The sequence below is a fragment of the Onychostruthus taczanowskii genome, unplaced genomic scaffold, assembly GCF_017590055.1.
Source record: "Onychostruthus taczanowskii isolate IOZ18803 unplaced genomic scaffold, ASM1759005v1 scaffold73, whole genome shotgun sequence".
Classification (NCBI taxonomy): domain Eukaryota; kingdom Metazoa; phylum Chordata; class Aves; order Passeriformes; family Passeridae; genus Onychostruthus; species Onychostruthus taczanowskii.
In genome coordinates this window covers 3,626,550-3,698,112 of record NW_024505118.1, presented here as the reverse complement: position 1 = coordinate 3,698,112, position 71,563 = coordinate 3,626,550, and the positions used below count along the sequence as shown (strand labels likewise).

At 40.3% G+C, this 71,563-nt stretch overlaps 2 protein-coding genes across 18 annotated transcripts in view; one reads left to right on the top strand and one right to left on the bottom strand.

Annotated features, from left to right (window-relative positions):
- THAP12 (THAP domain containing 12) overlaps positions 1–12,038 on the bottom strand; it is an 18,069-nt gene extending 6,031 nt beyond the window's left edge. Inside the window, exon 1 of one of the 2 annotated variants that reach the window (XM_041422353.1) lies at positions 11,634–12,038. In XM_041422353.1, the coding sequence (XP_041278287.1) occupies positions 11,634–11,722 (89 nt within the window). In that variant the 5' untranslated portion in view covers positions 11,723–12,038. Of the gene's footprint in view, positions 1–10,422; positions 11,239–11,633 lie in introns of those variants that run through there. The other variant, XM_041422352.1, reaches the window with a different exon arrangement.
- Positions 12,039–21,898: 9,860 nt separating this feature from the next.
- On the top strand, positions 21,899–68,501 carry EMSY (EMSY transcriptional repressor, BRCA2 interacting). 16 transcript variants are annotated; one of them, XM_041422331.1, is made up of 22 exons: positions 21,899–23,232; positions 24,242–24,350; positions 27,734–27,833; positions 28,474–28,548; positions 30,734–30,909; positions 32,179–32,331; positions 36,513–36,772; positions 37,009–37,149; positions 41,209–41,473; positions 43,514–43,780; positions 45,881–46,030; positions 47,756–47,929; positions 50,306–50,442; positions 51,942–52,115; positions 53,020–53,218; positions 54,506–54,670; positions 54,928–55,086; positions 56,779–56,838; positions 57,912–58,063; positions 59,485–60,048; positions 61,024–61,392; positions 62,930–68,501. In XM_041422331.1, exons 2-22 carry the CDS (start codon positions 24,281–24,283, stop codon positions 63,122–63,124), a joined length of 4,005 nt encoding a protein of 1,334 aa, XP_041278265.1. In that variant the 5' UTR covers positions 21,899–23,232; positions 24,242–24,280; the 3' UTR covers positions 63,125–68,501. The 16 variants fall into 16 exon arrangements, with proteins under 16 accessions (XP_041278265.1, XP_041278264.1, XP_041278263.1 ...); XM_041422330.1 differs by having other exon boundaries at positions 47,756–47,956; positions 54,931–55,086; XM_041422329.1 differs by having other exon boundaries at positions 47,756–47,956.
- The last annotated feature ends 3,062 nt before the right edge of the window (positions 68,502–71,563 follow it).

The window sequence follows — 71,563 nt, the reverse complement described above, 5'->3', positions numbered from 1 at the left end:
GAGTGACCTTGATACAAGGCTCAGGAAAGTTCCTTACAAAACAAAATCCCTTACAATTTCAAACCATACTCAAAACTGGAGCCCGAGTGCGAGTGACCTTGATACATGGCTCGGGAAAGTTCCTTACACCTTCCTTTGGAACACCCCATCAAATTTTGGTAAAAACTACTTTTTCTGCTTTTGCTCACCACTCAACATCACCCCATCAAATTCAGGAGTCTTTTCCCTTAATGTATATATTCTTGCCTTTGTCACGCACACACAGAGAGCAGATTGTAGCGCAGTTGCTCGTGAAATGTTAACTACTTAATTCTAAAGAATTTGCTTTTAAAAAGAAAAATTAAAAACCAAAGAGATGTGCTTGTAGTCTAAAGTCGTAACGTTTTCTAGGCAGGTTTTAAGATAGCTGTCTTTTCCACCTCCCTTCAAAATATAGTATTCTTCTTATTTATTGTGGTCACTGGGGGAGTTTCGAGTAGATTTATGAAAGTGAAATAATAACAATAGAAAAGCAACCATTCCACAGACAGTGCTTTCACACTCAAAGAAAGTTCTCCTTGGATTTGTATTTTTACATGTATTTACTTTTGCTTTGGATTAGTTCTCCAAGACATACCACAAAGATAAAGAAGTATTTCCTTTACTGACAGGACTCCTAACCTTTAGGTATGCAAGACATTGTCTCTTCTGGTGAGTAAACCACTTGCAGTAATTGATGCAAATGCAGTAGTCAGCTTCAGCTTTCCCTAACTGGGTATACACCATCACTCTCTGAGCAACAAAGTTACTTGTTCTGTTGCTAGAAGTTAGAAGAAAGCAATTTCACTATCACTTTTGACTGCAAACATGAAATTATTGTTTCTAGCAGTAAGGAGGGAGAAAAACAACTCGTGATTACTGAACAATATAAGAACAAAGGCTGTCTTGTCAGATGTTTTGGTGGGCAGCCCAGATGAGGAAATCACAGGTCTGACTGGATTCACCTCTACTTTAGCTCAGTGAAGGGCAATTGTGCAAATGAAAGAGGGGAATCTTTGATTCCGATCTCTGCTGGCTGAACCATTTGCAAATCTCAATTTTTTGCTCATGCAAAATATTAAAGTAACAGTGACTGCAAATGCCATAAATCAAAACCATTTCTAATAGTGCTCTTGGAGATCCATACAGAGTATGCTTAGTAACAACTTAAAAAAGGAAAGAAAACAGTGTTTTAAAAAATCTGATTTTTTGGCACAACAGACTTTGCACTCTTGTCTTGGCAGTGCAATCACCCCAAAAAGAGAACAGGGCAGCTTTCTTCACTTAATCAAATGATATAAACACTCTTCTAAAGTGGGAGACCTGTAGTGTGTAAATTATATTGACTCTGGCTCTCAGACTTTCCCAGTAGGTGTCGACTATTAAACAACTCATTAAATGTGTTCACAGAGACTGATCAGCCTCCTCTACAGTTAGTGGGGAGGGTTTCAGTCCAGAGAAAGAGCGTGACCCCATGGTCTTACCTGCTTCTCTCAGTGCTTCAGGTAAGCTGACAAACATTGAGAGGGAGCAAAGCCAGAGCTCCTTACATTATGTTAACTCCCCTGAATCACCTCCTGGCAATCACAGGAGGCAGGAAATGTGATTTGAGGCAAACCGGTGGCAGGAATGATACATTCAGAACGGGCACACAGTTGGCAAGGGCAGGCAAACATCAGCCTGAATTCTTTGCCCTCCCATGTTAATGCCAACCAAAGAACCTAAGCAGGTACTTAGTAAGTACTAAGCAGTACTTAGTATTAGTCAAGGATCAGACCAATGAGTGACAGCAAGAGATACCACCAGCTCTTCAGAGGGGGCTTACTCAAAAATGAGTCTCACACAGATTTCATTAACCACCCAATACTCCTTTCCTGATGCCTTAAGTTTTAACTTTCATATTATCCAGATTCTGTACTGCATTAGTATGTAACTCTGAACTTCCTATGAAGCTCTCCTCACAGTTTAATTAGACACACAATCCTTTTCCAGCCCGAGAAGGACACTTTTGCAGCTTCAGGCCCAAAAAGTATAAACAACAGCAAACTGAGGAGAGCAATCTGGAGGATGGGACTTCATAACCTGAAGCTGTAATTGGATAATTAACCTAATATGCAAATGCGCCAAAACTTACAAAAGTGTGAAAACATGTGACCTGTTGTCCAACATGGGTGTAGTCTCGGCCAGGCTCTTGTACTGCCAAAGGTGTATTCTTTGAAGGCCTTTTTAATAAATACCTGCTTTATTCCTTTAACATTGTCTAGCCTCTGTTCTAGGTGGCCTCTCAAGGCATCATCCCCTTACAAAGTTCTTCAGCAGTTGCACAAAAACTGGCTGTGGCTGCTGCCTTTTGTGCTGAAGTAAACACTGCCTGTGATGCCCAATGATTTTTGCCTGTTTTCTTTTATACATTCCCTGTATTCTTACACATATATTTGTAACTTTGTAGCCTATTGTTCTATTTGTGGCTAGTTTTCCCAGTACTTTACCCTACCTTTTCCCTAGGCAGAAAAAAACTTGCCTGTTTTCTTTTATACATTCCCTGTATTCTTACACATATATTTGTAACTTTGTAGCCTATTGTTCTGTTTGTGGCTACTTTACCTTACCTTTTCCCTAGGCAGAAAAAAAAAACGACATTCCAAGGCCCTCTATCCTGTCTTGGCTCTGTCTGGGAACCAAGGCCAAAAAAACAGCTCTTCAAGACACATTTTCATAAACAACATTTAGTTCTCATCTAAGGAAGGTGGGGGGACGACATGGGCAGGATTCAGAGAAGATTGGACTAAGGAAAATGGCATCACCTCTTATGTTTCTAACTGGTGATTTTTTTCAGTTATGCTGATTTGCTAAACTTTTAAAACTGTATTCACCCAATGGGGGGTGGGCATTTCGTGGGTATTTTTCCACATCTGTCCCTGGAGGCCTCCAATGAAGACCAGCCTTTGTGTTGCCTCCTATACTAATACTATCTCTGGGGTATGTTGTTTTATTTCTAGGTTCTTTAAGGCGTCACCTGAGCACCTGATCCAAAAGAATCACCTGAACTACATAATCCTAGAGTGGTTTGGGTTAGAAAGGACCTTACAGCCCATCTTGTTCCACCTTCCATTAGACCTGGCTGCTCCAAGTCCCATCCAGCCTGGCCTTGAACACTCTCAGGGATGGAACAGCCACAGCTTGTCTGGGCAATTTGTGCCAGGGCCTCACCACCCTCACAGGGAGGAATTTCTTCCCAATACCTAATCTAAATTTCCCCCCTTTCATATTGTGGATCAGATATGGGCACCAAGCTTCTCAACCCACTGGAGCAGCATGTCAGCAACCAGAGTTCTAGAAATTTAGGAAGCTCTAATGGCAAAGGCTGAAATGTTGACATTCTCTCAGGTAGCTACAGGACTAAAAGGAGATGACAGGTTATATGACTGAACTCAAACCTGAAAACTCCATCTGAGTTTTTATTCAGCCCTTCAGTCTCACTGTGAGTTTGGTTCCAAATAGAACACTCTCTGAGGAATGGAATAACAAAGAAAAAGGAAGTCAGATGCCTGAGATCACCCACTATAGCTCTACAGTAATCAAAGCGACCCCCAAGCAGGGAGAAATTATGAGGAGGACTCCATTGATATCAGAAGGCTAATTAATTACTTTATTATACTATATTATTCTATACTGTATTATATTACATCTAAACTGAATCTGCCAAGCTCTCAACTGCACTCAACTCGTGACTGTCTGCCGACAGTCCCAACACACACACTCGGCCCTGATAAGCCAAGGAAACAAAACACCATCACTTTGGGTAAACAATCTCCATATTGCATTCTATTTTGGCACAACACAGGCACAGCAAATGAGATAAGAATTGTTTTTCCTTTCTCTGAGGTTTAGAGAATGTGAATCCCAGAATATCCTTGGGAATTTGTGCCTTGCTTTTCTCTGTGAAGAGAAATGTGGCTACGTTGCTCTGCATGGTATTATCCAAGAAGCAACTAGAAAGATCTTAGAATAAAATTTGTATTAACTTTTATCAAATCTTTCAGTATTCAACTAATGCATACCATATACTGTTACACAAGTCCTTCGTTGCAATATATTTGGCACAAATTAAAAGCCATCTCAATGCAATATATTACACCACTGCTGTTGAGGAGTACACCTAATGCAAGCAGCTTTAGTGTTTGCAGGCTATGAAGTGGTACTGACCTCGTGCCTAACAAAGTCCTGGAAGTCCTGTGCCACTGGCTGGCTAGGGGTCGCTGGTCCTGCCTTGGGTCACCACAACCCTCCCCAGAGGTACAGGCTTAGGGCAGAGCGGCTGGAAAGTTGCCTGTTAGAAAGGCCCTGGGGGTGCTGGTCCACAGTGGCTGAGTATGAGCCCAGATGTGCCCAGGGGAGCAAGAAGGCAAAGGGCATCTGGCCTGTACCAGCAATGGTGTGGCCACAGGCCCAGCACAGTAACTGCCTCTCTGTGCTGGGCACTAGTGAGGCACTTCCAATCCTGGGGTCAGTTTTGGGGTCCTTGCAATCTTGATGTAGGTGCTCGAGTGTGCCCAGAGAAGGGAATGGAGCTGGGGAAGGGTCTGGAGTACCAGGAGCAGCTAAGGGAGCTGCAGTGGCTCAGCCTGGAAAAAAGGAGGCTCATGAGGGACCTTTTCGCTCCCCACAACTCCCTAACAGGAGGGTGCAGCCAGGTGAGGGTCAGGCTCTGCTCCCAGAGAATAAGGGACAGGACAAAAGGAAACAGCCTCAAGTTGTGTCAGAGGAGGTTTAGGTTGGCTAAATTTCCTCAATGAAAGGTGGTGAGGTACTGGAACAGGCTGCTCACAGAAGTGGTGGAATCACCATACCTGGTAGTCATCAAAAGGCATATGGATGTGGCACTAGAGGATATGGTTCAGAGGTGAACATGGTGGTGCTGGCTTAATAGTAGGATTTGATGATCACAGAGGGTTTTTCTAACCCTGAAGACTCTGTGATTTTATTCTATGACTTTATTTTGTGAATATTAGGGGATAATTCAAAGGTTGAGCTAAACCTGGTTCAGAAAGCAAGACTGACTAATAGCAAAGTTGTTTCTATTAAAAAAAATCCCCAAAACCAAAATGCAACAACCTAAACTCTTACAATAATGATTCATGCCACTACCCGCACATTTTGAAGATTATGTAGGAAATTATTAAAAATTATTATCCACAGCATTTTAATATACAGTGATTCTTTCAAAAAATGTTAACCTAAGAATTCATTTACTATCTTTTTTTAGTTGTAAAAGTATTTTCTTCTCTTGCAAGTGAACAGGCAATTGGTTCACAGACAAAACATATTTCTGGAGAGCACATAAAACACCAGCTGAAGTAATTGCTCACTCTAATATGATTATGTGCATATAGATTCCCTTCAAAAAGGGGGAATTGGAAAGATCTGCTTGTAGAGGAATGCTCCTCTCCAAAATGTGTGCTATTTGTGTCCTGTTTTGCAGAAAAGTTATCCTTTTTGTGAATTCAGATTTAGTTGTAGCTATTTGGATGGATTGTCAGGGTGTCAAGTTGATGTACCCTGCCAAAAGCAGGTTCTCCAGCAAGTGCACATCAGGTGAAACACTGTTTTTTGTACAAATATGGTATTTTCTGTGGACTAGTACTTGCTTATAATGGTGGTAATTTTGTGTATGGTTTTTAAGTATATTTATTAAGGCATATTTTAGATATGTATGTTTATATAGGTAAGAAGATGGTAAATTACTTTCTCTAGAATAAAGAGAACTGCTGTTGTCTCAAGAAGATATGGTGTTATTCATAAATTGCAAGCATCACCTGTGACTCAGTTTAGCAGCTCAGTTATCTTTTTAATTTTTGAAACAACATTATTAATTTTGAGGACACAGTTTCATTTTTATCCAGGACAAAGATATGCAAAGCATCCTGTCTGAGCAGGAAACTGGGATTTTGTTGCCTAAGACTTTATACAGCCACTTCAGCAAAAAGAAGAGGAAAAAACTTCAGTTAATTAAAAAAAATTTTTAAAAAAAGTAGATAAAAGAAAATGCTTTAAAGTTTCGTTATGGTCTTCAGGAGGTAGAGAGTTAGGTCCATTAAATATGCAGAGAATGCTGACAACCTACTGCAATGGAATAGTAAGGTAAAAAACTACCATGTAAATTGATACTTGTAGAATATGTAGATGATTTGTTACTTCCCATCAAGGCTTATGAAGATTGAAAGACACTACTTGTATATGCACTGCTTCAGCAAGAAAAGGCCACTGCGCATCTTTTTTTAAGGTTCAGTTGTGTTGTCAGGAAGTAAAATATTTAGGATTTATATTAATAAAAGGACAAAGATTAGCAGACCCAGGAGAGGTCCAGGCTACGGTAACCAGGTTGTGGTGACTCAACCAGTAACAAATAAAAACCCAATTGCAAGGATTTCTTAAAGATAGAAAGATACAGCAGACTGGATATACCAGGGGTAAAGTAGTTCAGTGAATCACTGGCAGAGGGTACTGTTAAGGAAAATTCCCTGTTGGGCCACCCAGGAGCCACTCTGGCAGACACACTTGCACCACCTGAGCTGGGACTGAGGCCCCTTGGCAGCTCTGACAGTCAGAGCAGATTTCCTTAGTGGCTTGACTCCAGGTTTCCCATAGCACAATCTCAGTCATATGAATCTTTAAAATAATTGCAATCACAGCGCAGTTACAAAATCACAGCTCAAGATGGTGCATCCAAGGAGGGAACCCAAACAAGTCCAAGTCCTCTCACCAGTCTGAGTGTGGGAAAGTTGGGTGTTGTCGGCTCCTGCAGTGTCTTGGAGTGTCCATATGCCTGGCTGTGCCACAGGTCCCTGTGCCCTTCTGCTGTGCAAAGGGTCAGCAGTGCCTCTTGCTTCTGGCTCTTGCCGCCAGAGCTCCATCTGCAGCTGGCACTGCAGCTGCCCCTGAGCTGCCAGCACTGAATGGATTCCTTAACAGTACCAAGACAGAGGATGGGAAGCCTGTGCAATGGGGTTCAAAAACAGAAAAGGCTTTCCAACCTATAAAAGGAGCTTTAGCTTTGACTCTGGCATTGGGATTGCCAGATTACTCCAAGGCCTTTTGAACTATTTCTGCATGAGAAGACAGGCTTATGGAGCTTGTGAAGTCCTTATGCAAAACCTGCATCCACAAGACTGCCCTGAGTCTTATTACTCAACTCAACGGGATGCTGCAGCAGCAGGGAGTAATTCCTATGTTAAAAGCAATAGCAGCTATTGTGGTTTACCAGTATTACTGAACGGGACTGCCTCGGTCTGTCTGGTCCCAGCTGCTGACCAAATAGCCGCACCTGTGGAGTTTGCTCCCCAGAGACGCTATCCAGTACCTGTGCTTGCAGCTGGGCACGTGGGGACAAGTCCGGGCATGCCCCGAGCTCCAGTGCTTGCGGGCCGGAGCTTGTTGGTAGAAGAGGCCTCCCTGAGCTGGAGAAACCTTTAAGGCGATGGTGAAGGAAGGAGTGGGTCCTGATGGAGAGTTTTTAATCCGGAGTTTTTATTTCGGGCTGCATGGCCTCTGAATCCTGCAACAACTCCACAGAACTCCCACCTCGTGGTGTGCTTGTCCTTTTACCTGGGGAGAGGGGCAGGGGAGGGAACACAGGGAGCACCAACCAGGTATGGGGGGAGGGGGTCTCAGGTGAGAGGGACACCTGGGTGAGCCAATGGCCCCCCAGGGGGTGGAGAGCATCCTTTGAACCTGCCAATCACTCGATGCCCTCTGGAATTTCTGGGTTGATAGACAGTGTCCAACAGGGGTCAAGGGTGGGGAAAAGGAGAGGTGATTGACACACCACCTGGGGAAGGAAACTTCAGGGGACGGACTGGGAGACTGAGGCACACCGTGACAACACACTGCAACAAGCAGAAACAGCAATTACCTCGAAAAGGAGCAAACTTAGGTCCAAGTCACCCAACAACCATGTATACATGAAATCAACATGATTCTTAAACATGCTTCACAAGCATCATCCCCACAAAGAGCATACAGTTGCAAATAAATTATTTTAAATACCCATATTAGTTTGAGATTTTTTTTTTTAATCCACAACTTTATTTCCCATTCCCTTCAACAGTGAGCTGCATCATGATGTAGTGTTTCTGTACACTGTAGCTGCTCAGGTAGTGTTTCACTTCAGCCACCTACAGGGAGATCTGCACGATCAGTCTCTAGAGAACTTGGATCTAGTCCCATTCTCCAATGGATCCTCCTCCATGAATGGCAAATGACACACAGGCTACACAGGAATGAGAAACTTAGAGGTGCTTAAAGCAGAACCTCTACAACCCTTGGTGAATGCCGCTGAGGCTGAGCTGACTTGCATTAGGAAGAGCAGCCTGGTGGAGATGTAATTAACAAGTGACTGCACTAATTCTAAATAAGCTTTTGGAGGGCGTCATACATCTACGCTACTGAAGGAACCATGGTTCTTTTACTTCAGCAGAAAAGAATGTATTTAATGGAACTGAAATACAAGTGTTGCTGGAAGCCACCAAGCTTACAAGAGAAATCACTTTAGTACACTGTCCAGCTCCTACCAAAGGCTCCTGTGAAACAAAGAAATAATAAAACTGCTCAAACTTGTAGTCAGGTAGATTTAAAATGGCCTGGAGTTTAGGAGTAGTACTATGGGATGGCAAGATACTGGAAATAACTCTCACCAGCCTCTGGTGTGGTCATCAACAGGAACAGTGTTTGGCAGAGAATTATATCCAGGACCAGCCTCTTAGAAAATAAATGGGTGGAGACAACTTTACACAAAATAATAACTAAAACAAAATACAGCTACATGACATACAATCTGGAGATGAAGGATTGGCTAAGGTATTTTCAGTAAAATCCAAATTGGAAGTTAAATAGGAAGGACCATATACTGCCATATACTGTTTGCTGTAAGTTTTTAGGTAAGGAAACTGGATACACCATTCTCACATCAAATGAGTAGTGGATGATGTATTTTAACAACTTTATTTTCAGCTTTCCCACTGTAAGCTGTGAAGGGCAAATAACATTTTGGGACAATGCACTTTGCTCACCATCCCAGTCTGACCTACAAAAGTGAGAGCAAGCAGTACAAGGAACATATTTTCATTTCCATCCACAGACTACTGTAGACCAACCCACAGAATAAAGCACCCTCAAGTCTGTAAAACCAAAAGGATGCACGGATTTATCAGTCTCTAAATGCTCTTGGTAAAATAGAATATATGATCAACTTTGGACAGAAAGTTGTAAAATATTAAGGGGGGGAACTTCTAGAGAACTTAGAACATAGTCTTTGTCACTGACTGTTTTTAAGAGTACAAAGATGCTATAAACAGTTTATGTATAGTTTCTCCTTCCTCCTGCCCATCTTGTGAGACCCCATCTGAAATACTGTGTACAGTCTGCCCCAATATAAAGACAGACATGGAAATGTTGGATCACGTCCACAAAGCTGGCAAACTGGAGCATCTCCTATGTGGAGACAGAATGAGAAAGTCAGGGCTGTTCAGCCTGGAGAAGAGAAGGTTGTGCAGAGACCTCCCAGCACCTTGCAGTGTCTGAAGGGGCTACAGGGAAGTAGGAGAGGAACTCTGCATCAGGAACTGTAGTGACAGGACATGGAGAAATGGCTTCAAACTCAGTGTCTGAAGGGGCTACAGGGAAGTAGGAGAGGAACTCTGCATCAGGAACTGTAGTGACAGGACAGGGAGAAATGGCTTCAAACTGTAAGTGGGGAAATTTAGGTTAGATATATGAAGGAAATTTTTTACAGTGAGGGTTTGGAGGCCCTGCCATAGGTTGCCAAGAGAAGCTGAGGCTGCCCCATTCCTGGAAGTTCCAAGGGTTGGCTGGGAGAAAGGCAGTCTAATGGAAGGTGTACCTGCCCATGGCTTGGAATGAGATGAGCTTCAAGGTTCCTTCCAACACAAACCATCCTAGAGTTTATAAAATAGAGTTTTAAAAAATTTAATCTTTAAAATGAAAAGTCACACACCTTTAAGTACCTTTTTGCACTGCTACCATGGAAAACACTCATTCAAAATGTCCTTCCATAAAGAAATTATAAACTCAAGAGGGTATTTTCTTCATACAGTAAACTGCCATCTACTGACGAATTCTGTACAGCTTGATGTGACTCACATTTTACAGCATGGACCTCTTACAAATTAAGACTGAAGCTCAGACAGTGCCAATTTTCTTCAATTCCACACTAACTGCAGATATTCCTTTGTGTGAGATCTTAAGGGTCTCACAGGACAGATGGTAGAAAGAGACAACAGTAAGAGCAAATCATGAAAATGACAGAATAAGAGTAGGTAAACAAGCACTTCGATTTCAGTTCTTCTTAAAGCAAAAGCATATGGAATATGGATTGTATTACAGTACCTTGCATGTACTAGACATCAGGAGGTCTGGATAGCCTTTACAGCAAGGCCTTGCATTCATCCAGGAGAACTTCATAACATATACAAAAGTACAACTTTAGAGAGAGAGCAGCTACTACCTATATAAGCTTTTTGTATCTTCATTTGAAATTGCTTGGAGGGTCTGTTTCCTTAGAAAATACTACATATGCATAATTCCCATGGGGTTTTGATTTTTCCAAAAATCAGGTCAAGCAGCTTCAAGGAAGATAGTAAATATCATGTATAAATCATGAAAAACCCAGCCTTAACTACCAACTGTTAGAAAAGAGTAACTGGTATTGCTCTATGTCTGTGCCCCATTCAATGTTGTGAGCATCATGCTAAACCAAGTATTTTAAGAGTGTCATCTTGATTTAAGGGTGAACCTTCACATGGGGGTTTCTACGTCTAAGTGCGTGATTTATTTTTCACTGTGTCTCACTCACACACTTTTTGCTCTACCAGTACACCACCCCTGCTTTTCACCTATTGGGAATTTCTCCCATCACCTCTGCTGTTGGTCATGATGCTTTGCTACCATCCTAGCAATCCTGTGACAGTCCCTCCCCGCCGCAGGGGTGTCCCACTTGCCACGCACACGCCTCATCGTGCAGCACCGCATCTAATAAACAGAGCACCACTGATGGACCTTCACTGCCTGTACCAGTGCTGAGCCTGCGCGGGCCCCTCACAGTGCAGGGCTCCCCTCGCCGAGCCCTCCAGCTGCCCCCCATCTCTCACAGCCATACATCCCATTGCACCGCCTCACGCACAGCCGCACCCTGCCCACAGGCAGGCAGCGCCCACCCCGTCTCGGCCAGGTACCCTCTTCCCGCCGCATCCCGGAGCGGCGCCGCTCCCGTCCCCACCACTCCCCCGAGGGGCGGCAGCCGCCGCCGCCGCCGTCCCGGCGCAGGCGCACCCGCCGCCACAGCCCGGAGGGTCCCAGGGCCCCGCCCCGCCGCAGCGAGCGCGGCCTCCGCAGGCACCATCGGAGGTCCGGGCGGCCGCCGGCCCCGCGGGTAAGGAGGCGCGGCTGGGGAGGCGCGGGGGAAGCAGAGCGGGCAGGGGGAAGGGAGCCAGTTCTCCGGCACGATGTCTCCTCAGACAGGCAGCGCTGGGCGCCGGCGGGGCCTGAGGGGGAGAGCCGGGCGTCCCTCCCCCAGCCCGCCCCTCCCGAGGTGGTCTCACCTGGCCGGATCGCGGGGGAAGCGGAAGAAGGCCAGGTCGGACTGGGTGCTCTTGCGGGTGCAGTTGGGCGCCGCGCAGAAGTTCGGCATGGTTCCCCCGGCCGGCGCCGCTGCCCCTTTAAATCCGCGGGCCGGCGGGAGGGGGGCGGGGGGGAGGAGGAGGAGGAGGAGGTGGCGGCGGCCGGAGGGGAGGCAGGGCGGGAAGCGGCTCCACAGTGCTGTGAGCGGCCAGGAGGATTCAGCGCCGCGCTCCGCCGGGCCGGGGCCACCTCCTTCCCACACTGCACCGCGCGCGCCCGCGGCGGGCACGGCCTTGCGCGTGCGCACGAGGAGCGGGTACGGCGGGGACGCGCATGCGCGGGGTGTCGGAGGTCTGTGTGTGTTCCACCGTGCGTGTGCTATCCGTGTGTGTTAACCCTGTGTGTCCATCACACCGTGTGTGCTACCCCGTGTGTGTGTGTGCGCTACCCCGTGTGTGTGTGTGTGCGCTACCCCGTGTGTGTGTGCGCGCGCTACCCCGTGTGTGTGCGCGCTACCCCGTGTGTGTGTTAACCATGTGTGTCCATCACACCGTGTGTGCTACCCTGTGTGTGTGGCTGTGTTACGCTGTCCAGGCATTATGCCGTGTGCGTGTTTCACCGTGTGTGTTAACGCCGCGCACACGGGTTATGCCGTGCGCGTTACCCAGTGTGCGTGTGTGTTACGGCATGTGCATATTTGTTAACCACGTGTCTGTCACGCCATGTGACACAGCTACCCTGTGTGTGTGGCTGTGTTACACCCCGTGTGCATGTTTCACCATGTGTGTTGCATCGTGTGTTACGGCATGTGCATATGTGTTACACCGTGTGTGTAATGCCACGTCTGTGTTACAGCACGTGTGTGTGTTGTGCTGTACATGTGATGCCATGTGCTCGTGTGTGACACCAAGTGTCCGTGCACACGTTACAGCATGCGTGTGTTACACCGTGGCCACTCCAAAACCCAGTGTAGGCATGTGATGCCATGTGCTCGTGTGTGACACCAAGTGTCCGTGCACATGTCACAGCATGCGTGTGTTACTCCAAAACCCAGTGTAGAAGGGAGATCATAACATTTTTTGTACAGACAAGCACTTTTCTCTCCTCCACAGCTCTTTCTTCTTCAGTCCAACTTACTCATATCAGCCTGGTCTTCCTGCTCTCTCCTGCCACATTATCCCTTTTTCTTCATTCACGTCTTTGCAGCCATTCATAGTTTTCTCATCTGACCCCCACTCTCCAAGCACAGTACCTCCCATTCCCCCATTAACTCCACAACTGGTTTCCCCTCTCTCTTTGCTCACAGCTCCTGGTTACCAGCCACAGGTCTCCAGCCAGCCAACCTCATTGTTACAGTTCTGATCATTTGTGGCTAAGTTTCCCTTAGTTTCCCTCCCTGAAGAAACTCACAGAGGGGTGAATGGAGCAGGGCAGGGCTGGTGTGCCTTCACCTGGGGCTGCTTCCCGTCTGTATATATGCTACACTCTGCTTTAAAACCAGGCATAGGGTGGACATGGAGGTCATAGTGGTGTTCTGTTGTCTTATTTTCTTTTGTTTGTTACTCTGCAGCTTGATGGATGATCCCACACAGAATCACTGAATCAGTTATGTTGGAAAAGACTTCTACAATCATTGAGTCCAGCCTGTGACGGATCATAACCTTGTCAACTAGACCAGAGCCCATCCAGGCTTTCCTTAAACATCTCCAGGGATGGTGACTCTATCACCTCCCTTGGCAGACCCTTCCAATATTTAATCACCTTTTCTGTGAAAAAAATTCCTCTTAATGTACAGCCTGAACTTCCCTGGCACAGCTTAAGACCCTGTCTTCTCACCCTGTTGCTGGTTGTCTGGGAGAAGAGGCTAATCCCCACCTGGGTAAACCTCCTTTCAGGTAGTTAAAGAAGTAATGGTAAAAGCCACAAGCTTTTCAAGTAATGAAATAATTTGATGGAGGTTGTTCTGGTCAGAAGACATTATTAGGTAAAAATGAAATAAAGCTTAGAAAAAAAAACAGGATACAGAAAACTGGATGGTAGGAAGTGGGTAAGGGCTCCCTCTCCAAATATGTCCAAAAGTAGGTAGAGTACCTGTGAAATTACAAATGCTGATGGCAAGTGAGGATTGTTTCAGGTGTAATACTGCTGTAGTTTTAAGAATTCAGCTGTGATACATCCTTTATGTATCTTCACATAAAAAGTTCTATTGTCCTGGAGATATGCTGGGCTGTAGGAACAATAATCCAAAGAGACGAAATGGTCAAAAGTATAAGTTTTCAAAAGAGTGCATAAAGGCAAAACAAAAAAACCCATGCTTATTTGATTCCTTTTGAGCTTCAAATATTTTAAGCTTTCTTTGTTTACTATGAGCAGGATTAAAGCTGTCTTTTACATGAGGAAGTCTTGTCATCAAGTGCTTCTGACCAATCATAATAACAACTGTTTATTTGGCATTAATTGTTTGCCTGAATTCTACCTTGTGTATGTAGCTGAAGTAATTTTGAGTAGTCATTTAAGCTAATGCTAAAGCTAACTAGTGCACCCCATTGGTTTGACTTTACTTGGCAGTCACCAACATTCATGGACAGTGAAATGTATAAATTAGTTAATCAGATAAGTAATCTTTTTCAGGTAGTATAAGTGTTCATGCTGATACAAGGAAACACAAAAAAAAAGAGCAGGATCATTTTCAATTCTACTAGTAGTATAGGAGCACGATTGCATAATGTTAGAGTGAATTTTAAAACACTGAAAATCTGTTTCAGTAGGAAAAAATTACTTCTTCACACATTACTAATAAGAAAATTGTATGTTCTGCCCAATTATGAAAGACCTTTTCTCTTCCAAATTCCTTCACGAAACAGAACTACTGGCATGCTAAACTCCTTTTTGGGGCTCTGAGCAAGCCAGACCAGAATGGCAGTATTAAAATTAAATTAGCTATTGCACATATTTATGAGCTGCCACTTCTGACCAAAGTCTCTGTTGATATTGGTTGTATCATTTGAAGCACTATACAAGTATGTTATGGCTGTTACCTTCTAGATATGTGTATATTTGCATAGGAACTATCCAAATGAAATGAAATTAAAGCAAGGACTTGTTTATAAAGTGGACTTACTGAGGTCTGCTGGATGGTGGTTTTTATGTGGAGACTCATTCTTCAGTGCTTTATACGTAACGGAAAGAAAATAGACTTAATATTTTTCAAAACCCAGTAGTAATACTAGAAGCACTTTCTTTAAAAATAAAAATTAGTTTACATTACTACTTACTTGGAAATTTCAAAAATTATCTTATGTTGTAGAATGCAGAAATCCCTGAAACTGTTCTTCCTGCACAGTAGCCTTTGAAGTGTACATATATATTTTAAATAATCCTCTTGATTATTCAAGTCTTATTCACAGTATGTTTCCAAGTGTGTCTATAGAACATTTAACAGGGATTATATACTGTATTAGTGTTGAACATATAATCTGTATTCTGATAAATTATTCTTAAAGGAATTTTGTGTGTTAGTGTTGCTTTTCTCTGTGTCTTCAAAGTTGTATCTTAAATACAGGATTTTCTTTCACATAATAGTGGGTATAAAATAACTTTTTGTTTGCTTCTGGAAATGGACTGTATGTCTCATTCCCCAGGTGAAAGTTGATATGCTTTAATTTTCTGAGAGTACTGTTAGTGTGACAGTGTACTCCTGCAGGTTTCCTGCTATGAAAAATTTATTTGCAAGAGAATATCTAAAGTCTGAAAATGCTTCCATGATTCTTTTTACTACTACATTTGTCTTCCAAGCCTTACAGCCCTGTTGTTGGGCTAACCTGAGTGTGAGACCTAAATGGACATCAGGTTAATCCCACAGAGCTAGTTTTGTAGATTTGTATCCAGAAGTATCTATTCACAATAATTCTATGAACCCCAAGATACTTCTGTCCAGAAGGTTCACAGAATCACAGAACCACTAGGTTGGAAGAGACCTTCAAGATGGAGTCCAACCCAGCCCTAACACCTCAACTAAACCATGGCATCAAGTGCCACATCCAGTCTTTTTTAAACACATCCAGGGGTGGTAACCACCTCCCCGGGCAGACCATTCCAGTACTTTATCACTCTGTAAAAAACTTTTTCCTAACATCCTACCTATATTTCCCTTGGTGCAGCTAAAGACTGTGTCCTCTCGTTCTGTCAGTTGTTGCCTGAGACTGGCTTATAATTTCCAGGATCCTCCTTCCAGCTCTTCTGTGGATGGGTGTCACATTGGCCAGCTTCCAGTCATCTGGAACCTCACCAGTGAGCCAGGACTGTTGGTAAATGATGGAGAGCGGCTTTGCAGGCTCATCTGCCAGCTCCCTCATCACCCTGGGAGGGATCCCATCTGGGCCCATGGATTTATGAACATCCAAGTGGCTCAGCTGTCTGATTGCCTCCTTCTGGATAACAGGAGGACCATTCGGCTCCCTGACACCATCTGCCAGCCCAGGAGGACAGCTGTCCTGAGGACAAGCTGTCTTCCCACTAAAGACTGAGGTAAAGAAGATGTTAAGCACTCCTGCCTTCTCCTCATCTGCAGTTACCGAGTTTCCTCCTGCGTCCAGTAGAGAACAGAGGTTGGTCTTACCCTTTTGCCATTAATATATTTGTAAAAACATTTTTCATTATTCTTTACAAAAGTTGTCAAATTAAGTTCAAACTAAGCTTTGGCCTCCCTAATTTTTTTTCCTACATGCCGTAGCAACCCCCTTAAATACTTCCTGAGAGACCTGACCCTCCTTCCAAAGATGATACATCCTCTTTTTATTCCTGCTATTCTGAAGAACTGGGAGGCAAAGGTAGGGAATAAGCAAGTCTTGCAAGCAGTATGTGTCTGACCTCTAGGGACAGGTGAATCCAGGCTGAGTAAGTAATACTAGTTACAAACATGCAACTTAACTCCCATCCTCAGTTACAGTAATGCAGCATCCCAGCTCCTCCCTTGAGGTTAGCTTTTTGCAAATTAAAGTTAACAATCTCTGTGATGATATTAAAAGGTTGTCAGACCAAATTTCCATTGCATTTTTAGCTTTTTGCAAATTAAAGTTAACAATCTCTGTGATGATAACCAAATTTCCATTGCATTTTCCCTATTTCACTGGGATATTTTTTCTTTTTACGGTTCTGATTCAAAGAATGGTGATTTTCATAGGTGTTCTATCAGATCTTCAATATGAGGAAACCCAGACAGCCATTGTCTTTGCAGAACTGGACTTTGATGTGAAGATCTGCCCAAAAAACATGGTTTAGTGCACAGGCTGTCTGTATTCTTGCTTGTTCTACTTACTCTTTTTACTCAGCTGTGTATTCTGGCCTACAGCTACTTCCCTGCTGCAGAGGGAAGAGGCCATCTAAATTCCAAGCAGCTGCTCTTAATCGAGGCTTCCACCTGAGCTGCTGCAGCTTCTGAAGTTCCAGCCAGCGCAGGATCACAGATTCCCCACCCTGTGCTGTGCTGCAGGTATATGGTTACACCAAAATGAAGGAGCTAGGAGTGAGAGTCTGACTCCTCTTTTCCCTATTTGCTTGCCCCTGCGCAGGGTTGTCTTTATTTTTCTGTACAAGCCTTGCTAATCCCCAGTGCTCACATCAACCTCTTAAAGTGCATGGGCTTTGCCCAAAGTTTCACTGAAAACTGCACAGTGATAATAATGCTAGTTTCTGGTTTGTAAATGCAGCACCATCTTGCTTTTCTGTTGCTGTTGTCACCCTGCAACAATACTGTAAGTTTAAACTTTCATTTGCAAGGTGTTCCAGGATCAATATAATTTCTAATACTTATATTAGGATTATATAATCTTTAATATTCACTTCCTTCCTCAGTATTTATAGCATACTCAGCCTTGTAAAAATAATTGGTCAAAATCATGAGCAAGTAATTTGTTGGAGAGTTGATTTGAGCTTTAAAGCAATAGATGGTCTGTTGATGAGTTAAAAGGGCAACTTGAAAGAGAAAATGCAAGCTTCCCTAAAATACAGTGCAAATTGGCTCCCAGTGTGACTGAATTCTGCTAATTGGTGATCTGAGATATATGTTCTTGAATGGCAGAAGCTTGTTAGAGATACCCAGCATTTGTATAACACATATACAAACGTATATGGCCGTAGATAAGGACTCAAGTGGCTCAGTGGAGCAATAACTTCAATACTTTGCTTCATTCCTTAGCTTCCTGTTCTGAGCAAGCAAGTTTATATGTTCTTTGCCAATACAGCAAGCCACAAAGAGGACGGCAGTTTTCATCTGTATCCCAAGATTGCAAAGGGTACCAGGTTTAATTCCTTCTTTCATTTGTCGCAAAATATCACAAGTGATTTTCTTCGTTAGCTGAGGTTATGTTGTTGAGTTTTTGCCTCAGTGTAGCAAAGTGTTTAAATAGATGCTTAACTTGATACACAGTGGCATTTTGATGCATTTTTAATGCTTGCTGAATTAAGATACTTTCAGCTCAGAAGCTGTTAGGATTTGTAAAACAAAAGCATTTGATGAATAGAATATGTATTACTTACAATAGGGGGGGAAATATCTATTGATTGGCAACACAAAGCTATCTTTAGTAAAAGTAGCTGAAATATCTTTGTGAATTTACAAACAGTCCTACCTCACAATCTATCTGACGAGGCTGTGTATAAAAAGCTCCTCTGCAACCTGCCAGCACCTAGGCATTGTTGAGGCTTCTGCTTTTCTCTTAGCCAGGAGGAAAAATGTGATGGGAAAGTGTTTGAGGAGGAAGAGAGATTAGGAATGGTCTGAGAGAAGAAGAATGACATTAAAATAGAGATGCTCATGTCAGGAAAATTTATCGAGTCACTGAATAACCCATTAGAATAAGTGGAAACTCCATTGATTAAGCCACTGGGAAACAAAAAAAGGCCAAGAAATAATTTAACTTATATTAGAATCTTATGCAAGACATGGAAGATACTTTAAACTATCCTTAAATTCCCTAAAATTTGAAATTATCTACTACGTTCCATTCATCTTAGTATCAAAAGCATAGTGGATTTTTTCTACTTCTTTCTCAATTGCTGGCAGACTGAAACAAATACATTTTTTTCCCTTGATTTTCCAGTGATACATTTAAGATTACTAGTGTACGTCTCTTGAAAGCTGGAAATTCCCTGTTTACCTCATAAAAGCAGCAGCTTCAGTAGCTGTACCTGGTTCCTATATAGTATCAAGCTGAAGCACCTCTCTTCTACCCATGAAAAGCTGTTCTGAAGAAAATGGATTATTGCAGAGCCTGTATCAATCGGGTTGTAGTGATGCAAGGGGAGATGCAGTTAATAACCCAGTGAGAACTACAGCAAGGCTGCTCCACTCATTTCCTATGAGCTCCTAAAGAGCTGAGAAGCACAGCTTTGTCCTGGTGACCTGAGCTGCATACAAATCGCCTCTCTGGGAAAATCATAGCTCTTCCTTGGGCTATCTCACAGCTGAGGCTTCCAAGCTTACTTCCTTCTCTCTTCCATTTTCTTTGAGGACAAAAATAAGTGTGGTGAGGCAGAATATTCTGTTAGCACCCAAAACCAGAAAGTGTGATTAATTAGACCAGTGTCTGTTATGTATGAGATTCATATTACTTAAGCCAATGGGGAATCTGAAATTGTTGGGTTGTAGAAAACAACAAAAAGTAGTAGAGATTGATGGCATTTTTCTTTCCCTTTCTGAAAGGAGGAACAGATTTTGTTTAAATGTATACAATTGAGCAAATTCTTAAAAAGAATACTCAGCAGCATGCTTTTATAAAATTAATCATGAAATCCCGGAGTGGTTTTGGTTGGAAGGGACCTAAAAGATGTCCTGGGTACAGCTCCTTACCGTGGGCAGGGACACCTTCCACTAGACCAGGTTGCTGAAAGATCCATGCAGCCTGGCCTTGAACACTGCTAGGGATGGGGCAGCCACAGCTGCTGTGGGCAACCTGTGCCAGGGCCTCACAACCCTACACATAATGCCTAGCTGTTACATATCACTGTCTGTTGTTAGTTTTTAAAATGTATTATAAAAGTGGGAAATGAAGGCACAAGAGAGATCACAACAACTTGAAGAGTGTTGCTTATCACGTCACCATCGGATTTGATCATTTGAGTTCTTAGCTCCCTTTGACTGACAAATTAATTTCACGTTGTGGCTTTTTTACATTGTTGAGCTTTGCTTCCTTAGGAAAGATGACAAAATGCTGCTGACAACAATTCTGTATCTTGTTTTACTTTCTGGACACTCAGAAAGTGCTCTGTAATTTTGGGTCTCCTTAAATGATGACTCAGACAGCAAGGATGTAGGTAATGAGAAATTAAAAAATTATTAGTATCTGTGAGGCATCAAAGGCTAGAAAAAATGCTGGCATTTTCACACTGATTTTTTTTTCCTTTACCTACAATGACTTTATTTATTTTATATGAGTTTACTGACCAAATGTGGGACATTTAGCCATGTTTCTGGATTAATGAAGTAAGCCTAAACCACGTTGTCTTTTTTTCTTCTCATTTTTTTAGTCTACAACTGGAACACTTGGTATTTTGGTCATCAGACATAAGGAAATGCTGTCAAGTCTCAGTCTCTTGAATTAGGCTAGGAGATCTGAGCTGCCTGCGTGCAGTCATTCTGAACTCAGACAACCCTGGCACAGTTTTACAGAAAGATCTGTGATGTTCTCAGACTGGTTATGTGATGTGGGATTTGACTAGAGAAGGCCCTCCTGACCAGACCTTGCTGGGTTTGGGGGTAGTTCTGGTGCATCTGCTTGGACAATCTTGGTTATTGATCCAAGCTGATTAACAGCTGCAGAGCTCTGGCCTTTTTGTGCTTTTCAGGACTCATTATTTATGTGCTTTGGGCATTTTTTTACTTTGTCCATGCTATCTCAGTCCTCCCATTTTTCTGGGTAATGAAGAATTGATTGTAGGCTAGTCTGAAGTAAATGGTAACATCATGGCTTTAACTACAAGAAAAATTTGGCTTTTGGGCTTTCTGAACCGCTCATACATCTCCAAGTCTGCATCTTCATCCTCAATAAATATTCTTGAAAGTCATCTTAGGACATCTGTAGAAACGCAGCAACCACAGCTTCAGACATTTCATACATACATAACTGACTCATTTTTTATATTGCTTTTCTGCTCTGTGTACCAAAGGAAATGAAGCAAATCCCATTTTCTTGAATACATCCATACAAACATATGTGTCTGTCCACCTTACCCACAATAACTTTTGATTCTCTTGGCTACTTTCATCCATGTTGGAAAAAAAAATTAAAGATCGAAAACAAATACAAAATAAATCTAATTACATTTAAGCAAGTCTGAAGAAGGTATTTCTGATCCTTATGAGCTGCATGATTAGCAGCAATTCCACTCTGAGAACAAAGCACTTTCATAAGCACACAAACTGAAACATAACATCCAGCTAAAACCTAGATCTTAGTAGTTAAGTTTTCTTTAAGAAGGCAGGTTTGGACATTTCTGCTCATGGAATAATTTATTCTACAAGTATCAGGGCTGGCTGTTGAACATCTTGGGTGCAATAAAATTCATACCCTGCTAGAGCATCATAATTACAAATTCTGAATAAATCTCAAATAGTTTATAGTCTGGTAAGTGGTGAGGCTGTCCTTGCCTTTTCCTGTTGACCAGAGTAGTCTGACTAAAAGACACATCTTGAGCCACCTGGTCTAGTAGAAAGTGTTGCTGCTCATGGTAGGAGTTTGGAACTGGATGAGCTTTAAGGTCCTTTCCAGCCCAAACCATGCTAGGATTCTGTGATTTCCAGGTTTGGAATTTGTGATTTCCTTTCCAGTGGAGTCTCTGACATGGAAAGGAAAACTCCAACTTCTGGCACAAACCCGCATCTTCCCATTTGTACAAATCTTAGGACATTTATTAGGCAATATTATGCAATATGATGCTACTTGCCTTCAGCTCATTCTTGTTTAGGAAGGCATTAAAAGGAGAAAAAGACAATTTCTAGCTGTCTTGTACTGTTCAGCATAATTGTTTTCAAGTACTTGAGATTTATATTGCTGTGAAGAATAACAGGAAACAGCAAGTGTGAAAAAATGCCAATCACTTGTTTTTAAGATTTTAAAAGTTTAATAGTAATAAAATAGTTATAAAAATAGTAATATAATTAGAGTAATAAAAATTTGGACAATTTGTATTAGGACAATATGAGACAATAAGAACAAAGAGTTACGGATGGTCCGGGTACCTTTTTCTGGGTAAAATAAGCCGGCAAAAGGACACATGTTAACAGAGGATTTAACCCTTAAAAACGATAGCCTGTTATATATTCATACGTCGCATACATTATGCATAAATTCCATTTAAACACAGGATTCTGTCTGGTCAGTGTCAACTTCTTCCTCTGAATCCTAACGGTGCCTTCATGGCAGGAAGAAATTAGTTTCTCCTGATAAGTGAGCAATAAATTCTCTTTCTCTGAAAGATTTAGGCGTCTTGTGGTTGCTATCTCAGTGCGAGTCCTTTATTTTTTAAAAAAAGTATCTTACATAGCATAGTTTCTATTTTAACATTATGTAATAACCTAAAACTATATTTAACACACTACTTAAGAAAATTAATACAGCATAACTTTCTAACTTAACACATATAATATTCATTTTAATATTTGCAAAAAGCCAATAATAAAATATACATTTTCCACAGATTATTTTATACTTTCTCGCTGCAACGTGCAGCCACAACAGGACGCGTTACTTTTCAGCTGCACCCGAGACATTTTATTTTCTCTTTCTAATTTGATTCGAGGATTTTCAAACAGATAAAATTTACTGCTTTTCATGGAAATCTTCAGGAAAACAAATTATAATCGCTGTAAAGTCCGGAGGAGCGGCCAGGCCCGGGGCTGTGACAATGCCCTCGCGGTGTCGGGAGCAGACACGGCGGAGCGCTGTGAGGGAGGGGGCTCTAGGTGCGCGATTTGTTCCCTCATTGCTCCCCACAGGCGGCTCGCTGCACCCCGCGCGCCACCTGCGTCCGTTTTAAGGTAGAAAACTGCAGATAGCCAAATGGCGTGGGGGTGACGTTCTCCGCTGTCATGTTTCGTTCCAGGAGTGATGGCCAGCTGTTATTTCCTAGAGTTCTGGGCTAAGCGGTTGCGTTCCAACCGCGCTAGCGCGCCCCAGCCGGGGTAGAGAACGCGCAATGTATTTTGTCCCCTCCGGTTGCCCGTACCCGCCCGCCGAGCCACGGCGGGACGGCGGGCGCCGCTTCCCACGGGTCAAGAAACACCGAGAAGAACTATCGTTCCCAGCATGCTCCTTGCCAGCGCGCATGCGTAGTGCTCATTCGAGCGGCCATCTTGGCACGCGTTTCCTCCAGCTCCTTACGGCAGAGGGGCGGCAGAGACTACAATTCCTAGCGTACCTCGCTGCGTCCGCGCTTGCGCAGTGCCCTCGTCCGCCATCTTGGCCCGAGTAAACGCCGTCGCCGCCGCCGCCACTAAACAAACCCGAGCCCGGCACTGGCGAACGGTGGGGGGAGGGGTGCGGCTGCCGCGGAGCCTTCGATGTACTGGGCACGGCCGGGCAGGTGGGTCCTGCTCCCCGCCCTACCCGGGGCGGTCCGCCTCAGGGAGAGGGGCAGCTCCGTTTCCGGGACGGCGGAGACCCGCCGCCCCATAGGGGCCCGGGGCAGCGCCCCGGCCCCCGCCCGCCGGCGCTGCCGCTCCGGCCGATGCGGGGAAGCAGCGCCAGCCGCCGCCCGCTCCCTCTCTCTCTTTCCCCGAGCCCGGCGGGGACCCAGCGCCGCTGGCTCCGGACAGTGCCCCGCGCCCAGGGCCCGGGAAGGGCGGGCGGGGAGCGCCCGGGTGGCGGCTGCCTTCGGGCGTCCTTGTAGGAGACCCTTCCCCCTTCCAGCCCCACGCTGCAAGCTGCGACGGCGTCAGGGCTTTTGTTCCCGGTGCCCACCCCTCCCCACCCCCACTGTCGTGCCGTTCCTTGCCCGGCCCCAGTCCCGCTTGCCCAACTCGCCTCCGGCTGCTCTTTTTCCTTTATTATCCTCGTCGCGTCGGGGAGATGCGCCTTCTCTCCCCGCCACCCACGGAATCTCGCTGCGTCGGGATTGAGGTGTTCCCGTGTTTGGCTTTTTTCTTGGGGGAGGGGGCAGGTGTTGGTATGTGGAGAGCAAATTTTCACACACGATGTTTTTGCCATCCTGTCATGTAATATAATAGGCTGGCGCAAAACGCGTTCTCCGGGGGGAAGGGGAGCGCGCGGTTCGCTGGAAGAATTCTTTTAATAGGTACTCTGCATAAAGAGAGGGAGGAGACTCGAACATCATTTCGGAGAGCGTTTCAGCCTGAAAAAAAATGGGCTTCAGAAGGAGATAGGACGCTGTAAAAAGGCTTGGGTGATGCATTTGAGCTAGGGAGCATAGGAAGTCCATGCCCTTGTGAAACTGCCGAATTCCTTCATGCCACTACAGAGATTGGGGCGGGGATGAGAGCGAATGTGGAGTTGTGAGCAGACTGAGGAGTTTACATTAATCGGCTTGGGAAATCAATAAATTGTGGGCTTGAGCATTTATATTCCTTTTCCAGCGAGGCTGAGCTCTGTGGGAGCACAGACACAAGGGAAGGATGCCTGTGGTGTGGCCTACTCTTCTGGACCTCAGTAGGGATGAGTGCAAGAGGATCCTTCGCAAACTGGGTACAGTAAGATGATACAATTTGTGGGTCTGCATTTTGCCCTTTGAAGATTTGCCTTCGTGCTGCTTGCATGAAATATTTTAATATGTCTGCAGGCAACTTGCAAGTAATTTCCTGTGTTTTCCATGTGTCATTGGTTTGACAGCCCTGGCTTAAAGTTATGTTTGGCCGACACTCTCAGCCCTAGCAAAATGAGTAGAGAAGAATTGTTTTGATTTGGTCAAATCTCTCTAGTTGCTGTGTTGCAGAGCTGGGTTTTTCTGTCACTATTAACATGCAGCACACTTTTCTGTGAAACGAAAACCTTTGGGGTAGTTTGTTTTTTTTTTTTCTGTTTTGTTGTGGTTTTTGATTGTTTTTGTCCGCCCCAGTTCTGTATTAGACACCTTTTTGTACCCCCCAAAAAATAGTGGAATCCGGGTTAACTGTCACTGTAGGGATGATTCAAGTATTGAAGTTATTATTGTGAAGACATAAATCAGAATATAAAAAAATGCTGTTTGTGATTTGCAGTTACTCAGGTTGTCAGGGAAGTGGGAAAATTATGTCCTCACTCAACTGCCATAATCACAGAAGTCTTTTTCATTGTTTCAAATGTAGCTCAGTATTTGAGACCCCTGCCCAAGAGATAGACACTAGAAGATGTTTCTGTGCTCTGTCCTTGTAAATCTAAGTGTATGAGGAGAGATGCTTCTGTGTTTTGGAAAGTAATAAAAACGTTTGCTCTTTCCTCACTTACCTGCTTTTGGCTACTGCAGGGGAGAGAATCCTTTGTTGGACCTTTGATCTGATCTGGCATAGTTGGTTTTGAGTTCTTATGGCTGAATTTGTGTAATGAAGGGTTTGGGGGTTTGCCAGTTAAATGATACTAGATGGGAAAAGAAGAAAGCCTTATATTTTTCAGTTTCTTCTGAGGACCATAATCTGGGAGATGATGTCAAGAAGAAAGCTGGGGCTCCCTCTAACTTCCTGTGACTGTCAAGTGACAGCTTTTCTTGTTCTCATTTTGTTTGACTGCTGAGAGATGGTGTGCTGTATTTCTTAACTGTGCCAAGCTTCTCATACGTTGCAGAGCCATCCACTTTATTTTTTGAGAGTTGAGAATTTATTTTCCCTCCCTTTGCCCTTTTTATTTCATTTGTTGGGAATGTGGGATTTGTATGCTGTTGGAACAGTTATGCAGGTGTTGCACACAGTGTTGCAACAAGCCATACTGTCTGTTAAGGTGACAACCCTAAGCCTTAAGCAAGGCTCAAGAAGCACAGAAACTAGGAAAAAGTGCAGAGTGCCAAAAACTTTGGACTAGGTATGTGCTACTAAGTTTCATTAACATAGCTGTGCTGGCTGGAAGCCTGGAAAAACCCTTTCACCCGGGCTAACAGCAGTGTGCTGGCAGAACCTTGCTGGTGCAGCTGAGCCAAAGAGAAGTGCAGCTGCACCTCCTTCAATGACATAACCTATGCTGACAGGAAGGGAAAAAAATCAAAAATAATACTTTTTGCTTTGCTGGCATGAGCTGTGTCCCCACAAGGGGGCCCTGCCAGCAGGGTAAGGCTGAGGCACTGCCTCTGTGAGCTGAGAGGAAGCATACCACGGGACTAGGGGGTGAAGGAGCACAGGCAGTGGGAGCAGTGGCTCTGTGACAGTCACATGCAGCAATAGCCATCTACTTTAGAGGGTCCTGCTTTTCCAGCTCACAGACCAATATCTAATTTGGCTAATGGTACAGCAGTAGTGGGAGTACTCTGTAAGGAGTGAAGCAGGGATGTAGGTGAGGCTGAAATGCATCTTGAGGTGTGCAGGACCTGGTGTTGATTGTGGTTTATTACTGAACGAGGTGATGATCGTGGCACCTAAAACTAGCAATAATATTTACTTGCCAAACCCATTTTAGCTATTTCATGTGTTTTGTGTTGCTGCATAAACACAAAGGGGAGGAAGTTACAGCTGTTCTGTAATCCTTACTAGCTTCCAAAAGACCAGAATGTGCATTTTTACAGCTATAGTGTAGAGGCTCTTTATTTATAATGCAAAAGGAAAAAAAAGTGTGCCCTTGATAAATAATTATGGTTGCATCTGAGAATTACTTTAAGTTGTTAACAGAGGAAAATAGTACCATGAGTATTGTAACATGATTGTCTAAATAAATGTTAATATTAATAATTACCATTGCATTAATTAGTGAATGTTTTATAACTGAAGCTGTAAATGCTTCTGTAGGTCACTCAGCATCTCCCGTGCAGGCTGCATTGCTAGCCAAAATTACTCTGCTTTTTGTTTTATCTGCTTAATTGGGACAGGAGAGCAGAACTTCTTTTCAGAACAATTCCTTGATTTCATTTGTAAATTAGATCTTTGGAATCCTAAATGGAAAGCTTTTCAGAAAAGCATCATCAGTCTTTTCTTTTGCAGCAAACTTCAGCAATGTTCGGTTTTGGCCTGCACCTTTTATTCTTGGTTTTGGGTAACTTGGGGTTGTTTGGGTTGGCTGCTGAAATGGAAGTGTCAAATGAAAGGCACCTATGTAAGGATCAAGAGAATTTTTGTTTTGGGTTTCCCCAAGCAATGTGAAGCTGAGAATAGCAAGTCATTCTTTGCCAAATTAGCAGGCTTCATTATTTGCATTAGGTGTATCTTCATCCTGTCCAGTAGGACAACATTCAAAAATACCAGTAGCCTTTTATGTTTTGATTTTTTTAAAGTGCTGATGGCATGACAGCTCAGTCACCTGGAATTACACATTTCTGGTAAATCAGAGTTGTATTTTTGTGAGTTAGTCTTTGTGGTAGTTCTGTGTTTAAGAATAGCTGGATTGTTTATTTTGTGTTGAGCAGGTTAATTCATTGTGCTGCATTTCTTTCAGACTCAAGCAGTTGTACCATATCAAGTAAATAGGCATAAAAGATTATGATGATCATATTAAACAAACTAGAGCTGATGTTCTCCATGCTGATTAGGGAAAGGCATTCCAAGAAAAACAGTTGCTCTTTTGATAGTGTATTTCTTTACCAGGCCAAGCTTTTCCATAGAACTCATAATAATGATACGTGTGAGGGGAGTTCTGAACTACTCTCCAAACAGTTTCTTCAAGCTTTTTGCCTGAATTGTCAGGTCATGGAGAGCTTGACGCATTCATTTGGGTTTGTAAACTAGATAATCCTCTGTGCTGAGACAGTTGTTTCATAGAAATGTTTTATGCTGCAGAGTAATTGACTGAGAGAGTTCCAACTCATCAATCTCTTTTGAAATAGCTGTAAATAATTGAAAGACGTTACTTTTAATGATTTTGAAAATTATTAGAATGCCATCAGTAATATGGAAAACAACTTTTTTTCCTCTTTCTGTGAGCATTAAATAGAAATATTATTCACTCTAATTCTTCAGAACTGGAGGCCTATGCAGGTGTCATCAGTGCCTTACGTGCACAGGGAGACCTTACAAAAGAGAAGAAGGATCTTCTTGGAGAACTCTCTAAAGTGCTTAGGTAACCTTGATCTTTTCAAACTAAGAACTGACTTGTTTTCTTTTATGGTGTTACATGCTTTTTCTTTCACTGGGATCACAACATAAGTCTGAATTTGGAGAAGTAGTTCTCCATGTTGCCGAGGTTTCATTCCTGTTCTCCTTGGAGTTTTTAATGAGGAAAAAAACCATCCTTCAGTAGTAGAAGCCTTACGGGTTTTGTTGGTACTTTTTGGGATACTGAGTATTAAAAGGGTTACAGTGGGGTCATGAATGTACAGTGGCTTGGGGTTTTGTCAAGGTAGAACTCCAAGGTCATTGAACCCAAGGTACCTCAAGAAAGAATGCTGTGTGTCCTGTGTGAACTTTTCTGCCATATCCTTTAAATGTATTGATTTCTTTAGGAAGTTGGATTCTAGCTGTTTTTCAAGGCTACCTTGTGAACAGTAATGTTCTTTTTGTCCTTCAGTGATGTTTTTGAGCAGTGATATAATTTATTCTCTCTGTGACAGCAAGGGTTAAGTGACAATGTCTTAAAAGTAAAGTCCCGTTCCTTTTCTTCTCTGAGATAAATTATTCATAAGTTTAATTTTAGCCAGAATTTTCAGATGAATGTTCATGTCTTCCTCTGATTAAAATATTTTGCTTTGTTTTTTTAATAGTATTTCAACAGAGCGACATCGTGCTGAAGTTCGGAGAGCAGTAAATGATGAACGACTAACAACAATTGCACACAAGTAAGTTCCAAGTAATTTTGTCACTGATTTCCAAAAGTACCTTTTGGGAAATCCATTATGCCTTAACTGAATGGTAGAATTTTGAGGATTGATGGTGGTTTAAAGAACCAGTAATTAAAACATTGTATGGATGAAGGAATTACTGTATTAGATATACACAGACCTAGAAACAATTATTTATACCATTACATTTTAGATCCAAGGCTATCCTATTCACTGTACAGAAACAGTTTTTTGGCATGGAGACCATTCTGTAAGATAGACCAGAATAAACAGAGAATGGAGAAAATAGAGATGCTCCTAAGTTGGATGAAAATGTTTGTTTTTGTTTGTTTCTTTGTTTTGCCTTTAGTTTCATTTTAATCAGTTTGGAAAGGATGTATTAAGAGGAAAGAGAAAACTATGTAGGAAAGACAAAGAGAGGAAAAGAGGTGGCAGATTAGTGGAAAGGAGTGTATCAGCATAGAAGGGAAGAAATGGACAAAGCAGAAAAAGCTGCAGCAAGCTGATGACATCAGTGTCCACCACTCTCAGCAATGCAGCTGCTTTGTTGGCATCAGCTGGCTCCTCCTTGCATTTGCTTTCGCAAGCTCCACGTGATTTTGAGAAGTGGAGGAGTAGTAGACCAAGTGGTTATGTATTTTTGGTAATTACTTAATAGTCTTACTGTTAAGGACTGTCTTTAAACAGAGCTGCATTGTGTCTATATTTTTTTCTTATTCTGTGTTACAGCTGTTCACTTTTTTATGTTTGACTGTTGTAGTTTTGGTGTTGTGAAGAGGAAAGAAAGGAGATAATATGAATAGCAGGACACTTGGAGTTAGCAATTGTTTGATCCAAGTCTAGTCAAAATCAGCATACTGGTTTATTGCTGTAGAAAGACTTTAAGTTTTAATTTTCAAGTTTAAAGATTTAGAAGTATGCTGTTCACCAAACAAAACCCAGCAACGTCCTTGCACCCCTTTAAATAAATGGGAGGGATAATGAAAAGCATGTAATTGTCAAATCAGGATTATTTCCTTTTAAGTAGTACTTCTAGGCTTAGCATTTTGCAGAATACGAATAGTTTGTCCTGAGGTGTTGCACTTCAATGAAATATTGTAATCCAGACAAGGTGCAGTTTTGAAGTGCTGATTTTATTTATTTTTCCTATGATGATTCCTTATGAGTGATGGTTGGTAATACAGTATTTGACTTACGTAATTCTCTTAACTCATTAGGAAAGCCTACTTAGCTAGCTTTTGTACCCTTCATTTTTTGTTTTTAAAATGTATCTTTACCTTATGTAGCTCTCTTTATACAATATGCATAGGTATGAGGAATGCTGAAGCGTATAAAGATTTAATAACAGAGCAGATACTCTGCATTTTACAAACTACTTTGTAGTAGCTCTTGCTGCAACTTGTTTGAAATAGTTCATGTGAGAAGTTATTTTTTAGAATATATTAATGCATTAAAAGGGTTGATTTGCCTAAAAACATTACAGCACTGAAAAATAATTTGCCACTTTGGTTTTGCTGATTTGACAGATGACTCATGTAAAACAGTAAAAAATAATTCTGCATCCAGATAAGAATAGTGTTTTTATGAAACATTATAGTGTGGGTGTAAGTACTAAGGTTAAGAGCAAACCAGAGCAGAAGACAGCTTTCTGTTTAGAAAGATGCTTAGGGTGCATTTAAATAATCTCGTGTTCTGTCACCTTGGTTTGAGACTACTTTAATAAGCATCAGAAACTCTTCTGTTCAGGTAAAACAAAATTTACCTTAGAAGCTGAGAGTTTTTCTCTGTAACATAATCCATTTCAACAGTCTTTTATGATTTCTTTTTGGTTTCTTGGTATTTTTGTAATCTAGAAGTAGAGAGCACAGCAACTGTACCTGAATAGTAGCTAACCTAATGTGGGGGGTTTGAGTATGATTTCACACACCTCTGGACCTTGAACAGCTCTATAAAACAAAACAACAAAAGCAGAGTCAACTCTTCAATTTAAAATGGGAGGGTTTTTATATCAGGTGACAAAAAATACAAGGGCTTTCATGAAATAAAGAAAGTTGAGTATTAGTGCTCTAGTATGTCTTAAACTATCTTTTAGACTTGCATTATTAAAAAAAATGTACTCAAATAGGATACTGAGTATTTGGAAACTCCTAAAAATACTTACAGAACATGTATTTCTGTTTAGTATGTCTGGACCAAACAGCTCTTCTGAGTGGTCCATAGAAGGTCGTCGACTGGTGCCGCTGATGCCACGGCTGGTTCCACAAACAGCTTTTACTGTTACTGCCAACGCTGTTGCCAACGCAGCCATTCAGCACAATGCATCTCTTCCAGTTCCTGCAGAAACTGGAAACAAAGAAGGTGAGAGAAAGATGGAATTCTCCTGCAGTCTATGAGAATGTAAAAACAACATCACAATAGAAACTGGTGTCTTAGATTTTAAGTGTTAAATATTAAATATATATTTTTGAGGCCAGGCTGGATGGGACTTGGAGCAACTTGGTCTAGTGGAAGGTGTCCCTGCTGATGGCAGGGGGTTGGAACTAGGTGAGCTTTAAAGTTCCTTCCAACCCAAACCATTCTGTGAACCTATTAAAAAAATCTAGATCTTTCTTACCAAACATTATTCACAGAAATATAAAATACCCCTTTTTTTAAAGATACCTTTTAAAAAAGGGGTATTTTATATTTCTGATATCTGCAGCATTAATCTGACTGCCTTGTGTTCTTGACACTCTAGCAACTGAAATATAAAAAGAACCCAGTTTGTCAGGAAATGACATTGACTGATTAACTGCTTCAGCTCTGTAAACTTGAAAAACTTGGACTAATGGCTAGGTTTTGTAAAGTTCTCTAAGTGATGAAAGCTGTTTCAGAATGTTTTATTTTAAGAATGCAAGTAGGTTTTGGTGAAAATCAAGAAAATACCACTTTGGGGTTTTCCTTCAGATTAACTGTACTATGAAAACAAGTAAAAAGGTTGCTTTCTGCTTTCCCTATGCTTTTTAAATAATGGTAGTACACGTTCCAACTAGCCTGGCTCAGCAGGCTTGAATTAGGCTTCATACAACTGGAGAATGTGTAACACTTCTTGAAACAGGCTGTTTTATCCTGGTTTTGTGAGAAGTACTGTATCACTGTGTTATTACTTAAAAGCAGGGGTTTAAAAAGCTGATTAGCACAATCAGTTCTTCACTACTGAATGAATATTTTAGGTTTTTCAACTGATGTACTGTTGAGGCAGTAACACTTTTCTATCAGTTACAAGTCTGGATGTGATCACTTACAGAAAAGCAAAAAGATCAACATATTGAATTAATGCTAAAATTAAAAATAACAAATTATAAACTAAAACAAAGATCAATACAAAAAAAATTCACATTGGCAGCACAGATTTTTGGGGATGGGAGGACAGGAGTTTAGATTTTTGTGTTGTCTTTGAAGACCATTAATCTCATGGCCATGCTTAGCTCGAACTGGGGAGTATTCCACAGTAACAGGAATGCAGAGGCAAAACCACAGATAGTAAACCCAATAAGTCTTTGGCTTCCATTTCAGTTGTAAAAATAGTGATAGAATAATGGGATTCTGCACTTCAGTTATATGGAAGGTGTCTTTTCTCCTCTTCAGTGGTGGTTTGCTATTCCTACACAAGTACCACTTCAACCCCAACATCTACCCCTGTTCCAAGTGGCAGTGTAGCAACAGTGAAGTCCCCCAGACCTGCCAGTCCAGCCTCCAATGTAGTCGTCTTGCCAAGTGGAAGTACTGTTTACGTCAAAAGTAAGTGATACTAGCAATTGATTAACAAAAGGGAAAGAAAGGGAGAACATGGTTCTGAAGCACAGACCGAATTAAACACTCCAACATTGGGCAAGTCATTGAAGACCTTTGTGCCTTTGTTTAGTCTAGAGAATGAATTTATTCCTTCCCTTTTTCAGATAAATAGTGTTCAGGATAAATCCACTCACTGCAAAATGCTGCAAGGAGCACTAAAGCTACAAGGACAACAAGTGAAAAATATGTTGAAAATTAAATATGGACATTTCTGTACATCAGTGAATTTCTGATCCATCTTGTTGAGAATGCATAGTAGTCACTTAGTTGAATTAAAAAAGGTTCCTCTTTTCCACTTTAACAGGTGACACATAACTTCTTTGTTTTTGGATGCAGTTTGTCAGGGGTTTATGCTTACATACTATGTCTGGCCGTTTTGTGATTTACCTGGAAGTCAGTCTTAGTGAAGCTTGTGTTCCTCGGTAGCTGCAAAAACTTCATATGAATTCCTACCAGAGACCCATCTTCGTGTAATTAAATCTGGAAATCCAGGACATAGAATCTAGAAACAGTCTTTTTTCTTCAGAGGGTGTATGTGTCCCCATATTTGTTTGACTAGTAAGTCAGCTAGTTCTAAAAGCAGATTATGTTCTCATGTATATGCCCTCATCATGGGTAGTTCTATTTTACTATTAAAATGTTTCTTTCAGTTCTTATTTGATTCTATCAAAACAACAAGTAAATATTAATAGTAGATAAATGCTGTTTAGAAGTAGATAAATGCTGGTTTTATGCTTGCTCTGTATACCTTTAATATTTTAAAAATTACTTAATTATTTAATTATTAAAAATTATCTTCATGCTATATGTATACATCTGTGTAAGCTTCTAGCTAATCAGAAGTGCCACTTAGTACATAAATATAATGTTACTTGCAAAAAACCATTGTTAATGCCTGTCAACCCATGAAACCCATTACACTGAGGTTTTTCATTTTTCTAATCTGTGCACTAATCACTTGGGTTTAGTTTGAAGATTCAGGAGAAAACATTCTTAACATCTTAAACTTTTAATGTAGACTTTATTGAATTACTGCATGATAATGAGTATCAAATAAGTCTAGACATCTGATACAGGGATGATAATCTTCATTATCTATCCCTACATTTAATTTTTTTTCCCTACTTCCATGTGCTTAGTTTTGTTGTTATTGTTTTTATTAATTTTTTTTTTTAAGGAATTGTGTGTCTTTCAGAGTATGTTACATCAGTCACATTGATTTTAACAACTTGCTTAGGAGCAGATTTGGGAGATCTGAGTTACAGTCAGGACTTTGCCACTGGTCTGTGGTGTAACCTCTTCCAAGTCACAGTCTGATTGAGCCGTTAACCTTTCCATGACTCTGCTTCCTTACTTATCAAGTGTGAGTTACAGTCAAAGCTGTATTACCTTTTAAGTAAATGTCTGTGGAAAACTTTGTACAGCAATTTCTAACATGAAATGATAAGAATAAGGTTCTTGCAAAACCCCAGCAGTGAAAGCAGGAGGGGAAACGAGCTGTACTTAACATAAAATAATGTTCTGTTAGTTTAATGTTACTTTCTTATGTCTTGATGGATTGGTTGATGGGTTTTTTTGTGGATGAGGACCATAAATAAAGTTTCCTCTATTTCTTGGTGCCCCACCAAAATAACAGCTGTGTCCTAACATGCTAGCTGCATGTGGATTTTAGATTCAAATGGATTCTGAGGTTTTTAAATGACTGCACACATTCAATATGATTAGTGCACTCATAGTTACAAGTTTCTGTAGTGCACTCACAATAATACTTAGAAGCCTGTCCATAATAAACATTAAAGTTATGTAATCAAACCTCTGCTTTACAGAGGGATGTCACAACTAGGCTTATTCAGGGGCATAGAGTAAATTATTGATTAGAATATTTTGATTGATAGAGAATAGATAGAATATATAGATTTGAAATCTGGTTTTATAGATCCATGCTTCACTTGTACTGCTACAGCCAACTAAAGCTACATTTTTGAAGTTTGCTTCTTTTCCCTAGTTCGGTTTCCTATCTGTGTAGATACAGTTGTCAGCCTTTCCACGCATACCTGCAAATGAGCTGCTACTGCTGCTGAGAGAGAATTCCATTTTTCTGCAATTGCCTGTTGTGATGCTGGGCAGTTTCTTGTCCGTGTTAGTTCTTGCATCTTCACTTTTTGAATGCCAGAATATTAATTTTAATTAGACATTGGCAATAATTAGATCTTGGCCCTAATTAGAGATTGACTACCAACCGAGTTTGCTTTGATTACCAGCAAGACTGCTTTTTGCTGTGATGGTGTTCTTTGTCTTTAAGCTCCAGCCACACGGAACAAGATTTTCAATCATCTTTTGCATAGGCAGGATGGTGTCTGTTCAGCTTCTGTCTGATTGTTTTTCTTTTTAAACGGTTTGACACAGGTTAGCATGGTAACATAAATAACAGGATTGCAGATTTGTCAAGGTTGGAAGAGACCTTCAAGATCATCTAGTTCAACCATCAATCCAGCACCATCATGGTCACCTCTAAACTACATCCCCAAGTGTCTCATCCAGATTCCTCCTGAACACTTCCAGACTGTTGTCTCCTTAGGCAACTTATTCCAATGCCTGACTACTCTTCCAGTGAGGTTTTCTTTCCTAATGCCTAGTCTGAACCTCCCTGGCACAATTTGATGCTATTTCCTCTTGTCCTCTCACTTGTTACCTGGCAGAAGAGCCCAACCGCCATCTGCCTACACCCTCCTGTAAGGGAGTTGTTGAGAACAAGAATGTCCCCCCATAACCCTATTTTCTCCCAGCTTCCCCTCAGCTTCCTCAGTTGCTCCTGCTGCTCCAGACCCTTCCGCAGCTCTGTTCCCTTTTCTGAAAATGCTCCAGCACTTCAGTGTCTCTTGTCATGAGGTGCCCAGAAGTGACCTCAGGACTGGAGGTACTTCAGCAGTTCCCAGCACAGGGAATGGTCACTGCCCTGGTCCTGCTGCCACACCAGTGCTGATACAGGCCAGGCTGCTGTCCTTGCCCACCTTGGCACACCTGGCTCATATCCTGACAGCTATTGGCCAGCATCCCCACATCCCTTCCTGCCTGGCCACCCTTAAGGCACTCTGCCCCCAGCCTGTGGCTCTGCATGAGATGGTTGTGATCCAAGGGCAGGACCTGGCACTTGGCCTTGTTGAACCTCAGCCCATGGATCCAGCTTGTTCAGATCCTTCTGCAGAGCCTTCCTGCCTTCAATGCTGCCAAGTAGCTGTGAGAGGTTTGCAAAGTTATTAACCTGTGCCTTTCTGTAATTTATGAATCTGTTACCTGCTTTGGCAAGTTCCATTTGGATTTACAATCCATTAATCATGCTGTTGTCTTTTCCTGAGCTGAATATTGCAGCACTTTTTTTTTTTCCTATGTGTGCAATATATGATTGTGAGGAAGAAAGAACTCTTTTGAGCCTGGACTTCTTTTCTTTTTCATTATTGTGTGTTAGGTGCCATTTTATATCTGTTGCACTAAATGTGCCAAAGAAGGCAAAAGCTGATGAAGTGAGGATTGACCTTCACAGTTATAATTTTTTTTTTTTTATTATATATATTTTATCTCAAGATGCTGTATTAAGGTGAAAGGCAGAAGGGTACTGTAAGGGTAAACATGACATGAAAGTAGGTGAAAAGGCTAAGTCTAAGGAAACTATAGGGGAATAAACTTCGATAGTCCAATTGCTGTAAACAAAACCACCACCGAAAAAACCCCGAAGTAGTGTAAAAGTTTAAACTAAAATGTGTGTGGCATGATCCCAATCCCGTTGTGTGCTTCACTAGTCAAACTTCGGTAGACAGAATGAAAACCCTGTACTGGCTCTCAGGTTCTTTTAATCTCTCAAACTGAATGGAGTAACCCAGCAACTGAGTAGCTTGTGGTTTTGGGTGATTTGTCCCTGATTCATGGCACTGAGTGTGGCCCATATCAAGGACTAAGAGCATCTGAGGTGTGATACAGCTTGGTTGTGACTATAAGATGTAATTTGTCCTTTATTTCTTTTTATCTTACTTGAAAGAGGGTGTAAGACTCAAAGAGGATGTAGTGTTTCAGAAACCACTGAGATCTGCAGACAGGGGAAACATAATTTAGAGAAAGCATTTCTTTTCCAGGTGTCAGCTGCTCAGACGACGATGAAAAGCCCCGCAAAAGACGGCGAACAAATTCTTCTAGTTCTTCCCCTGTTCTCCTGAAAGAAGTCCCGAAGGCAGTGACCCCTGTCACTAAAACTATCACAGTGCCTGTAAGTGGGAGCCCCAAAATGAGTAATATAATGCAGAGCATTGCCAACTCCTTACCACCGCACATGTCGCCTGTGAAAATAACCTTCACTAAGCCCTCAACACAGACAACAAACACCACAACACAGAAGGTATGTGGGGGAAGCTGCCAAATGTTACTTTATTCTGGTTTTGTCAATGAATAAGACGTGATGTTTGACTCTTCCTTTCTGACTAGCTGTTTTTAAAGGATTGCGCTTGGGATAAGGTAATCCCTCTTTAAAACGAGCAAAGGGAAAACCGAACTCTTGTATGAATTTAGTTCACCTGTGTGTGAAAGGACCTGGATTGACAGCCGTGGAGACTGAAGCCCTCTTTTTATCCACAGAACAGGTACAGCACAGGCAGCGGGAGTGCAAGCTTCCCCCAGACTGCCCCACCAATGTGCCTCAACCCTGACCTGAAGGGACCACTTCTAGGGATGAGAGGGGATTCAGTCTCCATGCTCATTCAATTCTTGGCCTCTCTGGTGAGACTGCCAACAAAGTTACCAGTTAGTACCATTTGTGGTGTTGGGTTTTGTGATATGGACACTAGTCCACTGAGAACTGGATCACATAGGCCACTGAACAGCCTTCAGATGGTAACAACTGTTGGTCAAAGGTAATCTTTCTTATTTCTATTTTCCTTATTTATAATTTACTCTTTGCAGTAGTACAATTCCAGGAGAGGTGGCATGGGCTTTCCCTTGCCAAGCCTTTTATCTAGAGACTAGTTTTTTGGGATCTATAATGCTTATTCTTGGAGCTGGTCAAAGTCCAGGGGCTTTATTTTCATTTCAGTACAAGTGTGCCATTTTTTATTCTACATTAACAGTGTTACAGTGGTCAAAATCAGTTGCATTATTTCAGCTGAGTGTGCCTAGCTTTCACCACAATGCAAAGTGCAGAAAAGGTTTTCCTTGTTTAAATTTTGTACTGGACTTAGATTTTTAAGTGCCTAATCTATGGCGTGACTATATTACTATTCTTTAGGAGGCATTTCAGTTGTGTCTGTTGTTCTATTTTTAAGATTTAAAAAACGTGAATGGTTCAGACCAAGTTCATTCTTGGTACAGTTATTTAGTACAGCAGACTTCAGGGAGACATAGGGTGTCTGTGGGATTAATTTCGTCTTGATACCAACAGATTTATGCTAGGCTGGCCACTAACAAGCATTTTTTTCCAGCGGTGAGGGTTTGACTATTGAGCTCAAACCTTTGCATGGTATTTGTCCTATGAGTCTTCTTAATTGCTTTATGACTTTTCAGATCGGCAGAGTTCCCGCGTCTTGATTTCTGGAAATTTTAAAACCAACTAAATTAACTGAAGTCATGTTCATAAAGATACTGGCTTTCTGACGTCTTCCCACTCCAGGGAAGATGCTTTCATTTTGATTCACTGTTCTTTAACAGTGTCCTTAATCAAATTTCATCTCTGAATACATGAGTGTATTAGAGAAATCCATGTGTGAGCATAAACCATCAAATTAAATTCAGTGCAGCAAGTCCACAGCTACTACAGGGCTTAACCTATCCATCCTGTTGCACATTAGGGTTATAATTAGTGCAGGAATATTTTTTTTTGCCTTAAACATCTGTAGGGTTGTATTAAGTATGGGTATTGTATATCATGGAAGTTAAAGATGGAGTGTACCAAGTCTCCAGAAGAGTGGACTGTTGATAGGACCTTTCCTGCAGTTATGCCTCTCCACTTGTTCTGACATGGGAATTTTAGAGTTCACTTTGCATTCTATTATTTGACTGTCTTACTAATCTGCAGTGACAGGAAAATTGGTGCTTGTTTTGTTAGGCAGCCAGAGTAGCATTTGTATCTGAACTTGTCACAGTGTCCTCTTTTGTTGGATTTAGATATGCCAAAATATATAACTGGATGATTTTGGTGGGAGAAATCCGCTTTAGTAGTTTTAAATTAAAAGTCAGTCTTGTTCATTCATATCCAACAGGACATTTCCAATTTGAGTGTCAGTTGTTGGATATGAATGAAATTCTTTGTTTCTGCATGCCATCTCTTTGAATTGTTTTGACATTTTCGTAGATTGGAGGATGATCTGTCATAACAACTAATAATGTCACTGCTCCAGTTTCTGGATTCTCTTGTAATAAAGTCAGCTTTGTAGGACATGGAAGGAATCTAGCTAGTGAAGTTTCTGGCAGTTATAATAGCATTATTTTTTCAGAGACTAAGTTTTGACATCTCTCAAGATAGAGCTGACAGGACTAAATTCAGTACATGTTTGGAATTAGATTTTACTGTCATCAATAACAAAATTACCACCTTGATTTATGTGTGTGTATGTTTAAAGTCAGGCAGTTTCTCTGCTGTAAAACATGGGATGCAGTTTTGGTACTCATGATGAGATCATTTGGATCATTTCAACGTATATGACAGAATAGTATTTCAGAAATACAGTGGTTGTGATTTGAAATTTCATACTTAAATTTTTACCTGAATTTTATGTTTTCTTTATATACTTCATGCATGTGAAAATAACCTTCACTAAGCCCTCAAGACAGACAGCAAACACCACAACACAGAAGATACTGAAATTTGCTCTGGTCTGTTACTTTTGAAAGATGAGATAGAATGGACACAAACCTGCTTAGTCACAGTATAACAGTCACTGTTGAACTGTAGTGCTTTACACACTTTATTCCTTCCTTGATTAAATAAAGTATTTTTAAGTGATAATCATGGATTTAAGTAAGTGCAGTTGTCTGCAGGAGTTGTGGTTATGCCCAGTTTCATTCTGCATATTTGTATTAGTTTTGATGCTGAACTTGCCCTGCTGTAGTATAGTTTGTATTCACTCTAACCTATAATCTGCTTTTTTAAACTGCAAGTTGTCCTTTGACTGTGTTCCTAACTAGTTTCTCTGGGTGGAATGGAGCTGACCCTCAACTTCAGACAGTTGGAAGTATTCCTTGTGTAAACTGACAGTTTAAGAAACAGGATAAAACTCCAGAGGCATATCATAGAATACTTTCACTTCCAATTCTCACACTAGAACAAGCTGAGTCATGTTCAGCTCATCTGCATGTTTGTAGCCTAAGGACAATTTGAGAAAGGTGTTTTGATTAAATCAAAATTAGGCAGAATGCAAAAATAAGACTGATGCAGAGAAAATGTTTTCACTGGAGAATGCAAGCAAGTAGAAAAGCAGCAGAATGTGGAAACCTTGTCCTTCAGACATGGGTTAGTTGTGGTCATCCTGCTATAGCTTGTAGGCTAGGAAGGTTTTGATTTTCTTCAGATCAAGATATTAAAGATTTATCTGAGCAGCAGAGACCATCAAACTACGAGCTGGGACAAAAGGAGAGGCCGAACCAGCCATGTTGGTGAAATTTGCTGCTTTTATTCCATCCCTGTGGCTATTTCCCTTTTATTTATTTTTTCTTTTCATATTTTTCTTTAAGCAAATTATGAATTTCTGATCTCTTGATGCTTGATCTGTTGCTTAAGTCTATTTCTGGTGCCATTATCATATTATTTCTTTATCAGGCAAGGTTTCAGTCGTGCTTGGCTAGCAATGTAAGACTTTGTGTGAGCTGACACAGGTTTTCTTTGCTCCTTTTGTGTCTTTTTCTACTGGCTTTTGTTACATTGAATTATTATTAAGCTTAAATTTTCAGGGTTTTAATAAACAAAATTTTTATGGGAACAACAGCATTATTAATTTCTCAATATTCTTGCATGACAAATTGAAAATGTATTTTTGTGCTTCTTTTTTATTTTAATTATGCAAGTACAAGAAGGGACATAAAAGTTGAATAAAAGGAATTTTTTAATGTAAACAGTCCCGATATTCAATACTTAATAAGTGTTTAGTTTCCTAGGTGACTTGCACAAAGACAGACCTCTTCCAGTGCTGTCATGAATTCTGTGTTTTAATGTGTCAGATCAGATTCATGGAGTTGTAGTTGTAACTTGCACTGGGGAGGTGTTTATTCTCTTCAGACGAATCTGAAAGAATTTCTTGCTATTGAGAGCACTAAATAAAGCAGAAATTGCTTTAAACCTCCAGCATTTTTCTTTCACTGATGAAATATTATTTACAGCCTTGTAGATCAAAAGCATTTCCCATTACTGACTGAACAAGTGCTTGTTGATTGTTAAAGAAAAAAAAAATCTATTTTCTCTCATTGCTGTTTCTTGAAATTTTTGCAAGGTTTGGAAGAGTGACACTTAAAACTTGCTGGAAATGCATTCAGTTTCTCTTAAAATGGGTTTCAAGTTTCCTGCCCAGTTTAATGAATTCAAATTCATTCCTGTTTGCCTTCAGACATGAGATAATTTTACTTTATTCAATATTAATTGTTTTCCTTAAAAATCCTAATTTTAAGGAAATTTTTGTCACCATTTCTTCAAAGTAGTTGTAACTTTTTCTTGTGAGCAAACATGATTGACAGTCTTAAAAGCTCTTAATAAAGATGTGTCCCTAAAACTAAATAGACAGACATGTTACTGAAATATAGATGCAAGGAACAAATGAATTTCTTCTTGTTTTTTTTTTTTTTTTTTTTTTTTAGGTCATAATAGTAACCACCTCTCCAAGCTCCACTTTTGTACCCAACATCCTTTCCAAGTCCCACAACTATGCAGCAGTTACAAAACTTGTCCCAACATCAGTCATTGCCTCAACTACTCAAAAGCAGCCCGTGGTTATCACTGCTTCCCAGTCCTCTGTGGGCAGCAGCAGCAGCTGCTCCACTCCCTCCTGCACTGCAAATACTATTGCTGTGACTGCTGTAGTGTCATCCACACCGTCAGTGGTTATGTCAACAGTAGCACAAGGTATGGCAATTCTCTTCTAAAAGCTCTTTCATTGAGGAATTGTACTTTGCATTGAGAATAGCATTGGGGAGATGCACTTTTTTGTTTACATATGGGTAAAGCACAGGACATGTGAAAGAAACCTGATGATGAAACTAATCCAAGAGGCTCCACAAAAGTTCTTGTTGAACTGTTTTCCTCTGTTAATTAAGTTAATGTTCAGATCCACTTTGTAAAGAGGATGTGGTGCGGTGGTGTGACCTAGCTCTAAAACAATACAACCTCAAAATGTCTGGCTTCAAGAACTTTTGTGATGCATAGAAAAATGTATATTTCCAATATTTGGAGGTGATTGCATCTTTAAAAGCTCAATTTGCAAAACCATGCAAAGTTAACAAGTAACAAAAACTTACTAACATGCCCAGATGACAATTCTGAAAGGTAGAGAAGTGTTTACACCTTTTTATCAGTGTCTTTTACCAGCATGCCAGTTTTAAACTCCTTTATAATTAAGACCTGAGTGGGTCTGATTAAAATGCTTAGGTTTCTGATTTCAAATTCTAACTGTGTATGCTAGCTTGACTGTTTCAGCTTCACAGCCACCAGCTAGCATTTAAAAGGGAATCTGTGAATGAATGAATGAATGAATGGGCCTTAGTGAGCAGCACTTGAAAGAAAAACTGCCTGACAATTACAAGTGTCACATCACAATTTTTCCTGGTCTGTATTTTCCATTCTCGTTCCATTCCACAAAACATTGGGTTGCCATATCACGGCTGAGGAGGTATTTTCCTTCCTTATTGCTTGTATTAATATAATCAGATATTAATCTGTGGAGCAGAAGGGCTCACAGCTGGCTTTCACGTTGTTTGAATTGTTGATTCTTGGTTGAGTTTGATCATGGAGAGGCTTTAATTCTAAAGTACATTAGGTGGAGTATCTCTCCAACGGGTTTTTTTCCCAAGACTGTCAGTGGCATTGCAGAAGATGCTGGTGAAAAGTTTTGTGATGTGAGCTGGTAATATCTTCAAATGTAAAGTTAAATTCATTAATGAAAACAGCTGCCCAAGGAAGTGGTGTAGTCACCTTAAATGATGCAGTGAGAAAAGGGTTGCTTATTTAGATTGCCAGAATTGTACCTTTACTGTGATTTCTGTAATTATCACTTTCTATCTGGTTCTGTTTTCCACTGCAACTGGGATTTACTTAAAAAATTACTTCATAAGATATGGACTTTGTTTTGGTGTTTATGGATGTGTAGTTTAGAACTATATACAAAGTCAGATTTTACTGTAAATGTTGTGACAGCTATGTAGGGGAATGACAGAAATAAGTAATAAGATTTATTTGGGAACTTTGTCTTTCCATCTTACTGCAAACTTCTTTTAATCACTTTTGCTTATAAGATCACCTAACCTAACAGCATAAAACAAGTGGCCCACAGTTTTATAATTTACATACAATTACTTGATTTTTTTTAAATGCCAAACAAACCTTTTGCTAGCAGATACTCTCTTCCAATGTTGATGGGTTTGATATTTGACATCCTCCCAACGCCAGCTTCTTGCAATTGTGATTTTAGAATCATTGAACCACAGAATGTTTTGGGTTGAAAAGGACCTGACCTTAAAGATGTAGTTCCTGCCCCCCTGCCAGGGGTGAAAACACCTTCCACTAAACTAGGTTGTCATAAATATTTATAAATACAAATATATCTATATCTATATTTTAAATTGTTTCACTGTAGGTATTTTGCTGTCTTGAAGCTTAAAGATGAGACTTTGAAAATATTATTGAATTATTTATATTACAAAAGGTGCAGAAGTAGACTGGGTTTGTGGTCTTTCCATTAGCTGCTGTTCTGCTGCCACATTGAAAATCTGTATAGAGCTCCATTGCCTCCTAACAGAGCACTTCTGCTACATGGGAGCTTTATTTCCTCACATATATCAATGTATTTTTCAGTAGTAAAGATAATTGAAATGCAAGATTATTTTAGAAATTTTAATATTTTTCTTTCTCATTGCACTGGTGAATCTTAAACCCTTTACTCTTTCACAGGTGTATCTACATCAGCAGTTAAAGTTGCCTCTACCAGACTACCTTCCCCAAAAGGTTTGGTTGGGAATCCAACTCAGATCTTAGCACAGTTTCCCAAACAGCATCAGCAGTCTCCCAAACAGCAGCTGCACCAAGTCCAACAGGCCCAACAGCAGCAGCAACCGCAGCAGCAGCAGCTGGTGCCGTGTTCTGTAGCCCAGCAGCAGCCACAGCAATCTCAGCTGCCAGCTGGCATCAAGCCCACCATTCAGATCAAACAGGAATCAGGTAGTTGGAGTTGATCTTGGGTCACATTGATGAGGTCTTGCTGCAACTCAGGAAAGTAGGGCAGAATTCTGCCCCAAAACGTTTATGGGGGAGTGGTCATGAAGGCACGATTTCTTGAGTACAGGATTTGGCTTCAGACATGAATATAAGTAGGTAGTGAAGGATGTTTTAATGTTTTCAAGTAAGAGTAATTAAAGAATTTGGTTCTTTCACTCTTCTTGTTTGGTTCAGGTATTACAGACCATGCTTTAGGTATATGTGTTTTTATCTTAGAGGTTGAGAGGTATGTAAATAACTTCAAAAGTAATGTGATTGGCAACCTGAAACACACCAGTTTTCTGAAGATCCAAGAGTTCAACTATATCACCTGGAAAAAGAAGTTACTCCATGTTTTAATTATTTTCTTTGGTCCAGAAATCAAGACGTACTTTTGAGAGGTACTTGTCAAAACAAATACATTTAGATCTGGAAGTTAGACTGGATTATTTTTGTGATATTGATTCATTCAGCTGACTTTGGGCAAGTCATGTTATCTTTCTTTCTTGGTTTTTCTCTGCTGTAGCACATAGTTTTTTTCTCAGCAAGAAGTAGTAAGAAATAAAGTTTGCAAATTTAACCAGTTCTCAAATAAGTGCTATAAAAGTGCAAAGTATTTTTATGTATATTAATATAAAATCAGTATTTTATTTTAATCCTGTCAGTAAAATTCTTATTTTATATCATACTATTTAGATCAAAGAATTAAAATAGACCATGGAATGAAAAAAAACCCAGCCCTACTCCTGTCCTTTGATAAAATTGCCTACTCCTGTGCTTTGATAAAACTACCTTTTGGGTTATAGGACCGCTGCTTAAGAAAAAGAATAGCTACTAATTAAGACATAAAAAAGGCTTCCAGCCACTGAACAATGTCAATGTGAGCTTCATTTCCTCAACTTCTGCAACGAATGTGGGCTCATTGTGCTTCTTAGTTAAAAGTTTCTTTGGAAATACCATCTGATACCAATTCTTTCTGGAAGATGTGAACCAGTTTTCATGGAAACTTTATTCAGTTTTGTGTTTTGGTTTTGGATGATGCAGAGACTTCAATTTCTCTTTCAGTTTGGAGCTTACTTGCTCTGTACTGCTTTTACAGTCAGTGTAGAGAAAGAAGCCATCTCTGAAGGATGTTCCACATCTCAAGTGAACAAGACTTTTCACCTAGGAATACTTGTGTACAAACATAAGTGCTTCATCTAGATGAGATTCATTCAGGCTGTATGTTCCATGGCATTTGGCCACCACAATGCAATGCATTTACCTCATCATGGAACAGATCATAAGATGCACATCTCCTGGATGTACTTTTGAACAGATGTGAATGCACTGGTTTGCAACTGAGAAGTGAATCTCACAGAGGTACCATGCCCCAACATAAAATTAAGAGAGAGGGAGGAGAATCCTGGAGGTACTAAGGTGCCCTCATCGTTCATTCTTACTGATCTACTCGTAACTTAAGCCAAATTTCTTTGTGGCTTTAAGATAACCAGTAAATCAAGGGGAAAGAGAGCAGTTTACTTAAAGTAACCTTCCCTAGCCAGTGTCACAGTTGCTTCCTTGTAGTCACTAATGCTCCTTGTGCAGAAATGTTTTTTAATTCAGGATGGTAAAGTTTGTCTAGGCTTATGACACATTAGGATTTATAGACTGAATTGATGAAAAATTACTGCTTGTAGATGGTTCGTTGTATATGAACCTATTCAGTCTTGGTTTTAACCTGTTGGCTCCTGGGAAAGTTCTGGTTTTTTGTATCATAGACCAGGAAAAATAAAAAATAACGTCAACAAATCAGTGATGGAATGGACAGTGGAAGTAGGAACTGAAACAGGCACATGAAAGGCAAAGTACATGACTTCTTGGTATTGCAAAACAAACAAAACCCAACCAAAACTAAGAAAAAAAACCCTAAAAAATTAAATAATTTTTTCTATTATCAAGATATATGGGCTCAGAATTGAAGCCTTCTAGGGCTACTTGCCCACTAGGCCTTGGTCTGAGAAAGCATTTCAGAAAGTAACTTATCGTGCCTGTATTTTAACAGTGACCTTTCTCCTTTCCTAGGTGTTAAAATAATCACTCAACAGGTGCAGCCCAGTAAAATCCTTCCCAAACCAGTTACAGCGACCTTGCCCAGCAGTAGCAATTCACCCATTATGGTGGTTAGCAGTAATGGGACTATCATGACAACTAAACTGGTCACTACTCCCACTGGTAAGTTATGGCTCTGAGAAGGGAAGGGAGGGTAAATCCAGACATACAGGTGATCAAGCATGGTTTCCTAGGGTTAAAAAAAAGGCACTTACCTCTTCTGAGCAGTGGGCACAACACCACATTCACAGTCCTGTTCTTATTTATTCCAGATCAGGATTTTTCCACTGAGTGCTCTTTTATTCCACTGTTTGAATTGGTACACAAAAATACCATTGTTCCTTCCCCACCGGGTTTATTTTAAAGGAAGTTTTTATGCAGTCTATACGGATACTTTGCACTTCTGTAGTACCTTATATTGCATGATTTATACTGGTTTAACTCAAGCAGACAGGTCAGCACCATTCCTGTTTTGCATAGATGGACTTTAAAAGACATGTGACTTGCTCATAGTCCTGCAGTGAATTTATAAAAAGACCAGTAAATTAAAATTTAAGCTCCCAGTGTTTTTCTGAGCATCTGGTTGTATTTGTGTTTCTAATAGATAATAATGGAGCCTGTTCTGATTGTAAACTTGCATGAGGAAAACTTAAAAGGTAGCTTTATCCTGGTTTTCAGAAAACTCTTTATTTCCATATTTTTTTTTAGCATGGGCTGGGAGTGTTGGAACCATAAAATCCTTATGATTGGAAAAGCCCTCTAAGATCATCTGGTCTGACCATTAACCCAGCACCAGTATGTTCACCACCAAAAACTTTGTCCCAGGTGCCACATCTACATGGCTTTTGAATGCTTTCAGGGATGTTGATTCCACCACTTCCCTGGGCAACTTGTTCCAATGTCTGACCACCCTTCCCATGAGCAATTCTTTCCATAATATCCTACTTGAATCTCTCCTGGTGCAACTTGAGGCCATCTCCTCATGTCCTTAGCATAAACTAATGATTAAAACTCTGTTTATAACTTTTAAAGTACTCCACACATACATTTTTGAGTGCATTAAAAAAAATAAGTATTTTGCAGTTAATTTAGTTGGTAAAGTCTGTACTGTGCTCTCTTGGATGTGAACACATCTTTCTTGATGAAACAAACTGCATTCCTCTGATATTTAGCAATCAAGGGCACTATCTGCAGCATTACAAGCAAAATGGAATTCCAGTGTTTGTGTAGCTGTTGCTATTTTTGCTTTTGTGGACTCAGTTGTCTTTGCATTCAGAAAAGGACTAGTTCTGAAAACCAGCTTTTATACTATGTTGAGAGGTTTCTTTTGTGCTGCTGTATGCTGAGTCCATAAAATAGCATTATCGTTGTAAATCATATTTTTTTCTAAGGGTGTTACTTAAACTAATCATTGGTGGTTCTCTTTGTAAGCAATCTGTCATATAGGACAAGTGTCATTCTTGAGAGGAAGGGATGAGTTCTGGTAGTGTCATCAGATGCCTGACTCCTGGGCATCTAAGGGAGCAAGAGGCAAAACTACAGGGAGAATCTGCAACTACTGAAAATTACAGTCTTACATGCAAGGACATGAATTAAAATAAGGCAGTCATGGAACATCTGTTAAAATACTCAGAAGACTGTTATATTCAATTTAAATTTAGTATATACTTGAATGTTGCTCTGTGAATTCAAAAATTACTAGAAGAATTTTAAAGGGTGGTAATAGATTGCAGGATGGGATATCTTTGAATAAATCTGACACTTTTCTCCTAAACTAACATATTTTTCCACAAATATTGGTAGAGGATTGTGTTGTAACAGTGAACTTTTTCTCTCTCTTTAAAACAGGAACTCAAGCAACATATACACGGCCAACGGTGAGCCCCTCTCTGGGAGCTCGGATGGCTGGAACTCCAGGGGCTGCTACTTATGTGAAAACTACAAGTGGTAGCATCATTACCGTAGTACCAAAATCACTGGCTACTCTAGGAGGAAAGATCATCAGCAGTAATATTGTTTCTGGTAGGCATATCAGTACTGTTGTTACTGGTAAGACTTTTATTTCAAAAGTAACTTTGGGCTTGCTTTAATTGTGCATGGCTTTTCTGTGGGTTACATGCTCGAATAGTTATTAGAACCTTTATTGGAGAATTCAGAAGGAAAATAGCTGAGCATGAAGAAGAAGATTATAAGTAGAAGTTTGAAGGTAGAGTGTTCTTAAGGATTGTGGTAGTTCTTGTGTTTCAGAAGGAAACAGCAAATGTAAAGGAAAACTGGGAGGAAGGAGAAATGTGGGGTGGGGACTAGTATGTTGTACAGAGGACAGAAAGATCAGAAAACACTGTTGGCCCAAATTCAAAACATTTTATAATCTCAGTGCTGCCCTTCTCTGTTCCACTGCATATCTAAAGAACCAGAATAAAAAAGGACTGTGTGTGTTAAATTCAGCTATGCAGTCTCCACCTTATTTTGATATTTTACCAGTGGCAGCCTGTCTTTCCTTTAGACCATGTTCTGCCTTAAGCTTTCCCTCCCAGCTTTATGCAGACCATGCTGGTTATCTTTGTTAGTCTGCTGATTAGCCATTGGTCTCCTTGCTGGTTATGTGCTGCTACATGTTACCCATGGAAGCTGTGGCTGCCCCAACCCTGGAAGTGTTCAAGGCCAGGTTGGATGGGGCCTGGAGCACTGGTGTAGTGGAAGATGTCCCTGTCCTTGACAGGAGTGGAAGTGGATGACCTTCTAGGCACATTCCAACCCAAAACATTGGGTGGTTCTATCATCTCTGAAGATAGGGTTTCTTTGGGACCAGGACCAAGCACACTAATAGTAGTGACAATTTCTTGTATATGTTTAGGACTTCAGCTTTGTTTAGCAAGGACTCGACATGGCACCAGCCAGCTCCAGTCACTGCAAGGTGCTGCACAGGCTATCCAGTAAACACACGCTTGGGCTGTAATCTGGTAGAACAGTTTTACAGGTTTTGATTTCCACAGAATTATACTTAGTGATGATACAGCATCTTCTTTGGCAACAAGGAACTTTTTTTAGCCTGTTGTGGGTGTTGTGAATTGCTAAGACAATCTCTAAGTCTTGTAATGAATTATACACAAGTGGAAGTATTCTCCTGAGCAGCAGCTTATGTGGGGAAACCTGTGAGTGATCTTGATGAGGATAATAATGATTGTCCTGCAAGAACACAAATTTGGAAATCATGCCTGCTTTTTTCTTTTTGTTTGCTTAATTGTTTTTGCTAAGGGAGCAGTCTTTAGATGCCTCTGAAGTCAGTAGGATTAAATAAATCATAATCTTGTCTCAGCACGTCTTCCCTTTTCCAGAATTGGTAGAATTGTTAATCTGAAATAGGTTGTGAAGAATCTACAGGCATGACTAATGAGTAGAAGGTAGTAAAGGGAATCCTTGGGTTTGCAGCTCTGTTGTGACTGAACGGTGCTTTCCTCTGGAGAAAGGAGAAATTGTTGATAAAAAGCTGTCTGAGTAGCTACTTGCAATGGCAGTTTGATAGCACTGATGGCTGATTCCAGTGTATGTACTTTTGTAGACTGTGGAAGGCTAACCAGAATTGCCTGTCAGTGCAGGTAACTAAAAACCTGATAAAGGGAATGGAACTAATTAAATACTAACATAGGAACAGAAATAGCCAGGTCAGCTCTTCAAAAATCAAGCAAACAAACAAAAACACACAAAAAACCAAAACAAGACAAAAAAACCTCCAAAACAATTAACCAAAAAAGAAAAAAAGCCCCCCCAAAAAAATCACAAAAGAAAAAAGAAACACAAACCAACAAAAAACGCAAAACCAACACACTTCTAAACTTAGCTTTTATGGACTTGTTGTGAAACAATAGTGTATTTTTCTTTTTTCCTTTCAATCCACTACTGATCACTTACATTACAACAGGAAGAGGTGGTGTTTCTCTTGACTGGAGATACATCCTTGGTACATCGATTCTTCTGCAGAGGTCATCTGTAGAAGAGTATTTGTCTGTGCAAATAGGACCTTGAATCAGTATTAATGATGTCCTTATCCCACCCTAAGTCCAGCCTTTGAAAAGTTCTACATGTTTGCCTGAGAAAGCTGTGTTAGTCTGCTCTGTAACTTGTGAGAAGGGGTTGCCTGCCCTAATGTAGAATACATTATGTTCCCCCTGGGCACAGCTGTTTTTACTGTAGGTGAAAGATTTGTTGAATTGGTGTGTAATCTTTCCTTGTTGAGTTGGGTGACATGAATTCGCATTCCAGATGCTGCTGGTTTCTTGATGTGCTTGTGTCAGATTTAAATACAATGGTTCCTCTATAGCTCACCAACTTCTGTGGTGAAAGGAAATATACAAAATGTGGTAAACTGCACTTTTTTTTTTCCCCACAAAAATTTAGGAACTACGACCAAAATCACTACAATTCCAATGACATCAAAACCCAATGTGATTGTTGTGCAAAAAACTACTGGAAAAGGAACGACAATTCAAGGGCTTCCTGGCAAAAATGTTGTCACAACACTGTTGAATGCTGGGGTAAGTAATTGTTTCAAGTCTCAAATTAAGAGCCTGGTGACAAGCTGTGTGGTGGCTGCTGCTTGTCCTCCATTCTGCTAAAGGCTCAATTAAAAGCAAACTGTGCATGAGCTCCTTAACAAATCCAGCATGCCTTGATGTCAGGGATCTTTAAAAACTGACTGTGGTTTGCAGAATATGCTGAAAGCAAACTGGGGATGTTTTCAAAGATAAAGGAAAATATAAACTTTAGAACTTTTTTTAAATGGATAATGATTTTGTATTCCTGGAGCAGTAAAGTAGATGAAAATTTCTAGAAGTTAGCCTGTTTGCTCAGTGAGAACTGGGGTCCTGTATTGATAACATATTGATAATGGTGCATCTCCAGCCATTTTTTGTTTTGGTATAAAGGGCAGAAATAAACTGTCTTCACTGTAGGGGAACCACTTTCAGTTAATGTGGTGTGTAACATTGTGGCATCCTGTGCCCTGGGTACTGCACAGTGGTGAATTATTTTTTGGATAACCTGACGTATACCTAAGAATAAAATCAAGTTTCTGGCATCAACTGAGCTTATCTGTAAGTACTAGTAAATAAAAATTATCAGTGTTCCTAGATAAAACTGTGAGATTTAATGCCTTATTCCCGTAAAATTTAAAAGGCTGCTTGAGTAGCAGAACTGCTGAAAGTTTTTTTTAAAATCTTTTATGATTTTTTTTTTTAAGTTTTGAACTTCCCTAGTTTTAGAATTAAAGTATTTGCAGACAAGTGGAAATATTATGATGTTACACACTAGTAGCTACCAAAATGGGATGGTATTTTTGAAACAAGTATGGTTTGGGGGATTTCCAGCTATTTCATTGATATTGGTAGGAAGTGGCTATTACTGTGTTACTCACTTGGTTTGTTACTGTGCAGAGCTTAAAAAAAAAGCATGCTCAATGTATTTGCTCTTCTTAAGCTTTCAGGAGTCTAGTCATATGTAAACACTATTCTGTAGTTGAATGATTCCTGTGAAACTGCTGTAAATCTGGATTTTTGGATGAAATGAACTTTTAATTGAAAAAAGTACATAATTAATGTCTCGGTCCTGAAGACAAGGCAAAAATCTATATTTAAATTATTTTTTCAGAATCTCAGCTTGGGTTTTGTAGATGTCTTGCCAAAAGTTAGTGTTAACAGAAATTGGTGGTCTTAAAAAACATTTGTGAAGGATTTGAAGAAAGATCCAATTTTAAAAACTTCATGTCTTTTAGTTACTTCTTTTTATTCACCCCTTCTGAGCTGCTTGAAAGATAAGGTAATGGAAAAGTGGATTTTGGTAGCTTTTTCCATTCAAAACTGTAGGTTTTTTCGTTCTTGGTCATCTAATGTATTTTCCATCAAATAAATGTAGTTGTAGCAGCAGATTTATTTCACAGTACACACACTCACATATAACTGTATTTTTGTTTTTTGGAAAATTGGGTCTCACTGAACAATTCCATTAAGTTAATCTGTAAACTTTGACTTCTCTACAGGGGGAGAAAACTATTCAGGCAGTGCCAGCAGGAGCAAAACCTGCTATCATAACTGCCACAAGACCCATCACAAAAATGATTGTTACACAGCCAAAAGGAATAGGGTCCACGGTCCAGCCAGCCACCAAAATCATCCCAACTAAAATTGTTTATGGTCAACAAGGGAAAACACAGGTACAGTGAGGACCCCTTTCTGTCTTGGAATGTACCCCTAAATTTTAATGGGAAATAAATAATTTTTCAATGTGTTTCCTCATTTGTTCCAGGTTTAATATATATCTGTGGGGAATGAGACTTAGTGGAGTAATGAGGTGGCCTCAATCCTGATTTCTCAAGCACAGTATCTGCATTTGTTAGCTTTTTCTGAAGGCCTAGAGCAAGCCAAAAGGATTTACTAAGCCTTTTCTGGAGCTGAAACTGTCTGGCCCTGGCTCCAGATACTTGTTTACATTTTACAGCTGATGGTTAGACCATTAGAAATAAAGATGCAGAATCTGGACATAGGTCATTCATCAAATCTGAGGTGTTATAAAAGTTTATTTTCTGCTTAATACCTGTTCTGGCTGTCCCTGCCACCTTGTGTAGTTGGTGGGGCTATATACAGAGAATCTGGCTTATTTCTGGTTGCTTTCAGTTTCAGCTTTTTCTCTCGCTGCACTTAGTATTTGAAAGAACTAAGTTTTTATGAGATGTAACATTTTGTGTGTTTTGGTTGTTCAAGACTGTATTTATTGTGGAAGTGCTTGTCCTTATCAGTGCAGTGCATGTTCCAGCTCACTTGCATAGCTTTCTCTTATCACACTAGTTTTATCTAGTCCTGAAAAATAACTGTTTAGTGGTTTATTGTGTTAAACACTTCAGATTACTGAGTGAAAAAGTACATTCTTGTGCATTGCCATTTACTTGAACTTTACAGTTTAATAATCAAAGTTGCTGAATTTAGAGGTAGACTTTCTAAGTAAAATATTAATATTATGTAGGTGGTGTACATAGATCTGAGTGGCACCCTGTACTCTGATTGCTCATATCTGTTTTCTTGAGTGTTTTTATTATAAACAAAATTTACCTTTCCAATTAGGTCCTCATAAAACCAAAGCCAGTGGCATTTCAAGCAACAGTTGTGAGTGAACAAACCAGACAGCTGGTGACTGAAACGTTACAGCAGGCTTCAAGGGTAGCAGAGACAGGAAACTCATCTCTCCCAGAAGTGAAAGAAGAACCACAAACCTACACTGACAGTAGTTCTTCTTCTACAGAGTCTTCCCAGAGCTCTCAAGGTCTGTGTTGGTGTCACATAATGTATGAGTGGACTGTCTTCCAAGCATGCCAGCTTGCTCCAGAGAGCTCTGTGTCTCCTTTTTGCACAGGTTTCACCCCATCTGTTTGCAGTGAAGCACTGTTGTTCCCGTACTTTTATATTTTTCTTTCTTTTGAGCTACTTACTGTATGCTTTCATTAATCCTGAAAAGTGATGATAAATGTGTCTTGGTGGGCTCCAATTTGCTGTTACAACCTGTTCCCTCTTCCTGGAGAGTCTGCCAGATGTAGGCAGGGTAGCAAGTTATGGAGGTTATTTCGGCAGGCCGTGCTCTGCCACTGTCTTTCCAGATTGCATCAAAGCATCTCTCTGCTGCTTGTCTGAATGCTGCCATGGGACAGCACAAATCTTGGTCCTGTTATAGATGTGTACATGAATCAGGACATATATCAGACATGCAGTCCTGATGGGAATCGTGCCCTGGCTTCAAGCCATGATATAGATCCAGATCTTTGTGTTTAAGAGGAGCAGTAAATAATATGACATAAACAAAATCCAACCTCTATTCAGGAGTGACCATGATACTTATCCGTACAGCAAATTAAAGCAAGTTCCTCAGTGAAACCTGTGTACTTTTCTATATAATTCTGTAACTATTGGTCTATATGGCCATCTAAGTAAGTTTTTAAAAAGTTCTTAATATTCAACCAACTTACCAAAATTTAGGTGCTGTTAGTTTAGAATGCTGAATACATGCTGACCACCTGAACTGCTAAAACCTTCTGGAAAAAAAGTTCAATCCAAGGCAAATTCAACATACAAAGAAATCTGCTTGATTTTTCAAACAAAATCTTTTACAAAAAACTAAGATACAGAACTTCTGTTTTTTTGCTGGAAACTGTTCATAACATCAACAGTGTTTTACTTCAAGAATCAATTGAAATAGAAACTAAAGTGTTGCAGAATGAGATAAGCAGCCTTGGCAATGTTCAAAACTAAAAAGTAATGAGTAATTTGGTATAATTTTGAATTATCACTCTGGTTTAAAGCAAGAAGTTGGGGATGAGAGCCCTCCAACCGAAATGGTTGTATGATGACTTGAACTGGCACAGGTTGCCCAGAGAAGCTGTGGCTGCCTCATCCCTGGAAGTGTCCAAGGCCAGGTCCGACACAGCTTGGAGTAACCTGGCCTAGTGAAAGGTGTCCCTGCCCTTGGCAGGGGGTTGGAATGAGATGAGCTTTCAAGTTTCTTCCAACCCAAACCATTCCATGATTTTATTATGTGCCTTTGGTTTTTTGCAAACAGATTCTCAGCCTGTAGTCCATGTGATTGCTTCAAGAAGTCAAGATTGGTCAGAACATGAAATTCCTGTGGACACAAACCCTACAATAATTTACCAGGACGTATCCAGCGAATCTCAGTCAGCTACTTCCACAATAAAAGCTTTGCTGGAACTTCAGCAGACAACAGGTCTGAAAACCCGTGAGATTGTTTAGGATAACTTCAGAGGTTATTTTTTGTTTAAGCGGGCTTTTGTAATAAGTTTTGTAGTTGAAAAGCACTTACCTTGAATCAACTTGATTCGTCTTTTTCATCCTGTATCAGTTTGTTTGCATCTACAATGTTCACTATATTTAATTAAACTGGTACATCTATATTGTAGATTTATTTCATTATGAATGTTTATATATCAGAGGTTGATTTTATGCTTTGTCTTTCTTCTAAAGTAGTGAAGGAAAAGTTGGAATCAAAGCCAAGGCAGCCTACCATTGACTTGAGCCAAATGGCTGTTCCAATCCAGATGACTCAAGAAAAGAGGCATTCTCCAGAAAGTCCTTCAATTGCTGTTGTAGAGTCAGAACTAGTGGCTGAATATATCACAACTGGTAAGTGTCTAAGGTTAGTGTGAGGGTGGCTTTGCAGTTGAAGTCTGAGGACTTAATTTTGCAGTTTTCTTACAATAGGTTTTACTTTTGTGTTTTTGCTGTAATTTTCTGTAGAGGAAATGAAGTTTTTCTTCCACTTCTGAGACCCTATGCAGGGGACAGAGATTGCATCTGCCTTGCTGGGCTATAAGGGAAAATGTTTCTAACTGAAACAGAGTGGTTGCTTCAGGATAGTAGATTGAAGAGATGTTCCATTCCCTGGATGTCGAAGACAGACTGTCCCACCACCCTTAAAGGAAAATGTCTAGTAAAAGAAAGTAGAAAACGAAGCTGGAGGAACTCTAGCCTAGTTTTTGTACATACTGAAAGAAGTCAGACATGGAATTTTGTTAAAATCCATTTAGTCCTGAGTAAAGCCAGGTGTGCATTTAGCACGGTAATGTAGCCCCAGTTTCTTCATTTTATAGAAAGCCTTGAACTAATAAATATGCCTTTCTAAAATGTATAAGTTACTCAAATTCATCTCTTTAAATTCTTTACTCCTATTTGGACATCCATTTTGTGTAACTCCTTTCTCTTGTCTCTCTGATGTTCCCTACTACCCCAGAACACTAGGTATGGGCCACTTCCCACAGAGACATGAAAGGATCACATCACCTGTTTTCCATTTTAATTTCTTAAACCCATATTGTTGGTCTCTATATTATTTGGAAAATGAAAGCAAAAACACGTTGAAAGTCTACACTGGAAAAGAGAAATAAAACTTAATTGTATTAAACTGTATTACCACATATCTGTAGCTCCATGATGTGCTAAATGTCTAATCTGATATTTTCATTTTGTTCTGTACCTCCTCCCTTTGCTCCCATTCCTTGAATGACCTGAATTTAAGTTGTGTAAAATTTGGGCTGGGGGGATGTTATTATTTTTCTTTTAAATAGCACTTACTGTATCTGGCTTCAATTTAAAATATTTGAATCGTGCTCCCTTGGATCTCTTTTAGAACAAACTCCAAAGTACAATAAATGGTGTTAAAGTGCTTTTGAATTAGCAGTCAAATATCTTCACTGACACGAGATATTGTGCATTGAGCTTCTCTTCAAGGTTCTAGTTTTTGATGGGTCTTGCTGTGCAAGTCGATGTACAAGAGGGCCTTTTGCAGGGAGGATGGAAAATTACAGTCAGTGTCTTTGTAGACTTCAGTTCTTTTCTGTAGCTTAGAAACCATTCAAAGTACAATGGCTAAAATTTTCCTGGAGATATGGAGATACTATTTTAAATATTAGGATTTCTGTAAACATTGATTTGAAATGTGGGAATCTTCCAGAAAAGTGCAGACTCCTGTGGTTGGCAGCAGCAGGTTCTGCTGCAGCACTAAACTGGTTATTTTGCACTTAGATTTTTGTCCCTTCTCCCAGTTTCTCTGAACATTGCCAAGGAATGCAAGTAACTGAGTTTCTTTTTGGTTTGATTCATGCTTCTCTGAATTTATCAGCAACCCACATAACTATATTTTCTGCTAAAAATTCAGCAGGAAGATAGTAAAGAATCTATAGTCTGTTGTGAAATGTCCTGCATGCGCCTGGACCAAATGATTAGATACTTGGGAGCTGGGATTCAGAGTGTGCTTCCTCATGAGATGAAGGGAGCAATTCACACATCTTAGTGTCACCGTTTTTTGTCTGTCTGCAGACTCAGGAAGACAGCACTGTATTGGGTCACATTCGGAAGAATATCTACACAACCATATAGGTTAGAAACTTTATTTTTCAATTAAGTTTTCAATTGTATAGGAATTGTTGGGAGATATCCAGGATAAATCTGGCACAGCATGCAGGCCAGTATTGATGTAAACTAACTTTCTTGGAGTGAGAAAGTAAAATTACCATATCAATTAAAGATCTGACCTTTCTTTAAAAAAGAAAGAAGACCTCTCAGGAAGGTCACTAGAAACTTTTTAATTTTAAGTTTTGTTACAACTGAATTTAAACTTTGCTTTTTCTCCTTCGGTGATTAAATACTTAGTAACTAAGAAATTAGGTTACACAAATATTTGCATGTTTGTATGGACAGACATAAAGAGATTTGTATTCATATCTTACCAGTGACTGGAATATAGAAACTTTTTTTTTCTTAGTAGCACATTATTTTTCTATCAATCCACTGTTTAATTACAGGACTATCACTATAACTGTAACTCAAGCTAGATCTGTTCTCAAAAGTGACATAGACCCATAACAAGGTCTACATTTTTTGATCTATAATTTCTGATCAGCCTCACTTGCTTTAATAATACTCAAACATTTTCTAATTTGTCTTATTTTGCTAATCTAATCTTGCTAATCTTTCAAATTTAGCTTATGCTCTGAGGAGTATTGTGTGCAGTTTATCAGTGGTAGAAACCTGGTGACCAAGGTTTACTGTTCTTAATTGCAGTCAATTGTGGACATGCTTTTAACAGTGTAAAAACCACATAATAACTTGTGTTCTACAGCAATATTCTAGTGCTGTATGAAGAACCCAGGTGAACATCAAGTATAAACTCTGCTTGCAAAATTGGTGTATTGGGAAAGGGTGGCCAGAGGAGGTTTGGACCACGTGTGGTTACTTAGGAAACAGACAAAAGCAAAACCTCAGAGTTGCTTCTTTAAGAGGTTTTTCAGAATACTTCATTAAGGTTGACACTAGCACACAGTGAAAGACATTTTCCATGCTTAGATCTTTTTCACTCATGTATGCTTTCAGTTGAAGCTTAACTGCAAAACAAACAGTTGAAGTTCCTGCAGTTAGTTCTGGAGAAGTGCCACTGACCTCTTTACTTTCAGTCAGTCATCGGTCCCAGCCCCACCAGTCATCTCAGCCCCAGAGGACTCTGGTGCAGCACGTGGCTCAGTCACAGACAGCAACGCAGACTTCTGTTGTGGTGAAATCTATTCCTGCATCCTCCACTGGCGCCATTACCCATATCATGCAGCAGGTTGGATCCTTTCTTTTCCCAGAAGTCTATAAACAGCAGTAGGTCATTTAAATTACATAGGAGCAGGGCTTATTCTGAATGTATGTATCATGGTGCTGCCACCAAAAATGTTCAGCATACAGGCAAATAAATGATTTTAATATCACTTCAATAGCCAAAGGAGAGGAGGTTTAGATTAAATATTAGAAATAAATTCTTTACTGTAGGGGTAGTGAGGCACTGGTATGGACTGCTTAGGGAGGTTGTGGATGCCACATCCCTGGAAGTGTTCAGGGCCAAGTTGGACAGGACTTGGAGCAACCTGGTCTAGTGGAACGTGTCCCTGCCCATGGCAGGGGGGTTGGACTAGATGGTCATTAAGGTCTTTTCCAAGCCAAACCATTCTGTGACTGTGTTTTGATGGTGAGGGTGGTTGTAGTATTGCAGTGTCCTGACCTCATTAGGTTATATTGGTGGTAGTGTAGGGGGAAGAGGGGTGAAATGGAATCTGGTCAGTACACAGAGCGCACGGTATCTTTTTCATTTGATGTCTTTAGTTTGTGAATAGGAAACCGTCTCTGAATCAAAAACTCAGATCATATTTAGATCAGGACTGTGGGGATTCCAAACTATTCAAACAAGAAGTGCAGCTTGTGGTGAAGTCTTGCTGAAGCCACTTGAATGACTTTGATCAGGACCTGCTCAACTCTGCAGTGCTTTAACTTGTGGGAACTTCAGCTGCAGCCCAGAACAGTACTGCATTAGAGTTACAAACTCATGTCAGGCAGTATGTTTTTACAGGTGTATTAGGCTGTTTGATCTTGCTAACACCATTTTTCAGTGCATGTATACATTTTGGTTTACAAAGCATAGGTTGCTCGTTCCCTCAAGAAGTCAAATGTTTATGTAATGCCCAAGAAAAACTGCAATGCAATTTTGGGAAAGGAAGAAGAAGAGAGGATCTGTGCTATAATAGGACAGCCTGTAGTTAAATGGGGCCCTATAGAAGGAACCCTAGAGAAGATGATTAGGCTTTCTAGAGGCAGAATAAAAAAAATATTGTGCAGAGAGACTCTGGCTTGAATGAGGAGCTCCTGGCTCAGCCACCTGCTACTCTCTACTGCTTCATATCCAACTGCCAGGCAACCTGAGGGGGCTTTGAGCCTCAGTCTGACACAAGTGAGATCTACATAATCCCTTGGAGGGTTAGTTGTGAAGCTCATATTCTCACATAGAGATGTACTACAGTTTAACATCATAATAATAGATCTTGATTGCTTATATATTGTGAAATGCATGAGTATCTTTTTGTACATGCATTGGGTGTCTGGAATGGTAAAAAAAGTTAAAGTAGTCAATTTGAAACATTAAAAAATGTTTCTAGATTGTGTATTCTTATATTTCTCTTTACTAACTTGCTCTAAATTCTTCTTCTTCTTAAGGCCTTAAGCAGTCACACTGCGTTTACCAAACACAGTGAACAACTTGGAACTGAGGAGGGAGAAGTGGAAGAGATGGACACCTTAGATCCTCAGACTGGCCTGTTTTACAGATCTGCCCTGACGCAATCGCAGGCACAAAAGCAGCAGAAACTGAGTCAGCCGCAGCTGGAACAGACTCAACTGCAAGTGAAAACTCTGCAGTGTTTCCAGACTAAGCAGAAGCAGACAATCCACCTGCAGGCTGATCAAATCCAGCACAAACTCCCACAAATGCCCCAACTTTCCATAAGGCATCAAAAGCTAACCCCCCTGCAGCAAGAGCAAGCACAGACCAAACCAGATGCACAGCACCCCCCACATCATATGATGGCCAAAGAAAGGCAACTCCCTACCTTAGTGGCACAGCCACAGCAAACTGTAGTACAGGTGCTTGCAGTAAAAACCACGCAGCAGCTGCCCAAACTGCAACAGGCACCAACGACACAAAAAATCTACGTGCAACCCCAGCCCCCCCAGAGTCAAATGCAGCTACCTGCCTCTTCAGAGAAACAGCCAGCAAGCCAGGTAACGGAATATTGATAGCATGCAAAATACACGTCGCTGTTCAAGGAAAAAAAATAAAACACCGACCCTGTCGCTGTAGCAGTGTTTTGTCCTGGCAAGAGAGAATCCCTCATTCTGCTGGTAGTAATTACCCCAGCAGAAGGTTGACACTAGGAGAGAGAAGCACATGTTATAGGGGAAAATCCATAGAGCTCACAAACATGTTTTGTTGGACAGTTTTTATAATTTCAGCCACCATTGGTGCATGGAATTTGTCCCTAGTTATTTTCTTTTAATTTTTAGACAATGACACGTGTAATTTCCATTCCCGTAGCACTTTTTATTTCTGTAGAAATAAATATGAATACACTGCAGTCTCCTAAGGCTCTCCATTGTTCCTCTTCCTTTGTAGTTTACATCTTCCTGAAGTTATCTGGCTTTCATGTACAGGAGTATTTTGATTTTCCTTGGGAGGGAAAAAGGCAGAGACTGAGGAACATGGGAAAAAAATGTATTTTAACTAACTCCAGAAAAGTACAATTTTTTTGGCCCTTTCAGGAATAGATGTGAAAACTAGCAAACATACCAGAGGGCTGTAAATCCCAAAGGAAAATTACGCTGCTGTGGTATTATACTGCTACAATCCTTATCTAGCAGCCTAAAAAGCTGCTTTTCCCCAGGCTTCAATTAACTGTTGCCCTATCATTGCTAATTCCTTTGTTAAAACACTGAGTTTCAATTGTCTTCCTAATAGCAAGTATGTTTGTGCCATTTTGTCCTTGGAAATATTGATGAGGATTTCAATAAAAAATATATTAACTGTAATATGCACAACAAAAATTTGATTTTCAGGTGCAACATCTAACTGTAATGCAAGGATCCACTGTTACAGAGATAACTTTTGAGGGGCATGAGCCTCCTTTTGTTTCAAAGGTAGCAGGTGGCAGTTCTGTGCCCAAACTGGCATTGCTGGTTACCAGCCTATTTCCCATGCAGGCACCCACGGAGACATCAGTAGCAGATATATTGAGAGTGTCTATGGTGGAAGCTCAGATTGATGCAAACATAGAGCACACGATAGTGGATCCCCCAAACAAGGCCACGTCCACTAGTAAAGCTGCTAGTGAAGCAGAGTCGTCACCTTGTACCCAGGGCCCGAGGGTGGCTGCAGTAGGGATGACGGCACCTTCCATCCCCCAGCAACAGACACACACAGAATCCAGCTCAAGTCCTCCTGCTGTTGGTCCTACTTTAACAGAGAGGAAACTCGATGCACAAGGAATACCTACAACAAACCAGTTTATACACATTCAGAATATATCACAAAAGAAAGCTGAAGAGAGCTCATCAGAAATTGTTGTCCAGGTAAGAGAAGACTGAGCAAATAAGGCAAAGATTGAGCACAGCAAACACGTGTCTGATACGATGATAGTTACTGAATGATTGAGTACTTGGGGGTTTATTCCCAGGTTTTGGTTCTGTTTCTACTCTTAGCTTGTAATCAATTGCTATATTGAAGTGTAATTCTTCTTCATTTGGCTCAGGTTTCTCTAGTACTGTGTATCATTTACTCTGTCTCCAGTGTCTTCCTTCTCTTAAGAAAACAACCAAACTCATTTTATGAAGTACTTTCATTTGCAACGCTTAAAACTGCTTCAACACTTAATATGGAGTTATGTGCTAGAATCTTTTATATTATCTATTAAAGTTGCTTCTGAGTGTAAAATTAATGACATTGTAGGGTTTGCTTACTGGAAGGGTTCAGCAAATAAGGTCTGAAATCAGAAGAAAACTTTTTAACTTCACTTAGGGTAAGACCACTTCTGAGATAAAATTGCTATTGATCTTTAGCCTAAATGCTTTGAATCATTTCCTAACTGCTATGCTTGATATTTTCATTGATTCTGCTGCCTTAAATATGATGGTTTATGTTGTAATAAGTTGTCAGAATGTCAACTGAGGAGGTATAGAAGTCTTCCAACTGGTATAATGTGAATCTTTGTTGACAATTGAAATTGATTTAATATGTATCATGGTTGTGTTACAGTGAAAATACTTCTGATGTGGGAAACAGTTTGTGTATAGAGATTTCAAATTTTTGTGATACTTAGTGAAGTCTTTACTGGGGCTAACTTCTCTTTCGTAGAAATTACCAGTTCTGTATTCACTTTTAGTCTTCTTTATATAGACAAAGATTTCTGTTTTACTTCAAACCTGTATCTTTTGAGAATTGATGCTATTTATCATTGTGGCATGCTATGAGCTGTTTCAAAAGTCAAATAATGCCCAGAATTTCAGTTGTATCAAGTCAGAGATTTAGCTTTTTAACCTATGAAAGTACAACTAAAAATAACTAACATAATAACCATAATAATCTTAGAAATAAATAGCAATTGTGTTTCCTCAGCCTCTGAGCTGCAGCTCTGAGCAGGGCCACAGCTTGAACTCTGTTGTATACAAAAAACAGAATCCTCCTGGAGTGCTTGGACAATGCACTGCCTGGTGGGATTCTTGGTGTTGTCCTGTGCAAGGCCAGGAGTTGGACTCTATGGTCCTTGTGAGTCATTTTAACTCAGGTTATTCTTTTATCACCACGTCACCATGTCTTGTCTAAAAAAGATCAGGCTGAAGAAAATATTATCTCTGTTTGGGTTTGCAGAATGGTGGATGATGGGCATTTGTTATGCTGTCACAGACCTTTAGGGAAGATCAAAGACCTGCAGAGCAAGATTATTCAAATTTTACCTTTCAAAACCCAATCCAGTGAAAGGCTGCTTTGAAGCCTCAGTTGGGGAAAATTGCCCTTGGAAACCAAATAATCCCTTTTCCACAAATCTGTGCTCGCACAGATGCCTTTACCTTCAATATTGTTCATTGAACTTAAATATTTTCTTTCTTTCAGACTATCCCTCACTATCCCATCCCTTGTCACTCCAGCTCCAATGTGGTGGTGGAACCCAGCGGACTCCTGGAGCTCAACAACTTCACCAGTCAGCGCCTCGATGATGAGGAGACAGCAATGGAGCAAGATGTGGACAGTAGCACTGAGGATGGCACTGAGCCCAGCCCCTCTCAAAGTTCTGTTGAACAATCCTAAGGAATAGAGACACTGGAGTGTACTTTAAAATACCTTGGGATTTTGAGCATCCAAGATGCCCTTCTATTGTGATGTCTTAGAGCACTTTGCCTATTAGAATTGTTCATTGGACTCTTGAAGCCTCAGTAGGTTTTAACAAGACAGTATTGCAAAAGCTGAATCTTAAAAATTGTTTTGGAAAAAAAGAAGATGTAGGTACCAAGATTTAGTAAACCTGTGACAGTGGAATGTACTCCAGTTCAAAAACAAATCTGTAATGAATTCTAGAGCTTGTGCTATTGGAGCCCTTGCCCAGATACTGAAACATCTTTAAGTGAAAAGGGATCATTATTTTGCTGTGTCTTTTTAGCTGTTGAGCAAAACACCATTAAAAAAGAAAACATATAATAAATATTTTTCTTTTCAAATAGCATGTGAGAGAAAAAATGTGTCTGACAGTGCTGGAAAAGCCCCAGGAATATTGGAATTGGTTGGCTTTCTTGCACACCTGCTCACTTAAAAATTTTTTTTCAGAAGCTTAAAATACTTTTTTTAAAATTCTTATTGGTGAATGTTTGGAAATAAGCAAAACTGCTAACTGGTAGCAAAGTGGATTTGCTAGTGGAGTTTTGTTTTCATGCTTTGCAAGAAGTAGGGTCATAGTAGATGAGGCATTTCTTTCTGCCATAAGCATACAAAATGCTCATCTACTCTAGTTAACCTCTGATTATTTATTTAAATACGAAATTTAAAGTGAGACAAGTTGTTGGAAAAAGTTCCTGTGAAACAGGCAGTTGTATTAATTCTAGTACAAACCAGGGAGAAGGAAGTACATTTTGCTACTAATCAGTTTTTCAAAACTGGGGATAAATAGTTCAACATCTTTCCAAGTTGAACTTGAGAATTTAGAAGGGAGCTAAGACTTCTAAAAATCTATATTTTACTCTTACATGCTGTTTTTAAAATTGACCATTTGGGGAGTTTAAAAGCTTAAATGGGTATACAATGGTGGGTTTCCAAATATAGCCTTATGCCTTGGCTTGTTGAAGCAATACATTGGGGTTTTGTGGTAGTTACATGTCACAGAGGGCGGTTTGGGTTCAGATGGGACAAGAGAACCAGTTTTAATACATTCTGGTAATTGAGACAATACTTTTTTTTTTCCAAAATGTATATAAAACCATGTTTTTAACTGTTTTGTATAGATTTCATTATAAATAACTAAGCATTTTATGACTTTGACATCATTTAATTGTATATAAATGTATAAGCCTAACTGCCCACGTTTTGGTGCTGAAGTACTGTAAGTAGGTTTCATCCAAAGTCTAATACAGTTTTTTGAGTCAGTCTTTTCTTTTTAAACTGTCACTTTACTGTTGATATTGTAGTTAAGGTTAAATTTCAATTGGAGTAACTCAAACTGAAAAATACAAACCCTAAAAACCATTAACTATAACCTGTTCTGAATCCACCTATGTTAGAACTTGCAGTAACCCCTAGAGGGGGCTCTTGGTTTTCTCTAATGTCAGTTGTCTTATAAACTAAGTCACGAGGATCTTCATAAACTTCTTTTTTCCTTCTGTCTTCTTTTTCCATCAACATTAGTTCTAAAATAGTGTAGAGTATAATTGTGGAGAAACGGCCTGGTAAATTTGACGTGCAAATACTGGAATAGTGGGTTATGAAACGAATTATTTTTGTATTACCTTTGTATTGAAAACAGTATTGGTTTGGATTCTGATGTCCTTAGTGCTCAGGATTGAGGAGAATAAGATGTTATAAATGAAACATTCCACATTTCTTTATTTAGTTAAATAATTACCCTGCCAGTATGTCATTTTAGGTAGTTAAGGTTTTGATAGCTATTTGGGAGATTTTACTCTTGTTTTAATGAAACCACAGCAATCAAAAGTGAAGAAGTTATGCTTTAAGTTGTGAAAGTTCCACATTGCTACAGGATGACAAAAAGTGGCTTAATAGTGATGTTATTGGCAGTGGACAGTCTTTGCATAAGTCAGCATAAGGAATGGTCTGTATTTCCATACCCAGTTGTGAAGGGTCCAAAGCAGGTGACACACACAGTTCTTCTGGCTTGTATCAAATTTTCATTGTCACCTGGGCTTTTGCAGTGCTTTGAGTGTCCCTGGTATATGTAGGACTGGAAGGCCATGAGAATATAAGAGAGAGAGAAGACTTTTCTTAAGCACTTATGACTAAGAACATTGCCCTAAGTTACAGTTTCAGTTTTAGGTGAAGGTATATGCTCTCCCCAGCCAAAAATAGATACCAAGAAATAGTGTAAGGTGAATTCAGCACCTAATAGATTCACTATATTGTTGAGTTCTGGTCCAGTTTATTCTCATGTTTTATGTAAGACTTCTGTTTGCCTCTTTAGTGATGACTGGAGCAAAGGTATGGACAATTACAGTGGACTATTTGACAGTTCTTTGAAGACAGCAAATTGTTTAACATCTGAAAGCTTTTCATGTTTCTGTGAGAAGGGATTGATTTAAGGTTGGCAAGTTGAAGCATGTGGTGGGGATGTCTCGAGGTGATGTGAGAAATTTAGAAGAAGGAACTTTGGTAATCAGTGTGTTCATTCTTGACATTCTTCTCTTACGGCTTTCCCAAATTTCAACTTGTTCTTCAGATTCTTTTATTGAATTTGTGTATTTCAGCACTTCATCATATGAATACCTTTACAAATAAGAAATAGACAAGGTGACCTAAAATGTAGGGTAGATACAGTTGGAGTTTTTTGAACATGATTTTTTTTATAATGACACTAAGATAAGGTGCTTGGAGCATTTGGACTTGTCTCCTTCGCATGAACTCCAGGCATCACTGCCTGTTATTTTGTCTTGCCTGGCAGATGTGCAACTTTTTTACTACCAGCCCTTGGGATACTTCATCCCCCTGCAGCCATGTATCCACGTCTCACAGCCCTATAAATATCATCAAACTGCTAAAAATAAAACTTCAGTATGTAAAACAATACTTGCATATCCCCTGTCCCTCATAAGCTGCATCTTCATTCCTGAAGTTAATTTGATGTCCTTTCTTGCAATGGAAGAAGGAGTAGGTGATAATTTTTGCTACTGGGAATTAGCAGGCAATAGGCTTGTATCTCTCTTATCAGAAAACTGGATAAATTGAAGAGCAAGTGAAATGGCACTAATGAGTTGCTTTGAATTGAGCAGTTTAATGGACGTGCTGTGGTGCTGCAGCAACACACATGAATTTTCAAAAAAGGATGCTGAGAAAGTGAACTGAAGTTAGAGGAAGTACTGAAACTAGGGGGAATTTATGTGTCCTTTAAAAATGCAGGGAATCACAGCAGACTGCATGTTTTCTGGAAAGGTTAGACCATTGTGCTGAGTGTATTTTCAGTCTCAATATTTCTCTGACTTACAAAACAAAGCCCTGAGCTTTTGAAATTTCAGAGCAAAATAGAAGAAGGGCCCTTAGGGCCCTTTGAACAGAATAAATTACTCAGTTAATGGGATTTAAAAAAACCAAACCAAAACAAAGCAACAAACAAACAAAACTCCCTATCTAAAACCTAAAAATCAAAAGTTTTGAAATAAGACTATATGCTTTTGTTTCTAATGCAGAAATTGTTTCTGAAGTCTTACGATTTCACAGGTGAAGGTGGTTGTGCATCCCCACAAAGGCCAATGATTTCAGCTTGGCAACATTGAATCCAAAGAAAACTGATCATAATTTAGGATAATGAACTAGAAAAATACTGCTTTGGAGTTTGTATGTATTGGAAAAAAAGTATCTTTAGCACCTGTGTGTCTATGGTTGGCTCTTTTCCTAAGTTTTGATGTAAGCCATGAAGAATGTTTACTAACAGCCTGTGCATGGTTTCCATCCAAACTGTGGAACTGAGTTTTTTCCCCTACTCAAAGTCTGTCCTGAGAATCTTTCAATCTTCTTTTCTTCCAGCAGAAAATAAACACTTACCTTACGATAAATTTAGAGCTTAATATGGCTTATCAAAGAGAAAGTTAGGGGAGAGGTACCTTTAGTACCTCTTAGGTATTTGTGGGTTCCTTTGCAAGAAGAAATTGTTGTTGGGGCATTTCAGTCTGCTATAGAGGCAGAGTATCACCATCAAATTATTTGGATTGGAATGGATCTTAAGACTCATCCAGTTCAACTCTCCAGTCATGGGCAGGGACACCTTCCACTAGGTTGCTTCAAGTCCTGTCCAGCCTGGCCTTGAACGCTTCCAGGGATGGGGCAGCCACTGCTCTGGGCAACCTGTGTCAGGACCTTGACACTCTGACAGGAAAAAAAGCTTTGAAAAAAAAAAATCAGTTGTAAGAACTGAGATTGACAAGGGGTATAGTATTTTTTATCATTTTCAGTCTTTGCACAGATGCTGCAGTTTGAAATCTAGTGGCCTGGTATTTCCAATACTGGCAACTGAGAGTAGGATTAGTATGCTAAGGATTTAAACTGTGAAAAAAAAGAGAACTTGGTGGTACCTTGAGGCATGTAGAGCTATGACTGGCATGCAGAGGTAGTTAATCATCTTGGATTGGTTTGGTGTTTTCACTGAACTTTGGTGAAATGTTGCTGAAGTGTTAAAATAGGAAAATCAGTACCTGGGAACCTGCTAATTAATTCTAGAGAAAAAGGGCCTTCGAATTATTTGGTACAGAAAAGATAAGTTTTCAAGCACTGTGGACTGAAGAGTAATCAAATGGTCTTACACCATTTTTGAAGCCCAGGACTGCCCCCACAGGCATGATGAAACAGGATGATTTATAAGGTCCTTTCTAGCTCAAACCATTCTGTGATTCTGTGATAACTGTTAGAAATGTCCAATACTCCAGACCTGGTCCTACTTAAAACTTCCTATGATTTTAGTTGTTTTGGTTTGGTTTTGTTTGTTTGTGGTTTTTGTTGTTTTGTTGGTTGGTTGGTTTTTTGGTTGGAGTTTTTTAGGTTTCTTGGTGTTTTCATTAGCTTTCCCACTCAGTAAGGTTTTTAGCAGTTTTGAAGTTTTCTGTGATCCTGGTGATCCTGTTTTCTGTAGCCATTATGAAATTAATTTACAAAGCCTACTCTTGCCACCCAGCTGGGAGTGGGTGATCAGGACCAGGGGCTTTTTGGGCTATTAATGAACCCTTCAGAGAGTGGCAGGCATATCAGCCAGTCTCTTATGGACTACATATGGGTTTTAGACTCCATAGAATGGTTTGGCTTGGAAGGAAGGAACCATGATTATCTAATTTTGTCACTTGAATGCCCAAACTACCTAGCATGAATCCTTTTTGATGATACTTTTACTAAAACTTCGATAATTCTTACTTGTAAGAGCCTAATGTATTACTTATTAGAGCAAACACTGTTCAGAAATTGTCTTTTATGGTAAAAAAAAAAATAAATCAGCTTGTCACTTAGCCATTACTTATTAGAGCAAACACTGTTCAGAAATTGTCTTTTATGGTAAAAAAAAAAAATAAATCAGCTTGTCACAGCTCTTAGCCGGAACTTTCCCAGAGAATTACAGATCTCCAGTACTTTGTGACTTCCTTCATGTCAGGCTCTACCAGAAGCCAGCTAAAGGCTCTGGAGGTCTCTTTGCACAGGTTTTTTTACTGTTAAGGATGCTGCCCGAGATCTGCATACAGCAAAGAGTTCTTAACAGTTCTTAGTGCCCACACATCACAGGTTGGCAGGAAGCTCTGGAGATTATCTGGTCCAACCCTCTTGCTCAAAGCAGGGTCAGACTGCTTGGGACCATGTCCTGTGGGGTTTTTGGAAACCTAGAGTGATAGAAACTCAACAACCTTTTCCAGTGACCACCTGTGCATTATTTTTTTTCTTCTTTCCTAGTATGTGCTGTGTTTTCTGGTTTTTCTCTTGGTTTGTTTTGGATGTGACATAAAAATACTATATTGAGAAGAGGTTCACAACAACGTGAGAACAAACTACAGGGAAGAAGCAAAATTTAGTGAGAACAAAGTGTTGTAGCTGCAGTGTTCCCAGAAATAGGGATATTTGTTTTCCTCTCCAGACTACAGCTTGTTCAGTTCTCCCTGCAGCCACTTCAGGACTGCAGAGACACAGGCTACTAACAAAACACTGTCACCAGATGTAATTTTCTAGTATTTCTTAATATTAAAAAGGTGTACAGAGGAAGATTGGAATGCTTGGAAATGTTTTCTAATTGCATCAATCTGCAGGTGGATGCAATAGCTGTAACTGAGCATTGTGCAGCCTTAGTTTTTGCATGAAAATATATAATATAGATCTATAGGTGACCACAACGCAGTTTTAGCTCTTGATTTACACCTTTTTTTCAAATACACCATGTAAATGTGACACATCCAAGCCCAGAATTACTGATTTGAGAACTGGATGGCTGCCTTCCCTGTGAAGCAGGGATTTTGGTCATGGTGGAGCCTTGATAGAGCCATTCTATGAAGATGCACATACTCATTTGGTTGCAGATTGTGTTCCCCTCTGAGTTTGTCCTGAGGCATGCATGAGCTCTCCTGTAATAAATAGAATTGAGGAGACCAAAATCATAATAAAAATCTGCCAAAGCATCTTAACCCAGGAAGATGCTGCAAAGCAGAGCTTGCTAAGTACAGAGAACACAGGATAAGGCTTTACTACTAGTAATTGTTATCAAATGGCTGTATTATAAATAATTGCTATGAAGTTTAACTGATAGTGGGACGTGGACTCAGTGAGCAACTGCCTCGTCTGATCAGCCACTGTGAAGGTAGTGCAGGGCTTGGGGTTGCTTTTAGTTAGGGTTAGCACAGATGCCTTATGGAAAGTTATTGTATGGAAATAAAATAGGAACCTCAGGCTGAAATAAACGAGTTGAGGAACAGGGTTGCAAACTTTAAACTTGAGGGTAAATGTAACCTGGATCCTTTAAATTCTTTCAATCAAGGTACAGATGGCACAAGAACAACTCTGGCCCCAGAGCTTTAGTCCCATTGCAAAAGCTGGGTAGAAGAGTTTAAATGTAACCTGGATCCTTTAAATTCTTTCAATCAAGGTACAGATGGCACAAGAACAACTCTGGCCCCAGAGCTTTAGTCCCATTGCAAAAGCTGGGTGGAAGATCTGGTAAGTTTTTTTATTTGGGTGTACTTGGTATGTACAGATGGAATGTGGGAAACAATGGTGTACAGATGCCAGCAGGAGAACTGGAGGGGAACTACCAAAATCCCCTCCAGAGAGCTGCAGCTTCTGTTATGGTGAGACAGCCACAGTTTGCACCTAGATTGTTGATTTAGTAGTGGTACCCTTGTTTGCAAAACTTACAAGAACTCAAAAAGTTGCCAAGTTCCTGACTGCAGTGGGCTATGCCCCCCATTACCTCTTTTCTCCTTACATTCCACGCCTAGAGAAAAAAGTTTAAATTACCCAACTTCATTCTTAAAGCTACTGAAAATCACTTTTCCTGTCCAACAACTCTTTTAGGAGAGTGAGGTTCGTTTTCATTACAAATCACATTCTTGATCTTGGTTCAGGCAGAAAGGGTGTCCTTTGTGTGATTTCCAAAGGACTTCATGATTTCCCTTTTGCTTTTTCTCTGTCCTTTCCTTTCTGGACTTTGTGGTCATATTGCAGTAATCTACAGCCTAGAGATTAGCAGGACAGTAGTAATGTAAGGAATGGAGGTTCTTAGGTCAAATCTAAATTAAGTTCCCCTTGGAAATTGCCAATAAATTCTTTAGTTAGTTAGGATGACTGTAGAAAAGCATGAGACAGCTTCCTCAACACAGGCCTAAGAAGATCTGGATTTCCATGCCATGGAGACTGCCTCACAGAACTGAGGATTGCTGTGGGATGGAACACTGGAACAGGCTACCTACAGAAATGATGGAATCACTATCCCTGGAAGTGTCTGAAAGATGTGAACGTGGCTTGGTGGTGAATACGGCAGTGCTGGGATAACAACGTGACTCAATAATCTTTTCCAACCTAAACAATTGTGCAGTTTTTGATTTGGAGGAGGGCATGTGGCACTCTGAATACATGACACAGATCAAGGTGCTGATGTTGTGTTACACATGCACTAATTCTTTGGAGAGACACATGAGCTACTGCACAGGTCAATGGAGTTCATGGGGCCATTGAAAAGCAGGAAGGAAGAAAGAGAATGCCCTCTGTAGCCTGGTGAGCACAGCAGGTGAAATGGCACATGAACTTGCAAACTTCAGGTTGTCAATCACACCCCTGAGAGATGTGGTGACATCAACCCTGCAATCATTACGACTCTCCTGTGGGATTTGTGAAGAGTCCTGGATGTGATGAAATTAAGCAGTACTGAAGCAAAGACAGACACTATAATGACCCCCAAGGACCTGTGGAGTCTCCTGTGAAGAAGCTAACACGTTTTCATCCTTCACCTTTTTTTTTTTTTGGCAGGGTGCTACACAATCCTCCACAAATAAATGAGTCTACAAAAACATTCCC

Excerpts from the sequence above, each read along its gene's own strand:
- EMSY (XM_041422329.1), top strand. The coding sequence starts at position 24,281 with ATGCCTGTGGTGTGGCCTACTCTTCTGGACCTCAGTAGGGATGAGTGC. Across the intron at positions 30,910-32,178 it reads AGAAACTGGAAACAAAGAAG|TGGTGGTTTGCTATTCCTAC; the intron begins GTGAGAGAAAGA and ends TCTCCTCTTCAG. Across the intron at positions 46,031-47,755 it reads ACTGGTCACTACTCCCACTG|GAACTCAAGCAACATATACA; the intron begins GTAAGTTATGGC and ends TCTTTAAAACAG.